The sequence below is a fragment of the Podarcis filfolensis genome (assembly GCF_964270895.1).
Source record: "Podarcis filfolensis genome assembly, chromosome: 9".
Classification (NCBI taxonomy): Eukaryota; Metazoa; Chordata; class Lepidosauria; order Squamata; family Lacertidae; genus Podarcis; species Podarcis filfolensis.
The window spans coordinates 14,953,033-15,025,121 of NC_139610.1; the positions used below are offsets into that span (position 1 = coordinate 14,953,033).

General features: G+C 41.7%; 1 long non-coding RNA gene across 2 annotated transcripts; it reads right to left on the reverse strand.

The window, feature by feature from the left end:
* Nucleotides 1–33,925: 33,925 nt before the first annotated feature.
* Nucleotides 33,926–34,724, reverse strand: LOC310770575. 2 transcript variants are annotated; one of them, XR_014552286.1, is made up of 2 exons: nucleotides 34,580–34,724; nucleotides 33,926–34,099 (listed from the first exon to the last, which is right to left on the reverse strand). It is a non-coding gene; the product is annotated as an uncharacterized lncRNA (long non-coding RNA). The 2 variants fall into 2 exon arrangements; XR_014552287.1 differs by having other exon boundaries at nucleotides 34,307–34,724.
* Nucleotides 34,725–72,089: the final 37,365 nt, after the last annotated feature.

The following is a 72,089-nucleotide window of genomic DNA, read 5'->3' on the forward strand; positions in this document are numbered from 1 at the left end:
AAACAAACAAACAGAATGAAATAAAGCAGACTGTAGTCAATAAAACTCTTCTTACAATTATATATATATATATATATATATATATATATATATATATAACCAAAACCCTGATACATTATTAAATTTCTCTTCACTCTGATGTGCAATTTTGGAATACATATTCCTTGCAAGATGCAGAAGTGGTGACCTTAGCAGATCTCTAGTACAAGCTTATGAGATTAAGGAGAGATAATAAGAAAAAGTGCAGTTTGAATTATGCATGACTAAGTTGCTTGTGTGCCGAGTTCAGTAGGCTGCAGTTGGTTCTGCTCAAAACTCTCTTCCTCCCAATAATATAGATTTGGCATTCTGGCTCATAACTCTTGAGTACAATCATTATTCTCTATTAAAGGGGTACTAACAGAAAACTTGCTAATGATCTTCTGAACAAGGGCACAAAGGGCAACAGCAACCTGTATAAAGGCTAATTACATTTTTTTTTTAATGGACCAATACTTAATTATTTCAAACGCGACTCCAAGAAACTAAAATGTCCTTATAAACCCATCATCTTTCACTCATTAGGGCAAACCATTTCTCCTTGGATTTAAGATCGCTCACCAATTTATAAAGGAAGTCATCAAGTATCTCACCTATTTTAATAGGTCCTTTTTGATTTATATAGCCAGGTAAAAACATTGCATTAATTGGTGATGCAGACTGTATGTTAACAAAAAAAAAGCACACACAAAAAAAGTGATTAAAATGCCGACAAGTCCTCACCGGTTAACCATTTGAAGATAACGAGATAATTCTTTACACAGCATGGTAGCTGAACTGTGGATAATTCCAGACCCTCCAAGTGTCCTTATTTCCTGGGGACAGTCTCGGGTTTAAAGAACCTGTCCTGGTTTCTGATTTGATCATGGAATGTCCCACTTTTCCTTAGGACATCCCTATTTTCACCGGAGAAATGCTGGAGGGCATGGAGTTATGCAACCCCCGAGCCAAGGAGATAAGTAACTATCCAGCCTTTAGAAGGCATCTGAAAGCAGCCCTACATTAGGAAGTATTTTAATGTTTAATGTTTGAGTACATTTCTATATAAGTTGGAGGCCATCCAGAGTAGATGGGGCAACAGAGTCAGATGGGCGGGGTGTTGTTGTTGTTGTTAAATAGGACATACCTATTTTACACTGGAGAAATGTTGGCAGGTTATAAATAAAGAAGAAGAAGATGTTCCAATTTTCATTGGAGAAATGTTGGGGGGAGATGTAATTCAGCTTTCTGAAAGCTTAAATTTCATTGCTTTTATTGGTTTTGCTTCCTCGCAATCATATCCCAGATTATAGCCCATTTACTTAGTTCTGCAGAACTTAATGATGATCAGGAACTGGTTCAGTCAAGGAGATCCTGAATTGTAAACTGGTTCAAGCTATTAGTGATAGGTCCAATGCAGACCTCTCTGCTGCATCAACTTGGAACTGGAACAGTGAGAATCCACATTTCCACTGCCCCCCCCCACTTCAACCTTGACCAACACAAGTTGAGAGAGGATGGGGTTTCTACTGCTCCATTCAGTCCTGATGTTCCCAGGCAGACGCTAGGATTCTTTTATCCCAGGTTGCCCACCTGGCTGCCCACCTTGCAGCTGGTATTTCCGGACCACTTAGCCCCTGAACCTGGCCAGTGTTTCAGATCTTTGCTATAATGTTTACATAAGCTCCTGAACTTTTTAATAGGCTGCATGAAATGCAATTAAGCCAGCTGAACATAATAGAATACCTGAAATGCAGAACATGACTCTGGAATGTGCCCCAGATATGCAACTTCTTGGAATGCAGAAATATCCTTTTAAATAATGGGACAGTATCTGCAAACACCTGATTCCTGAATGGTCATTTGATAGAGGTATCACGTGGGATGTCACCAACCCCCTACAAAGATCGAATAGTGACATCTAATGCCTTGTATGTAACACCCCCACCACATTTTAAATATCAGTCTCAGAGTAAAACCTTAACAACATTCTTAAATGCAACTAAGATATCATTAAGGAGCCTATATGTCTTTTCTTACTAATTATTTTTGACACTAATAGGCACTGTATCAGCACACCAATAAAAAAATAGGCCAGCAAGCTGCCAGCATCTAAGTTCTAATGGAAAACCTCAACATATTGGGCCCAAGTACCGCTTCATTTTGTCTGTATTAAGCACCACTAAGTTTAATGGTACTAAAGCATATTAGATTCTATAGATTACACCCATTGGCTGTGATCCAGAAGACCACAAGTACATAGGATTCTCACTGTCAGCAATGGAAAGGCAAAGATCAGGGCTTCCAAGGGGTGCTGCGAGATAGTTTCCATAGATGGGCACTGGCAGGCTGTTATGCTGTTTGCAATGCTCCAAGATACATTATGAAAACAAAATAAGGTTGACCACTGAGGTGGCACTGCCAGCTATTTATATATGGGTCTGTAGGTTACAGCATTCATTCTGCTTCCTCTTTTGTACATTGTCTGTACTCATTTTGAGAGTTTAATCATGGCTTCCATCCAAGATAAACTGGTACTTTGCACTCAAGATAACCGAAAAGAGACCATAAGGGATCAAGGAATGTCTTCCACCCAGGCGTAAAGTATGTTCACCTTCAGCTGTAATCACCTCTGTAATTAGCAAAACAACCTTTAGATTTAAGAATCAGAAATGCACCCAAGAAGGACAAAAAGTTCTTCATTTAAGTGCTATGTTTTTGATAGTCACATTTCATGGTTAAATTTCAATTACAACACAGCAACCTGACAGCATGCTTGTCATGATCAAGCCCCAGCTTTTGTGAGTCAAAGCTTAGAGGTCATTTCTGTTGCCTTGCTCAGACTTTGGAACTCACTCCTACGGAAGATCTGCTCTGTCCATCCCACCATATTGGCCTTATGTTGTGGTGTTAAAATGGTTCTGTTTTGAAAGCCTGTTTTGGATACCTTCCATCATCGCATGAGGGCACGTTGTGTGATAATTGATTGCAGATAATTTCTATCTGTACATAATTTCTATCTGTACACTCTTTGGGTGTTGTGATTTCATTGTATTTTATAGTTCTTATTTGTGAACTGCCTTGAGTTTTTATAACTTTTTATAAGAAAAAGGTGGGGCATAACTATTTTAAATAGAAAAATGGTAAATATGTCAAATTAATCAGGCATTGCATTGGGGATTAGGAGATGTTGATATTGGTTCTGGAATCTAGGCATCCATATTGATTTTGAATGATAAGGTGAAGGTCATTAATGCCACACAGATTTATTTGCAAGACACTTTGCCCATTGCGGTAATAATTCACCTCTACCCCACCTCTGTTTGTTACGCAGGTGAGGGCCATGTCCACTAACTTCAATGTGTCTACACCGAGTGGGATTAACTGAAAACGTTCAGTGTTTGGGGGCAGAAATGTTGATTGAGAGAATGTCTTTTTAATGAATCTTTTAATGCTTGAGTTACAAAATTTAGGCTGCAATCCAATGCACACTTAACCTGCTGGAAGTAAGTCCTATTGATCTGAATGGGGCTTACTTCCACTCTGTAAGCAGACATGTATAGGACTGCAATATGGTTCATATGAATGATTATTTTGCTTGTCAGTTGGAGTTCAAAACCCTTTTCTTCTTTCAGTGTGCGTATACTTCTCTCCCTGGATATCTATTTATGCAAATTATGCGACTCTTGAGGCAAGGAGATAAGTAACTATACAACCTTTAGAAGATATCCAGAGACAGCCCTGTATAGTATATATATGTTGAAACTGTACAGAATGACTGGGGCAACCCAGTCAGAGAGGTGGAATATAAATAATAAAATTATTATTCATCATGGAATAGGACATTTTCATCAGAGAAATGTTGGAGGGTATACTATTCACATGTAAGTTGCATGAAGGGACAATATGAATATGAATGAGCTGGGGGCCTATCCTTTAAGCCTCTATGAATCTATGACTCTTGAAGTTGCAGAGTTTTGCTTGACCCTTCACATGTTAAGGAATAACTGTTATTTTTAAAAAAAAGTATGCCATGTGATTTAGAACACTGATCTTCAAAAGCCATGAGGGGCCAAGAGGAGTTGTGTAGCCTTAGAATTGAGGATAAAGACATGGCACTACATCCTTTTTGCATCTGTGATGACCCGTCATATATGATGTGGTGTCATGGGTAAAGTGGTGTGTTTTCAATTTATGATGAAAGCTGCATAATGAAGGTGCCAGGAACACCTCTTTGGGGATGGATTTCTACAGCATAGGGGTTGCCACAGAGAATGTCTCTCCTAGGCCACCGGCCCAAACTTCCAAGGGTGCCAGATGTACCAAGAGGCCCTCCTCTGCTGATTTTAGCACCTGACATGGTCTATAGGGAAGGTTGTGGTCTTTCAGATATCTGGGGCCTAAGTTATTTAGGCAGAAGATGATCACTGCTGCTTACTGGACAGTGAAGGTGTAAGACATGGACTACCAGGAAGCTAGCAACACAGCCCCACTCTTCTGGATAAGCCAGTTCTGGGTTAGGGCTCTAAGCATTTTTGTGAGCAACTTGAATTGTGCCTAGAAGCAAAATGGCAACCACTGCAGCCATTTTAGAACAGGAGTTCTAAGTGTATCCACAGCCAGTAATCTGGCTGCTGCATTTGGGACCAATTTGCATTTCTGAGTCATCTTTAGCCCTAGTGTGTTGTAATAACCCAACCTGGAATTTATCAGAGCATGAGGTGCAGTGGCCAAGTCATCTCTTTCTAAAAGGGACTGTCCCTGGCATAACATCTTGAGCTGGGAATAGGTCCTCCTAGCCACTGAAGCCACCAGTGACAATGTTGGATCCAGACGTATCCCCAAGCTATGGACCTGCTCTTTCCATGAGAGTGCGACCCTGTCCAGAAAAAAGGCATCTCCCCACCTCTTGAGCTCAAGAGCCTGGGACACATAACACCTCTATTTTACCCTGATTTGGTTCCAGTTTATTGTCCCCCACCTGCAGCCCATTAACATTTCTGGCCCAGCACCTGTATCACCTCCTCTTTCAGATGTAGAGATAGAGGACACAGCTGCAAATGGAACATTTAAAATGCGTTGCAAAGTGTAAAATACAAATGTGACACTAGATGGCAACAATGAGCTATGCCAAATTCAATGTATTTTTCAAAACGTTTCTTAAAAAAGCATTTTCACAGTGTTTTTCTATATTATATGTGTGTAGATTCCGCAAGAGTTGGACGTAACCTGCATATTGATGACACCTCACACCCAAAACTCTGAGGATGTGTCCCCAAAGTTTCAAATATATATTAAATATCATGGGGGGCAAGATGGAACATCCACCACACATCATCACACATCATAATAGCCCCCATAACTAATTTATGGAAACAGCCTCAAGGACAGGAACAGAATGAAGGAAATGTCGTGCCCCCAGCCCTCACCTCAGTCGTATCAACAGTTGTGGTGAGGTCGAGGAGAACAAGCATGGTCAGACCTTCCCACCCCATCTCTCTCTCTCCTAACAAATTTCATGAACCAGGCTAAGAAGGAAGGATGATCTGTAATGTGTCCTTTTACATGCCCGGTTACAGCAATTTATGAAACCATTAATAGCTTCAAACAAATTAAGAAGTGGTCCCTTAATGCCCAGTGCTATAGATTAAAATTTGACCTACTTGATTAAAACCAGCCCTCATGGATTAGCCAATTAACACTTAAACTCAGGTGTGTAAGTTTGCTGTACAACTTTGCTTCAACCATGTATAGTGAAATACTTGTGAAATACTTGTAAATCACTCTCTTTTTACAAGTGCCTGATCCCATCACATTTCCATGTATCATGGGAAAGGGGAGATGTGCTTTTATACATCCCCCCACAAAACAGGATGCCTACTTTCTTCTTCCATGATATAACATATCACTCCACTTAGAAGAAGAAGAAAAAGAAGAAGTTTCGCTACAATGTCTAAAATAGCTCACACATTAAACTTCCTGAAACCCTATGCATCATTAAAGAGGCCTTATATTTATTGTTTGGGAGGCCTGTGATTAACTTCCTGACTGAAGTGTAATTAAATACAATAAAAGAAAACAGAAGTTTCCAGAAATCGAATTTAAATGCGCATTAAAGATACACGTATTCAATCTGTGAATCCAAGCAGACCTATTTTGTTAAGTTGTGGGTAAACATATCAGACGACACAGCAATTCTTCAAACAGCTCTTCTTTATTCACAGGCCAGAACTGAACTGAACTGAAGGGTTCAGCCAGCCTGCTTATATAGAGCTCCACTAGAACGCAACAGTAACCATTTTCTGTAACTATCCAATCATTGAACGTCACTTTCAAGCCCTTATTTGCATATGTGGACCTGAGTGAAAACTATCTACAGTAACCCCCTGCTGGCCCAGGGTGAGAACTTCAGTACATAACATATTTATTCCAGCTGCAAGAGTCACCTGTTCTCTAAAGTTTCCTTTTAAAAAAGCAAATAGCCTTGAATGTCATGTTCTCTTCACAGAAAGGGACAAGTGTTTTCTACAGGGTACAGGCTGAAACCAACACATTAGTTTTCGCTTCTAACTGAAGGAGAATTTATGGGGAGGCTTGAAGAGGTGAAAAGCTTTGGCATTGCTTCACAGCCTGCCTCAGCTTCTATGACATCTTGTGTTCAAATCATGTCACAAGATTCAGATTAATGGTGGTTGCTTTTTATTTAAAAAAAACGACAAAAAAGGCTTCTATTTCAATTTGCAAATAATAACTATATGAGAATGAAATCTTATCAACTCGGAAGGCCTTTGATGCTCAAAGGAGCTTACACACCTGTTTTTGGGTGCCACACAAGATTGTGTCCTGAAAAAGCACTTGGTGGGGTGGAGAGCATGGTGCAGGTCACATGACTCACCCAGGAGTATGTCCCGGAAGACGTGCATCCTAGTTTTCAATCAGAAATAGTTGGACAGTATGCTTGCCGATCAGAAGGTCAGCGGTTCGAATCCCCGCGACGGGGTGAGCTCCCTTTGCTCTGTCCCAGCTCCTGCCAACCTAGCAGTTCAAAAGCACGTCAAGTGCAAGTAGATAAATAGGTACCGCTCTGGCAGGAAGGTAAACGGCATTTCCATGTGCTGCTCTGGTTCACCAGAAGCGGCTTAGTCATGCTGGCCACGTGACCCGGAAGCTGTCTGCAGACAAACGCCAGCTCCTCGGCCAGTAAAGCGAGATGAGTGCTGCAACCCCAGAGTCGTTCGTGACTGGACTTAATGGTCAGGAGTCCCTTTACCTTTATGTGTTAAGGGTCTTGAGGTACCACTTCAAGGCCCCAGTCTTGCTTGCAGAGCTGGCTTGGATGCCACACTCCCAAGTTGTATGATGGGCTGAACCCACAATTCCTATACCTGTGGCCTTGAGATTCATGCAATTCCCACTAATGTTATGCCAGCACTCCGACTGGGATGGCTGCACAACAGACCAGATACAGTGGTACCTCAGGTTAAGTACTTAATTGGTTCCAGAGGTCCGTCCTTAACCTGAAACTGTTCTTAACCTGAAGCACCACTTTAGCTAATGGAGCCTCCCACTGCCACCGCGCTGCCACACGATTTCTGTTCTCATCCTGAAGCAAAGTTCTTAACCTGAAGCACTATTTCTGGGTTAGCAGAGTTTGTAACCTGAAGCGTATGTAACCTGAAGTGTATGTAACCCGAGGTACCACTGTACACTGGTGAGGCGCATGTGTCCTGCATCCAGGGGTGGGGCCAGCTGGGGCAGGATGCGCCTCAGGCCCTCCGAGGAGTCTGCCTGCCTCCTCTCAGGTGCCCTACAGCTGAAGGGAAGGCAGCGGGCGGACTGTTTGGGGCAGCGTGGAGCCTGTGGGTGCCCAAGTCACCACGTCGCTGTCACATTCTGGTTCACAGGTAATCAAAGTCCCAGAAGGGGATGTCAGGACCAGGGGCAAGATGGTGGGGTGGGAGCAGGAACGAGGGTCCAGAAGCCAAGGGTCTGAGGGTCAGGAAGCAGGGAGTCAAGAAGCCGAGGTTCAAGGATCAGGAAACAAGAAGCCAAATGCAGCAAAGCAAAGAGCCGAAGGGAAATGCTGACCTTATATCCCTTCCCAGCTCTTGCCACCAGGTGCTGTGAGTTACCAATTGCCCTCACCTGTGGGGCCGTGCCTTGCCTCTTCAGAACAAACTTAGGAAGGCCCCAGTCCTGCAAAGTCCTATTGGTCACAGGACCTGGCTCCTGCATGCACACCTGACAGTCGCTCTCAGGAGAGATGCTTGGCTTGGGTGTGCTGCAGGCCCCATGGTGAGTGCCACCAGCCATTTTGTTACCCCCTCAGTGGTGACACCTGGGGCAGCTCCACTCCCACCGCACCCTGCTTCCTCCGCCCCTGCTCTATGCCACACAGTACTCTTTGAGCTGTAACTAATAAAAATGTGGCCACTTTAACCCAACCACAGCTGTACAGGCCTGTTACATCCCTTAGCTTCCACACACACACACACACACACACACACACACATATATTCTCATGGCACCACACCCCATGGAATACCACAGGGTGGTAACTCTAAAACAGGCATGTTCTGCACCCTACAATGCCTTTCTTTCTGACATATATGAAGTTGCTTCAGAAGTCTTGCAAAGGCATATTGGTTTGCCTAGACTTTCCCTGACTCATAGGATTGGACCCTGTTATTTCTGTTTTTATTACCCTGTTTTAATGTTTGGAATTTTTTTTGTACACTACTTGGAGACTTTAAATATAGCACAGTTTAGAAATGCTTTTAAATGATCAATCAATACATTTTTCTCCTATGTGCTGCACCTCTGCTCTTTGGTGTGTACATAATATTGAGTTGAACTCTGCAGAATCCAACATCTTATTGCACGGCAATGCTATAAATGTCCACTGTGGTTGCTGAAAACACTATAGGAGAAAAATAGAGATACAACTCAATTAAGTAAATGCTAATTAATTCATCCAGTGTTGAGATTGTTCTAGTTTCTCATTTTTATCCTTTAACAAAGGATCCAAAGCGGCTTACACAAATATAAAATGCATCACAAAAAGCTAAGCACAAACAATAAATGACAAAAAACAAAACTTTAGTCAATAAAATGCAAAAGCACAAACAGGCATTATAAGCAGTTAGTGGGGAGGTGAACTCTTAAAGCTAACAACATCAAATTGAAAACTGGTATGTTGATTAAATTTACACTCATTTTCATACCGATTCTCAATTTACAATAAAAGCTATCTTCTAAAATTGTACACATATTTTCCCAGTCAATAACGACAGGCACCGGGTTATTCGAGGAAAGTCTGGTTTATTAAGCTGCAGCTGGCATCAGCGAGATCATTCTCAAAGGCTGAGCCCTGATTGCTCTTTGGGGCTCACTTTTATAGTGTGTCACAAACAACTTCCAAACATGGGTACAAGAGCATGTGCAGAGCGATATTACACAATTTTGCAAACAAGTAGTACATGAGTGAAGCAGTGAGAGATTTTACTTTCTTGGGCTCCATGATCACTGCAGATGGTGACAGCAGCCACGAAAGTAAAAGACGCCTGTTTCTTGGGAGAAAAGCGATGACAAACCTAGACAGCATCTTAAAAAGCAGAGACATCACCTTGCCAACAAAGGTCCGTATAGTAAAAGCTATGGTTTTCCCAGTAGTGATGTATGGAAGTGAGAGCTGGACCATAAAGAAGGCTGATCGCAGAAGAATTGATGCTTTTGAATTATGGTGCTGGAGGAGACTCTTGAGAGTCCCATGGACTGCAAGAAGATCCAACCTATCCATTCTGAAGGAAATCAGCCCTGAGTGCTCACTGGAAGGACAGATCCTGAAGCTGAGGCTCCAATACTTTGGCCACCTCATGAGAAGAGAAGACTCCCTGATGTTGGGAAAGATGGCGGGCACAAGGAGAAGGGGACGACAGAGGACGAGATGGTTGGATAGTGTTCTAGAAGCTACCAGCATGAGTTTGACCAAACTGCAGGAGGCAGTGGAAGACAGGAGTGCTTGGCGTGCTCTGGTCCATGGGGTCACGAAGAATCGGACACAACTAAATGACTAAACAACAACAACAAAGTACATGAGTCCTTTCCTAAGCAGTTCCTCTTTCTCTTTCCTCTTTGTGCAGTCTTTCCCCATGCCCTGATTCTCCTTTATCATTAAAAAATATATCAGAAGAGGTGCGGGGAAACTTTAGTCCTCCATATGTTGCCAAACAACTCTCAACACCCATGCCGATTGGCCATGCTTGCTAGTTCAAGGCTTCTAGGCCTGGGAGACTGATGGGAAATTAACTGGAAAAATCAGATAGTAATTTTCTAAATGGATTTCCCCCCCTGTGTGTGTGTGTGTGTGTGTGTGTGTTTAATGCATTTGTTTCTACTCTGTGGTCGCTATGGCTCTGCATTCAGCATCTTCATCTTTCCACCAAATATAAAATGTACACTGCACGTTGAAAAATTAGCTTTGATTAATCTAAACACTTCATTAAACACAACCACTTAACATGCTGGAGTTCAACAGTAAAATGCACATAAACTTTACATAACCTTTGCAAAGTACCTACCGCAACAGCATTTTTAATGCCACATTTATACATCTCGGAGGTTTTGGCTGAGGAATGTAAGGTGGCAGATAGAGTATTTGCTCAATATAATGATCTGTAGGATGTAATTTGTTTCATATTTATAATGGTGATTGGAAAAGACGGGTGCTTTTAACCTGGATTGTTTATTCAGCAGAAGTTTGCAAAATCATACATTCTGCTTAATAGACATGCCTATCGCGATGGAGGCGCTAGACGTTTTATGTTCATTTGCATTTCTGCTCGAGAAAAAGAGAGAGGGCTTTTTGACATTTTCCCAATGTTTTCAGACTTAGCCCATTTTATTCCAACATCTATCAGAAATTTTCATCATATAGATAATGCTGAGGAAACCCCGATGGGGAGAATTTCTTCAGTTTGCATGCAAATAATCCCTCTGGGAACAATCTGTTTGGAATTTCTCTTTCTCGAGCTCTGTTCAGAAGAGCAGGAGCACTGCAATTCTCAAAGAAATTTTAAAGGGGAAGTAGAAGCTGTAAGTCAGGAGTGGAGAATTTTTTTTTAGTCTAAGGCTCTTGTTCTCTTCTGGGCAACATTCCAGGAGGCACATGGCACTTTTGGGTGGCACCAGAGGCAATGGTTTGGAGCAATATGTGTATTTCCCCCCCCCTTCTACAGTAGACTCCTTTCTTCACACTCACACATTGCTCTCTATCCTACAGCCAGGCAAGAAGTGTTATCAGAATGCATGACTCATTCAAGAGTGGGAAGAACACTCAAGGAGGTTGCAAAGCAGGGCTGATGGGGAGTGTGGCTTGGGAGGGTGTGTGGCTTACAGAGAGTCCTGAATGCCAGATAGAGAAGCCCAGAGGGCCGTATCTGCCCCCTGGGACTAAGGTTCCTCCTCACGAAATACTTCAGAAATCAAAATACAACCAAAATCTACCATGCAGTTCTTGGACATACAACAAGCCCCCCACAACTCGTGAAAAACAGTTGATAATAATATCATTAACAATAATGTTGTTGTTTATTTATTTGTTTATAATTGGGGGGGAGGTTATTCTTTTGCTCTTAAAATTGAGAAAAGTGCCTTTCAAATTAAAGTAAGCTACATTGGCATTTCATGTAATGTGGCACTAGCTTTTTATGTTTTTGCCTTTTCCTAGTATTATGAGAGTGGCTGGGGCAAGTAAGTCAGATGGACAGGGTATCAATAATAAAATGTTGTTGCTGTTGTTGATGATGATGATGATGATGATGATGGAATAGGATGTCCCTATTTTCATCAAAAAAATGTTGGAAGGTATCCTCTAGTCATACTTTAAGTAGGCCCACTGAAATCAGTGAGTGAATGTTAGGCATGCACATTAACTTCAATGGGTCTATTCTGTGTAGGGCTAGAATTGAAAACCAAATTGCTATTATACTACAAGTCTTGATGCCTCCATAAAAACAATGCTTTCTGGTTTATTATTATTATTATTTGGAAAGGGTCTCCCCTTCAATATTATATCCACGATCCAGACAAATTTATATGTCCATGATTCATATCACACTTGAAAATATTTACATAAACAGTGCTGTATAAAATGTCTTCGAGGTCTCCAATATTTTGCTGAATATTTTGTGTCTCTGACATTTAATAAATCAGTTCGTTTTGCTTGCTTCAGCAAGGGGTGATGGCATCTGTTAAATAAATGGGCCAAAGCACATGCTCTATTGAAGACTTGAAGATTAATCTATAGCACCTAGACTTCCTGCTCAGATGGCTGAGAATGAGATGTTAACATGATTCAAAGTTGGCTATGCATTCTTCTTGGGAAAGATGCAGTGACAGCTCTTTCTAACTAGTATGGGAAATGAGATGGTGATCTCATCCCACTTCTCTGTGGAATTGCTCTGACTTGCACCTAACAAGGATGAGGGTTATTTTGGAGAGGAGCAGGACTGTTACTACTTTCAGGCTAATGCTCTTAATTCTTAAATCCTGGTTGTATGCAAGGTGCATGTAAAATAAAGGGAAAGCATCTAGCCAATGAGCCAGTATAGGAAAGAGCTACAGTGGTACCTTGATTCTCAAACATAATCTGCTCCGGAAGTCCGTTCCAAAACCAAGGCTCACTTTCCCATAGAAGGTAATGCAAAACAGATTAATCTGCTCCAGACTTTAAAAAAACAAAAACAAAAAAAACACAATCACCTAAAACAGCAATTTAACATGAATTTGACTATCTAACAAGACCATTGATTTATAAAATGAAAGCAATAATCAATGTACTGTACTATAAAATAAATAAGACAGTATTGTAGATGATAAAAATTAGAATTATTATTTTCTTACCTGCACTGATGATAGTCATTGTTTGGATGGGGGGCTTTTATCCATTTCTGCAGTCACACAATCAATCAATCAGTAGCTGAACTGGGTTCCACACAGTCACAAAAACAAATCAACCGAAAAAGCCTCAAAAACAAAAACACAAAATAAATAGCAAAAACAAAAGCGGCAAACTTAATCCATTCCGGAAGTCTGTTTGACTTCCGAAATGTTCAAAAACCAAGGCGCAGCTTCTGATTGGTGCAGGCGCCCCAGAAACAATAGCCAACAACTGCATCTGATATTCGGCTTCTGAAAAACATTCGAAAACCGGAACATTTACTTCTGGGTTTTTGGCGTTTGGGAACCAAGGTACTACTGTACAATGTTAAGAGAAACATAACCACATCAAACATTAAAAATGTCATGCCAACGCTTTCATTCCTGGTTTTCCAAAGGTGATTCATTGGACAATTTCATTTGTCAAGGGTCTTGTAATGATCCTCACCATCCTTAACAAACTACAGTTCCCAGAATTCTTTGTGGGATGCTCTGACTCTTAATGGAGTATAAGAGAGCTGGGGCAGTGGGGGGAGCCCTGGCTTCTGCACCAACAGCTTTCCTACTGCAGGTTCTATTATACTTAATTTTAACAGTGGCCCATAGTTCAACCTGTCTTTTGTGTCAGAGAGTTTTCACTTCAGCCCTTGGCCACAATCAGTGCTGTTTCCATTTTTCTACAGTTCAGCTGCCTAGTGTTTGTCTTGATGAAACTAATGGAATTAATTAAGTCCTCAGTTTCAGTGCATTTCAATGGAAGGGAAGCAATGCAGAAAATATTGAAATTATCTGCAGACTAAAATAACAGCAATAGTGAATACTGCTTTTATTTAGTTCCATGATTTCTGCTTCTGACCTACGATGAACATACAAATTGTGGCAATTTCCACTTCTCCTACATCCCTACTGGCAAGGACATGGACTCAGGATTTCATGCATGGTTAGAGGGCACAATCCAGGCAAATTCAAGCACTAACAGGTGCATTTAATTTAGTACAGACAAGATGGGGACTTGCATCTCAGATACTTGTAAGGGACGTTGCTGTTATTTAACTCACGATTCATATCAATTATTTTCCTTGTCACAGTTAATGATGTGGAAAATCTCTTTGTGCTTTCCCTGTGTGTCTGTACTCCCCTCCCAAGCAAGTCTCAATAAATGGGACTTGAAGGTGTTTGGCTGAATTGTGCCCATGGCTGCCTTGTTCTTTTCCTTCAAAGAATTCCTGCTACTGGCATCATAGATTTGGAAATTAAAGAGTTCCTGTGAGCTCCCTTTGTTTTAATGTTCAGAGAAATATTCTCTGTATTATCAACTTTATCTGATGATGTGCACAGCAATTTGTTTTTATGATTACTTCTGTGTTACGCCCCTCTCTCTTCTTTATCTGGATGCAAAGCCTCAATTTGTACATTTATTTTCCTGTGTTTAGTGGGGTGTTGATTGCCTAAGTAATTTGCATAAATAGATATCCAGGGAGGGAAGGATACACACGCTGAAAGAAGAAAAGGGTTTTGAACTCCAGTTGACAAGCAAAATAATCATTCAGATGAACCATATTGCAGTCCTATACATGTCTGCTTACAGAGTGGAAGTAAGCTCCATTCAGATCAATAGGACTTACTTCCAGCAGGTTAAGTGTGCATTGGATTGCAGCCTAAATTTTGTAACTCAAGCATTAAAAGATTCATTAAAAGGACATTCTCCCGATCAACATTTCTGCCCCCAAACACTGAAAGTTTTGGGTTGCAACCATGTTAATCCCACTCAGTGTAGACACATTGAAGTTAGTGGACATGGCCCTCACCTGGGTAACAAACAGAGATGGGGTAGAGGTGAATTCTTACCGCAATGGGCAAAGTGTCTTGCAAATAAATCTGTGTGGCATTAATGACCTTCACCTTATCATTCAAAATCAATATGGATGCTTAGATTCCAGAACCAATATCAACGTCTCCTACTCCCCAATGCATAGCCTGATTAATTTGACATATTTACCATTTTTCTATTTAAAATAGTTATGCCCCACCTTTTTCTTATAAAAAGTTATAAAAACTCAAGGCAGTTCACAAATAAGAACTATAGAATACAATGAAAACACAACACCCAAAGAGTAGATGTACAGATAGAAATTATCTGCAATCAAATATCACACAACGTGCCCTCATGCGATGATGGAAAGTATCCAAAACAGGCTTTCGAAACAGAACCGTTTTAACACCACAGCATAAGGCCAATATGGTGGGATGGACAGAGCAGATCTTCCGTAGGAGTGAGTTCCAAAGTCTGAGCAAGGCAACAGAAATGACCTCTAAGCTTTGACTCACAAAAGCTGGGGCTTGATCTTGACAAGCATGCTGTCAGGTTGCTGTGTTGTAACTGAAATTTCACCATGAAATGTGACTATCAAAAACATAGCACTTAAATGAAGAACTTTTTCTCCTTTCTGAGTGCATTTCTGATTCTTAAATCTAAAAGTTGTTTTGCTAATTATGGAGGTGATAATGGCTCAAGGTGAACATACTTTATGCCTGGGTGGAAGACATTCCTTGATCCCTTATGGTCTCTTTTTTGTTGTCTTGAGTGCAAAGTACCAGTTTATCTTGGACGGAAGCCATGATTAAACTCTCAAAATGAGTACAGACAATGTACAAAAGAGGAAGCAGAATGAATGCTGTAACCTACAGATGCACATATAAATAGCTGGCAGTGCCACCTCAGTGGTCAACCTTATTTTGTTTTCATAATGTATCTTGGAGCATTGCAAACAGCATAACAGCCTGCCAGTGCCCAGCTATGGAAAATATCTCGCAGCATCCCTTGGAAGCCCTGATCTTTGCCTTTCCATTGCTGACAGTGAGAATCCTATGTACTTGTGGTCTTCTGGATCACAGCCAATGGGTGTAATCTATAGAATCTAATATGCTTTAGTACCATTAAACTTAGTGGTGCTTAATACAGACAAAATGAAGCGGTACTTGTGCCCAATATGTTGAGGTTTTCCATTAGAACTTAGATGCTGGCAGTAAGAAAAGACGCATGATGATAATAATAATAATAATATATATATATATATTTTTACCCCGCCCTCCCCAGCCAAGGCCGGGCTCAGGGCGGCTAACAAGCAATAATAAAAATAAGTTGAATAAATAGAACTTAAAAACAAAATTAAAATACAACATTAAAATATTTAAACATTAAAATATTAAAATGTAGCCTCATCGCAGGAGGGATAGGATCATTAATGATACCTTAGTTGCATTTAAGAATGTTGTTAAGGTTTTACTCTGAGACTGATATTTAAAATGTATGTGTGTGTTATATACAAGGCATTAAAGGTCTCTATTGTATCTTTGTAGGGGGTTGGTGACATCCCACGTGATACCTCTATCAAATGACCATTCAGGAATCAGGTGTTTGCAGATACTGTCTCATTATTTAAAAGGATATTTCTGCATTCCAAGAAGCTGCATATCCAGGGCACATTCCAGAGTCATGTTCTGCATTTCAAGTATTCTATTAAGTTATGTTCAGCTGGCTTAATTGCATTTCATGCAGCCTATTAAAAAGTTCAGGAGCTTACGTAAACATTATAGCAAAGATCTGAAACACTGGCCAGGTTCAAGGGCTTAGTGGTCCGGCAATACCAGCTGCAGGGTGGACAGCCAGGTGGACAACCTGGGATGAAAGAATCCTAGCATCTGCCTGGGAACATCAGGACTGAACGGAGCAGTAGAAACCCCATCATCTCTGAATCCCTTCTACTTACGTTGGTCAAGGTTGAAGGGATGGGGGGGGCAGTGGAAATGTTGATTCTCACTGTTCCATTTCCAAGTTGATGCAGCAGAGAGGTCTGCATTGGGCCTATGACTAATAGCTGAACCAATTTACGATTCAGGATCTCCTTGGCTGGACCAGTTCCTGATCATCATTAAGTTCTGCAGAACTAAGTAAATGGGCTATAATCTGGGATATGATTGTGAGGAAGCAAAACCAATGAAAGCAATGATATTTTAGCTTCCAGAAAAGCTGAATTACATACTCCCCCCCAACATTTTCCCAATGAAAATAGGGACATCCCATACTATTATTATTATTATTTTACCCTGCCAATGAAAATAGGTACCACAACAACAACAACAACAACAACAACAACAACAACAACAACAACACCCTGCTCAACTGGCTCGGATGCGCCAGCCACTCTGAGTGGCCTCCAACATATATTGAAACATACTCAAACATTAAACATTAAGAAACTTCCCTATGTAGGTCTACCTTCAGATGTCTTCTAAAGGTTGGGTAGTTACTTATCTCCTTGGCTCAGGGGTTGCATAACTCCATGCCCTCCAACATTTCTCCGGTGAAAATAGGGACGTCCTAAGGAATAGTGGAACATTCCACAATCAAATCAGAAACTGGGATGGCGTCTGTAAATCCGGGACTGTCCCTGGAAAATAGGGACACTTGGAGGGTCTGGAATGGGTTTTTAATAAAAAGATCTTGTGGGTAAAAATATGCAATCATAACACAAACTAGAAATGTACAGTATTGCCCATCCTTAGTCCTGAGAAGATTTGTTAAAAATATAATTAGATAAGCTAAGGTCTTGTCAACAGAACAGTTTTGAATGAGCTGGCTAGTCCTGGTCAATTGATTCAGCTCCAATTCATCTCTCTGATGAAGGAACACACAGGGACTCCAGATCACTTTATTTTGAGATTGCGGCACAAAGGAAACATCAAAGAAAAAAATCTTGCCAGCAAATAAGCTAAACAGGAGCTGTTTGGCAGAAATCCAAATGATTAGCATATTGCAAGCTACTGTACTATCAAGCAGGCTTTAGAAAATGGAACAGATTGACCAGGGGAAGATCTGTTATTACTTGCAAGGGTTTGTCGACAAGATTTTTTTCCTTTTTTTTTAAAGGAAGGTGGGGGTGGAAATTGTTCAGAACGAGTACAAGAATGAGCAACCAGCCTTTCCACATATGATTCAGGGGGATGTGACTGCAAGGTCACGTTCCTCCGTGAACCCATGAAATATTTAAAATTAATTTCATTTGTCAGCCTCCTTTGTCATTAATAATTAACCGGAAATCATTTCCTGGAGTTCAGCGGGTCCCTCTCGCCTCAGAAACACTTCTCCATAGACACGCCAGCACCTGTTTTATAAGCTTCAAATGATACTTAGAATTATTTCCTGCGTCTTTCTTGTGCCTAAATAAATAAACAATACCGGGCACAACTACCATAAATCAAACAGCATTATAATAGGGCTTGTGGATGAGGGTGGTGGATTGGAAAGAGAGAGAGAGAGAGAGAGAGAGAGAGAGAGAGAGAGAGAATGTATATTTGACAAAGATAAACTCCATCTCTGCAATAGCTCTAAGCAGCCTCCTGCGGTCCAGGCATGCAAGGTTCAGTGGTCCAGGCCTGACATGCTTGCTAGGTTTGTGCCTTGTGGGGGTGTGAGTTAGGAGAAGACTCAGAGCTCTGCGGTAGAACAGATGTTTTGTGTAGAGCGTGGCAGGTTCAATCTACTTAAAAGGATGTAGCCGGCTGCACACATACACACACACACCACCAAACCTAGGACCTGTGAGAGGCACCGTCAGTCATGGCAGACAGAACTGGGAAAGGCTGATCAATAGCTCTGCAAAAGGAAACTTCATACGTCTCTCTGATTTGGGGAGGGCTATAACAAGGTGCTCCTTTTGAATTATGGTGCTGGAGGAGACTCTTGAGAGTCCCATGGACTGCAAGAAGATCAAACCCATCCATTCTTAAGGAAATCAGCCCTGAGTGCTCACTGGAAGGACAGATCATGAAGCTGAGGCTCCAATACTTTGGCCACCTCATGAGAAGAGAAGACTCCCTGGAAAAGACCCTGATGTTGGGAAAGATTGAGGGCACAAGGAGAAGGGGACAACAGAGGACGAGGTGGTTGGACAGTGTTCTTGAAGCTACCAGCATGAGTCTGACCAAACTGCGGGAGGCAGTGGAAGACAGGAGTGCCTGGAGTGCTCTGGTCCATGGGGTCATGAAGAGTTGGACACGACTAAACAACTAAACAACAGCAACAACATAACAAGGTGCATCTCAAAGTTCAAAAGTTCTAGCCTCACCTCCAGCAAAAGGATACCGGGTAGAATAGCTGAGCAAAGCCCCTCCCAAGACATTAAGAACCCACAGTGTATCGAATCAGACACTTGTCAACGTACACACCATATTGCCAGGATGCTGTTCCCGGCTAGTTGGCCAGAAAATTTTAAAGACAAGGAAAAGTTCCTTATAGTCCTTTTTTATTTCAATCTTTACAGAGAGAGGATATAGAACCCAGTCTCTTGGATTATGGCATTGTCCCGAGTGAATCTCCAGCCCACCATCTCTCCCACTTCCTCATTCATCAGCATCATCACCTCCTCTATGGGTGCTGCTAAGCTCTTTGAGCTTTTTGCTCTCCTAATTTTCAGGCTCGCCGGGTTCTGGGAGATGGAGGGTCTGGAATGCTTTCTAATGGCAGCATGTCAGCCAGCTGTTGCTCTAGTTCTCCCATGATTTTCCAACTTTTCCCCACAACTGCCACTGAGCTGTGACCTCCCACAAACCCCTGTTGTAAATCTATGCTGTCTTCTTCCTCCTCCTTCTCCCTGAAAGGGTCAGGATGGGGAGGTAGTCTCCACCATTCCTCCTCTGCCCAGTCCCTAACACGTCTATAGAATCTTAGAGTTGGAAGGGACCCCAAGAGTCAGCTAGTCCAACCTGCTGCAATGCAGGAATCTCAGCTAAAGCATCCATGGCAGGTGGCCATCCAACCTCTGCCTAAAAATCTCCAAGGAAGGAGAATCCACCACATTTTGTGGGAGTCTGCTCCATTGCCGAACAGCTCTTACTGTCAGAAAGTTCTTCCTGATGTTTAGTCGGATTCTCCTTTCTTGTAACTTGAATCCATTGGTTCAGGTCTTACTCTCGGGAGCTTGCTCCATCTTCCATGTGACAGTGCTTGAGATATTGGAATATGGCTATCACATCTCTTCTCTGTCTCTTCTTTTTCAGACTAAACATACCCAGCTCTTTCAGCCATTCCTCATAAGGCTTGGTTTCCAGACCCTTGATCATCTTGGTTGGACACATTCCAGCTTGTCAATATCCTTCTTAAATTGTGGTGCCCAGAATGGGACACAGTATTCCAGGTGTGGTCTGACCAAGGCAGAAAACAGAGGGACTATTGCTTTCCTTGACCTGGACACTATCCTTGTGTTGATGTCCTCCCATCTTATATTTGTGCTGTGAGCACTCTGGTATTCTGTGCTTTCCTCTGGGACCTCTCCCCAGGAAGGATTCCCTCTTTCCAAGTCACACCACTTGATTCCACTGATTTTAATAAACTGCCCCCCAATCTTGTTGGCATCTGTCTGTCTCAGGAGAAAATAGAGGAGTACATCTTTGAGGGTGAAGTCAAACCATTGGTTGCACACATAAATGCACACATTAACCTTTCATCTGGATTACTAGGAAGAACAAACACAAGTTTCCATGGCAAATATGTTCTTCGTTCCGAATAAATGCCTCAAGTTACAGAAGCTAAAAATCATTCCAACTTCTTACAGGAGAATGACAAAGCTTGTCACATTTGCTATAAAGTAGCCAATTCATTTTAAATAGTTAATCAGTACAAAATTATGTTTCACCATTAACAGCAATCAAACAGTAGTTCATAGCTTGCTGCCAACTCCCCCGCCCCAAGACTGTGGCAGGAATGTAACACTCTGCATTTCTTTTGAGCTACAATTGTCATTTCCTTCCCCTTTCAATCATTCCTTCATTTGTAGTTAAGAATATCTGACTAGCACTTGTTGCAAATCTAGAGCACAGTGTACAGAGCAATGTGCACATTACTGGCACAGAGCAAAGCAACATAATGGAGCCTTCAGCATTCTCATCTGTCTTAGATGAATAGTGGATAATTGCATTAGGAGAAGGGGGATGTGGTTTTTTTTTAATAATAATAATAAACAGGAAATGTGAAACATTTGTCAACAAGGTACTGGGAGGTTTGTGAGAAGAAGGAAAAGAGGCTGGGCAAGTGAGTTCTCAGCATAATGAAACCGTACACAAATGCAAAGGCATCTGAGGTCCCATCTAAGTTATTTCGTTCCAGTAATTTGAATTTGTCAGATATGCTGATGACACAACCTTGATGGCAGAAAGTGAGGAGGAATTAAAGAACCTTTTAATGAGGGTGAAAGAGAAGAGTGCAAAATATGGTCTGAAGCTCAACATCAAAAAACCTAAGATCATGGCCACTGGTCCCATCACCTCCTGGCAAATAGAAGGGGAAGAAATCAGTGGCGTAGCGTGGGGGTGCAGGGGGGGGCCCGGCCGCACTGGGCACAACACCTGGGGGTTAGGGTTAGGGGTGCAAATCCACGGGTTAGGGGGCGCAAATCCATGGGTTAGGGGGCGCAAATTACTTGCCTTGCCCCGGGTGCTGACAACCCACGCTACGCCACTGGAAGAAATGGAGGCAGTGAGACATTTTACTTTCTTGGGTTCCATGATCACTGCAGATGGTGACAGCAGTCACAAAATTAAAAGACGCCTGCTTCTTGGGAGAAAAGTGCTGACAAAACTAGACAGCATCTTAAAAAGCAGAGACATCACCTTGCCGACAAAGGTTCGTATAGTAAAAGCTATGGTTTTCCCAGTAGTGATGTATGGAAGTGAAAGTTGGACCATAAAGAAGGCTGATCGCCGAAGAATTGATGCTTTTGAATTATGGTGCTGGAGGAGACTCTTGAGAGTCTCTTTCAGTCCCATGGACTGTAAGATCAAACCTATCCATTCTTAAGGAAATCATCCCTGAGTGCTCACTGGAAGGACAGATCCTGAAGTTGAGGCTCCAATACTTTGGCCACCTCATGAGAAGAGAAGACTCCCTGGAAAAGACCCTGAGGGCACAAGGAGAAGGGGACGACAGAGGATGAGATGGTTGGACAGTGTTCTCGAAGCTACCAACATGAGTCTGACCAAACTGCGGGAGGCAGTGGAAGACAGGAGTGCCTGGCGTGCGCGTGCTCTGGTCCATGGGGTCATGAAGAGTCGGACACGACTAAACGACTAAACAACAACAATTTGAATTTGAATTTGAATATTGAATTCATAAATGTGCAAATATTTCCGTGTGAAACATACGGAGGGACAGAGGAAGCCATTCTTATCATCATAGAATTGTTGAATTGGAAGGGACCCTGAGGATCATCTGCTCCACGCCCCTGAAATACAGGATTATGCAGCTGTCCCCGACAGGAATCGAACCTGCAACCTTGGCATTATTAGCACCATGCTCTAACCAACTTGTGGGATGTGAAACACAAGAGCAGTCAAGTTCAACATCCCTAGAGTGGACATAAAAATGGATGTCTGGACCAGCCAGTCGGAACTTCCTGTTTCTCCTAAGCTGGGACAGACTTCCTCTGTATGTGACTAGAGGTGGGCGTGACCTCACCTGCCCAGGTAACAAAAGAGCAGGACTGGTCAGCCATATCTCTCTCTCTGACCACATTTGTTGAAGAAGCAACATCTGCTTAGCCTAAGATGCTCTCTTGGCTTCCAGCCAAGAAAGGATGAAGGGACTATCTCCTTATGGGATAGTTTCCAGGTGTATAGAGTGGTACCTCGGGTTACATACGCTTCAGGTTATGGACTCCGCTAACCCAGAAATAGTGCTTCAGGTTAAGAACTTTGCTTCAGGATGAGAACAGAAATCGTGCTCCGGCGGCGCGGTGGCAGCGGGAGGCCCCATTAGCTAAAGTGGTGCTTCAGGTTAAGAACAGTTTCAGGTTAAGTACGGACTTCCAGAACGAATTAAGTATTTAACCCGAGGTACCACTGTATTACTTTTGTAACTTAAGTCTGCCTTCTGGAATCCATTTGTGAGCAGAATGTGAGTGAGTAAACTCTTTTTTATACTTTTATAGAAGACTATGTCATTTCTATCTTTTTATGAGGGACTAAATGGGGAATTACCAAAGAAGCGTATTTTAGAGGCTTTAGCAAGGCTGAGCAAACGCATCCGCTGTGCAAGTTTAAAAAAGGGGAATGTTACTCTGCTAAATTGTAGAACTTGTTAACACAAGTTGGAAAGGATATAATCAAACAATAAATCCTCTCCTGCATCCCTGAACATTCCCACACAACTGAGCTATCAAGGCATATTCTCTTTAATGTATACACCGAATCTAAGACTAAAATATAGACTTGTATGTCATCTAGCAAGCTTGGTAGTGGATGCTGGGTTTCTGAATTCAGGGTCAAGCCCCTAGCCATTCCCCCCCACTGTTTTCTTTATATACATATATATATAAAGAATAGTAGCACTGTAAGTAGGTAACATTATTTTGCTTTGTACTCAAAGGAAACCACAGTAAGCTGACTACTCCAACTTATACGTCACTTTAAATTTTAATCAGTCTGACTTCAGAGGAGGGGGGGAGGCTTTAAAGCCTTCATATTAAAATAAAAATCTTGCCTTTGGGGGTTTGAGTAGTAATTTGTAGTTTTAGGATATCATTTATCATTCCGTTTCCTCTAATCCCAGGAGGTTTAGTTATGAGTTGGATTTGCTCGCAGAATGCTGACATTTTTTAGCTACCCCCCCCCAAGAAGATAAACTAAATGTAACAAGCAGAATGAAATCTTTATGGTATGAAATTAAAGGTCATCTTGCAAGCATAAAATGACCTTTCTTCCAGGAATCCATTAGGCTAAAATTTGTAAAATGCTACTAATAAAAAAAGACTTTTACGCTCTTAGATGAATAAATAGGGGTGGCTATACAAATGTAGGAGATAAAAGTTTAAACCCCACCATAGATAAGGAAAACTACCCGAGGAAGCAACACATAAAAATAATTAGACATATCACTTGTCAATTAGCTCAGAGTCATTTCTTTAAATATATATATATATACAAATTTCTGTTTACACAATAAAAAGTTTCTTACATATTTCAGCATTAATTAAATGAACATCAAAATAAGCAAGCAGAAGAAGAAATGTTTTCTGCCACATGTAGTTTGCTATATTGGGCTTTAAGAATGGGGCTTAGTAAGTTACATCTTCTTATGTTATCATTCGTTTATATGTTGCCTTTCAGCCAAAAAGAGTCTCGAGAATAAACAGATACAAATACAATAATGCAAATACAAAATAATACAAAAAAAATATATCAAAACATTGAAGTAGTATTGAAAGCCAAACACATACCTGTTTGCCTAAAAGGCAAAGAACGTCCCCTGTAAAAATAAATAAATTAATTTTAAAAAATTGTCCAGTAGCACCTTAGAGACCAACTAAGTTTGTTCTGGGTATAAGCTTTCGTGTGCATGCACACAAAAGCTTATACCCAGAACAAACATAGTTGGTCTCTAAGGTGCTACTGGACAATTTTTAAATTGTATTTATTTATTTCGATTGTGTCAGACCAACATGGCTACCTACCTGAACCCTGTAAATATGTTAAGAGAAGACAATAATACGTAAGCAGCTTCTTTGCCTTATAAGATCCTAAGCGAGGCGGAGGGGAAGGCAAGGCAGGTGGAAAAGTTATTTCCTCTGTAGCAATGCTTGCCAGGCAGAACCTCCTCTTTTCCTCCCTGAACTTCTCGTTTGCAAAATATCCAGCCTGAGAAGGAGTCTTGTAGAGCTCAAAAACATACTATTATGTGACATTTTTGTCTGTCATAATAATGAGAATGCTGAACTATAGATTTTGGATTCTTTTTTTCTGAAAGGAAGGACCATTACACCTTCCTTTGCTTTTTAGGTGTACGAGGGGCATTCATTAAAGATTTCCCCTGATGTACTTCTCGCGGACTGAGACAAACAAAACTGGACACAGTTATTAGTCTTTCTCTACATAGCTACCAGCAAGAATCACACACTTCTCCCATCAATTTATGCAGCTGTGGAGACCTCATCTGTAAAAGTTGGCAGGTTGCGTCAGAAGCCACAACATGACCTCAGAAATCTGTATTTCATCGTCTGTTAAAAGCTTGCCCTTCAAAAATAACTTCATGGTTGGAAAGAGGTGGAAGTCCAATGGTGTGAGGTTGGGAGGATAAGGGGGGTGAGGAAGGATTTCATAGCCACAGGACTGTGCTCCTGTCTGAGCAACATGAGAATTGTGAATGGGAGTGTTATCCTGCAGGAGGCAGACACCTTTGGTCAGCATACCACACCTCTCGATTTTGATGGCCTTCCGCAATTTCTGCAGCAGTGAAGTGTAGTATGTCCCGGTTATTGTGGTACCCCTTGCCAGGAAATCCATCATCACTACTCTGCCCTAGTCCCAAAAGACCATGGGCTTTACCTTGCCCACTGATGGCTGAACACGTTCCTACTTTGGAGGTAGTGAGGCAAAGTGCTTCCATTGTTTGGACTGGGATTTGGTTTCTGAGTAATAATGATGGACCCATGTTTCGTCCTGAGTAATTAGTCTGGTGAAGACGTCATCATGGTTTTCGTGACACATGGCCAAAAGAGCCCATGAACATGTGACTTGTTCCTGCTTCTGGAAAGGCATCAGCGGACAGGGAACCCACTGTGCGGACACCTTTCCCATGTGCAAATGGTCATGGATGGTGTTTTTCTACAGAGCCCACACTGATCTTGACATCTGCAGCTAGTTGGTGAATGGTTATGTGGCGATCCTCCAAAATGGTGGCCTCCAATTGCCGGATGGTGTCTTCATCAATGGCGGATTGTGGTCACCCAGGAATGGGAGCTATTCCACTGAAGTCCAACCACACTTGAACTGACAATGCCAGTGCTTGACTACGTTATACTATGGGGCATCCTCCCCATAAGTCCCTTTCATCTCATCAAACGTCCCATGGTGTGGGCCCTTTCGAGTACAGAAACCTGATAACCGCTTTGCATTCAACTGGTTCGATTATCAGAGGTTACTCCACGTTAGCACCCACAACAGAGAAACTGCTAGGAGTTCAGAGCTACAAATTACGACATTACCTATGGAGAGATGTGCAATTTTATCCTCCTACGATAACTGGAAGTGGGTCAGGGGAAATCTTTAATGAACGACCCTCAATACAGGAAGCTAGGTTGACTTACATTTTAACATCTGTTGGATCCAGGCGTTATAAGGGTCTTGCTTACAGTCAGTTCTTTTTTCAGGGGGGACGCAGGGGGGCACATACACCTAAACATTTTATGAATCTAAGTTTGGCCTCGTTGAAGGGCAATATTTCAATGTGAGTAGCAAATGAGAGTACCCCTAAACATTTTTAAAGAAAAAAAGCACTGCTTACAGCCAACTTCCTCCCCACCCCAACTCATAACACTATTATTTTTTACCAAGTTTGAATGCCATCCCTAGCTTTCAGATATTTCATATGACAGCCAATTTCTTGTGTGTGTCAGAGCAGCTGGGGCAGGGCGGCGGTCATTACAGAGCTTCAGCTGGAGGATCAAAAAGAGAGTGGGAAATTTATGCTTTGTGTTTAAATATATGTCTTCAGTAGGGAGTTAGGAACTGAAAAAAGATCTCCTGGAGGCAGAGACTAACACCAGAAGGAGTCATCTCACATGTTCACACTTGAGTGTATGAAAGACTGAAGAAAATTTTTATTAAATTTCATGTCTGATACATAAATCCTACCTATGATGCCTCTACTGAGCTGACTGTGACACTCCTGGGAACCTCAAAAACAGTCACAAGTCTTTACTGATGGGACTGGTATCTAGGACTGGGACAAGAAGTGGGGTCACAACAAGAAGCACATCACCAGCTGGGGTGCACTCACCACACTTGTCTCCTGGTAGATGGATTGCTATTGCCTATAGTGAGGGGAAGGAGCCAGGATGGGGCTAGGGCTGGCACAAGACGTTTTGCACCTGACACAAAACAAAAAAAAGCATACACACATCCTACCACCACTTCCTGAACATCTACCCCTACCCTCCTTTCTGGGTCTGCTGCCCTGCTGCCCTGCCACTGTTCCCAGCCTGCTGCCTGAGGTGACTGCCTCAGTGAGGCTAATAGGTAGACCAGCTCTGGAAAGCAGGGAGACCAGCGTGGTGTAAATGGACCAGCAGGAGCACTGGATTGGCTCTGCCAGTGAATTTGCACTGTGCCAGCCTCCCCACCTCTTTGCACCTATTGCTCCTAGTAAGCAAAGTAGAGACATCACCTTGCCAACAAAGGTCCATATAGTAAAAGCTATGGTTTTCCCAGTAGTGATGTATGGAAGTGACAGCTGGACCATAAAGAAGGCTGATCGCCGAAGAATTGATGCTTTTGAATTATGGTGCTGGAGGAGACTCTTGAGAGTTCCATGGAGTTGCAGTCCATGGAGAGTTCCATGGACTGCAAGAAGATCAAACCTATCCATTCTAAAGGAAATCAGCCCTGAATGCTCACTGGAAGGACAGACAACAACACCCCCCAGCTTTAAATAGATCTTTCATTATTCAATCTTTTCTTTTCTCTGCATAGGTTTGAGACCAAACTCTTCTTTGTAGTTGTATGTCACTCTACTTTTAGTTGTATGTCACTCAATTTGAGTTTAATGTCAAATTGTTCTTTTTAGCTGTATGAGTTGTACAAACTGCTTTAAACATCCAGCCTCCTCCCTGCAGAATTCACCCAGTTTTTTCTCTTACCTCATCTGTCAACTACATTTCTATGCTGTGAACAAAAGTGGCTTCCTGAGTTGGGCAGAACCACTGCTCTACCTTACCAACAGCTAGGCCATTGTTGCTTGTTGTTGTTTAGTTGTTTAGTTGTGTCCAACTCTTCGTGACCCCATGGACCAGAGCACACCAGGCACTTCTGTCTTCCACTGCCTCCCGCAGTTTGGTCAAACTCATGCTGGTAAGAACACTATCCAACCATCTCATCCTCTGTCGTCCCTTCTCCTTGTGCCCGCCATCTTTCTCAACATCATGGTCTTTTCCAGGGAGTCTTTCTCTTCTCATGAGATGGCCAAAGTATTGGAGCCTCAGCTTCAGGATCTGTCCTTCTGGTGAGCACTCAGAGTTGATTTCACTAAGAATGGATAGGTTTGATCTTCTTGCAGTCCATGGGACTCTCAAGAGTCTCCTCCAGCATCATAATTCAAAAACATCAATTCTTTGGCGATCAGCCTTCTTTATGGTCCAGCTCTCACTTCAATACATCACTACTGGGAAAACCATAGCTTTAACTATACGGACCTTTAGTGCACTAGGGGTCTTAAAGGTAAAGGTAAAGATACCCCTGCCCATTCGGGCCAGTCTTGACAGACTCTAGGGTTGTGCGCTCATCTCACTCTATAGGCCGGGAGCCAGCGCTGTCCGCAGACACTTCCGGGTCACGTGGCCAGCGTGACAAGCTGCATCTGGCGAGCCAGCGCAGCACACAGAATGCTGTTTACCTTCCCACTAGTAAGTGGTCCGTATTTATCTACTTGCACCCGGGGGTGCTTTCGAACTGCTAGGTTGGCAGGCGCTGGGACCGAGCGACGGGAGCGCACCCCGCCGCGGGGATTCGAACCGCCAACCTTTCGATCGGTAAGTCCTAGGCGCTGAGGCTTTTACCCACAGCGCCACCCGTGTCCCACTAGGGGTCTTAGTGCACCATAAACTTAACATTTGCAGCAGCAAAAATAAGCTAAAGTTCTTCTAGGCTGAATCAACCGAAGCATAGTGTCAATGGAAGTAATAATACATTCAATTCTGCCTTGGTCAGACCACACCTGAAATACTGTGTCCGATTCTGGGCACTACAATTTAGGAAGGATGTTGACAAGCTGGAACATGTGCAGAGAAGGGAAACCAAGATGGTCAAGGGTCTGGAAACCAAGCCTTAGGAGGAACAGCTGAAAGAGCTGCGTATGTTTAACCGGGAAAAGAGGAGAGTGAGAGGAGATATGATAGCCGTCTTCAAATATCTAAAGGGTTGTCACATGGAAGATGGAGCAAGCTTGTTCTCTTCTGCTCTGGAAGCTAGGATCTGAACCAATAGCTTCAAGTTACAAGAAAGGAGAATCTGACTAAACATCAGGAAGAACTTTCTGACAGTAACAGCTGTTCAGCAGTGGAACGGACTCCTCCAGGAGGTTGTGGACTCTCTTTCACTCGAAGTTTTACAGCAGAGGTTGGATGGCCATCTGCCATGGATGCTTTAGTTGAGATACCTGCATTGCAGGGGGTTGGAATAGATGACCCTTAGGGTTCCTTCTAACTCTAAATTTATATGATTCTAAGATGCTTCTAGAGACACGGGTGGCGCTGTGGTCTAAACCACTGAGCCTAGGGCTTGCCGATGAGAAGGTTGGTGGTTCAAATCCCCACAATGGGGTGAGCTTCCATTGCTCAGTCCCAGCTCCTGCCAACCTAGCAGTTCAAAAGCACATCAAGGTGCAAGTAAATAGGTACCACTCTGGCAGGAAGGTAAACGGTATTTCCGTGCACTGCTCTGGTTCACCAGAAGCGGCTTAGTCATGCTGGACACATGACCCGGAAACTGTCTGTGGACAAACACTGGCTCCCTCGGTCTATAGAGTGAGATTAGCGCCACAACCTCAGAGTCATCCGTGACCGGACCTAACGGTCAGGGGTACCTTTACCTTTGCCTTTTTAAGATGATTCTATGCTCCAAATACACCATGGGAGAAATTCTGTCTGCTGCAAAAAATGATTCCCCCTCCTGTGGCTACCATTTTCCCCCAGAATGTTTGGAGAACTCTGCCCTTTGTTGACTTTTGTTTCCTGGCCTTGCAGGACAGCCACACTGTTGCACTCAGTTGAGACCTTAGGTTGAAATAGGCAAGACCTATTCTCCAAACTTCTACTGGAAAGGGGTGGAGTGTTTGTCACAAAATGTCGCCTATTCCAAAGCACTTCCAGTTGACAATAGTATCTAATGATACAATTCAGAATGTTGTGGGTGGTTTGCCAGCACTGGTGGGCTTCTTTTTTTCTTTTTAAGTCAATGTTGAAGCACTGTCATTCAAATATTTAGCTCACAATAAAGTTTCTGAGTTTATCCTCTTTCTTTTCCTTTTATAGCTCAAGAATGGCACGGTCTGCCTTCTGCACATATCAACACAGGCTGAGCTAATAGGCAAACATCCATCATGCCTTTTGCCTTAAGCAGTGGTTTTCAACCTTCAGGCAATGCTGAGCAAAAATAAAACATTTCTTGGGCACAGGAAACCCTGCCAGCAGTATGCAAAGTATTTATGCAAGTCTCCAGTGAATATTAATAATCTTGCTGCAAGGATACACACACACACACCCCGATTTGAATTTTAACAAAAAAAATATATCCAGCATTAAAATCTGTTCAAGGATTGTCATTATCCTTCTGTTTTAAAGGAGGAGAGCCAAAGGTTCAATTCAAGGTCTTTTTAATTGCCTGATCCTTTGTGCTGCTGTGCTGAAACAGCAGGTCATGGGATTAGGGGTCTGGGACACAGACTGCATGGCTTGTTCTTTGTCACTTTCAGTGCTGGCACACTTCGAATAGAAGACACCTGGGATTCTCTGTAAAGCAAAAGTTCAGGTAAATTTGGAGGGTGCTATTCAGCTGAAGTTTATCAAGGAGTTTCTGTGGCAAAATAATTTGGTATGGATAGCAAGATGTCATGGGGATGGGTTGCATATCTTTGTGACCTAACAACATTACCTATCTTATAAGGGCAGGTTATATTTTTTAAAAAAAATCTAATTTGGAATGCTGGCGTAGGGAGAAGTCACTGTCAGATTGTTGCTGTTTTGTGGGTAGAGTGCAGTACAGCAAACCCTCTTTCTCCCCGAAATCACACTTTTTGCGATAATGTAAATGATGGGGGAAATGCCCTGGGAAATGTGGAGTACCAACTGCCTGATACGAAATCGTAGAAGCACCCCGTAATGAAATCAGGATGAATAAGCAGCCGAAATTGTACAACATCCTTGCAAACTTTGCACGGATAAACCAAAACGAATGCTCAAAAAGCAGGTCAACAGGGGTTGCCATGGCCAGTCCTGCTTCTGCACCAGGCACAAATTTGATGGCAGTTTGAATGGGCATTCCCTGCTCACTGGTGTACACATGTAGCTTCTCTTAGCCTTAGATTCCCTCTTACATGGAGGCACACTTAGAATAAGAGTTGCTATTCATCTAAGTCCTGTTCACACTGCCAATGAATACATACCTGGTTGCAGTGTGGCTGCTATATCTGTCAAAAGTTGAAATTGTTGTTTTTGCTAGTGTCTCATGAGCCATACCATAGCTCTGAGGCAATAACAAATGCTTCAAGTATCCTTGAAGAAAAAGAAAAAAGGAGGTACCAGAACTCACTATGAATACCTCCCTTGTTGTCTTTTAATAGCAATGCCACGCACCTCAGAGGTGCTGGAACTGAGTTCTGGTGAGTTCTGGCTGAAAAAAGCCCTGCTGATCTCAACTGTTGGTTTGGGGGGGGGGGTGAGGGGCGAGTATATAAAGAGAATTCCTGGCTGCCCAGATCCAAGTTTGAGGCAAATACTCTTTGGTAAGAGAACCTCATCAGGGATTTAAAATCACAAAATATGCAGCAAAGTAAAGTGTGGAAATATAGGCGGTTAGATCATTAAAATATGTGAGTTCCAAAAATTCTCACATCCTCCAGCACATGAAAACACTACAAGTTTCATAAGTTAAAAAATAGTTTACTCTTCAAAGGTCAGGTTCATGTGCCTTCCCACATATCAGTCAGGAAACTTGCAAAGGCAGTAAAACTTGGCTTCATTCCAAAGTGGTGAAATTTCCTAAATTATGAGAGCCATGCTGTCTGAGCTTGGCACAACCAGCTCAGACCTCTTCACATGAAGGAGCGTCTCCACCCCCATCGTTCTACCTGGACACTGAGGTCCAGCGCTGAGGGCCTTCTGGCGGTTCCCTCACTGTGAGAAGCCAAGTTACAGCGAACCAGGCAGAGGGCCTTCTTGGTAGTGGCACCCACCCTGTGGAATGCCCTCCCACCAGATGTCAAAGAGAACAACAACTACCAGACTTTTAGAAGACATCTGAAGGCAGCCTGTTTAGGGAAGCTTTTAATATTTGATGCATTACTGTATTTTAATATTTTGTTGGAAGCCGCCCAAAGTGGCTGGGGAATAATTTATTCTTATTCTTATTCTTATCATCATCATCATCATCATCATCATCATCATCATCATCACATGTTGAACTTTTCAGGTAGACTGGAGAGTGCATAATAGGCCTGGTTACCTTTGTTCCTCGCAAAGTGAGGGGAAGTGGACATAGCTAAACATAGCAGGACAGCTTACTCTAAGGTTAACAGATGTCCCCATTTCCCAGGGACAGTCCCTGGATTTACAAATCAGTTCCCTGACTAAATCTATCTATTTAGTAGGAAGTTGAAAACTGTCCCCAGCTTCATTGAAGAAAATCTGGTAATCTTGGCTTGTTCTATGGTATCAAGCCCTTCATGTATTAATTAGACTTTAGCATGTTGACTATATGAGGCTGTTTATCCCACACCAACCACAGGAGGAAGATCAGTATTATTACTCTCATATTGCCAGCGGTAGGGGACTCAGGATGAGAGACAGTGTCTTTCTTGAGACCACCCAGTGGAGGTCTGAAAAACTTGTGACTCACATGCTCATCACAGGCACCAAGGGTTCAGTAAACTGCTTGGTTTTTGTGTTGACAAAGAGTTGGGGGGGAAAGGGTGGGGCAGAGGCTTCTACTGAATAATACTTGGCAGGCCACAATGCACGGCTGATAGTCTGCATTTGATGTTGCGAGAGTGAAATTGTGCAGTCTGGCAATACTTGAACTCAGGACTTTTCTGGTCTGCAGATGAGTCTCTTATCTGCAAGATCTCCCAGTTACTCTGAAACGACCCCTTTCAGTATTGCTTCTCCCTCCCCCACTTGCCATTATTCAGCTTTGCTTTCCTCTCTCTCTTTTGATTTCCTCATGATGTGTATTTGCTCAGAAATGCAATTTTCTTTTCTTATCCATCCATGTCCTTTGGATGTTCCTCTCCCCACCCCCCACCCCCAGGCTTCCTTTCCTTTTTTTGCCCCCCTCTTTCTCCTGCAGAATTTTGACAAACAAAACATTAAAACCAGTCCAGGGGAAGGAAAAATGTATATATATTTTACAGTCCATTTGCTGAGCTGCTTGCACAGTCTCCTCTGGAAAAAAAGAAAGAAGGAAATATAATGGAGTGTGTTGTACAGGAGAAATACTGACATACAGCACATTCAGTGACCAAAAAGTTTTTTTCCCCCCATAGAGCAATAATGCTTGACATGAATTTAATCTGTTATAGGGCACAGAACTCTCCTCAAACTCTTTTTATGGTCGTTAAAGCTCCTTGGAGGTTTCTTGCTGTTAGCAAAGTCAACTTAAATAATGCAGATGAAGCCCAGAGAGAGAATCCTAATAACACTTTACTTATGAAACTGAATAAAAACAGTGTATAATTTGAGGAGAAATAAACAGAGAGAGTATTCAAATAATTCTGATTCAGAGTAAATCTTTTGAAGTTAATGGTCATGACTAACTTAAGTTTATTAATTTCAATCAATCTATTTTGTGTAGGACTTAATTGAATTCCACCAAAAAGTTTTATCTTTCTTGCTTCAGGTCTTGTACAAAGCAGGGAGAAAACTCTTTTTTTTAATGATTTTTATTATGTTTACATTTTTTACCATAGTCACAATTCACCTAAGACTTTGCTCATCCTGAGCCTCAACTCTCCCCCCCCCCTCCACTCCCTGGCAAAAATATTCAATATATTTCAAAAATATTCACTTTCATCATAGCGTTTCTATATCAACTTATTTACCTTCTTCCTATGCTTATGAAATTTACCTTGATAATTGTAAACCAGCTCCAAAAATTAACATTACAAAATATTTTAACTCAAACTTGTAAATGTTTTCAAATGTTTACAATGTTCTCTCATATTGTATAAATTTATTCCAGTTCTTTTTGAACAGCTCGTTACACTGGTTTCAGATCTTCCCCGTCAGCTTTGCCAGTTCTGCATATTCAATCATTTCAGTCTGCCATTCTTCCAATGTTGGAAGTTCCTGCTGCTTCCATTTCTGGGCTAAAAGTGTCCTCGCAGCTGTGGTAGTGTACATAAATATATTTATGTCTTTTTTGAGAATTTCTTCTCCAATTATACCCAACAAAAACGCAGGGGGAAAACTGAATAGAACCTATTTTGAATGTTCCCCATTACTTCCTCCCATATTCCATCTTAAGACTGTGGCTAAAAACCTCCATGCATAGCTTCAGTATCAGCTAAACCTTCCCCCCACCCCAATCTTACCATCTAGTCTGATGAAGAGTTCTGGAGAACTTGAAAGTTTCAAAACCATTATGTAATCTTTTTTGATTGGCTTAATTTGGTATCACCCAAATGCGATGTCACTAAGTTTCAGAATTGTGCAGGTTTGGCAATGTCCCCTATCCTTCTTTCAGAAACAATAATGTGTTGTGTTATGCATTGACTGATCTAATAAATATGTCCCTGGAAGCCTTGGCAAGCAACAATTTCACAGAAATCTTTGTGACGGGAACTTGTCGTGATGTCAGCACTGACCTTGTCCAAGGTAAAGCCTTGTGCGAAGCTCCGACTATGCTATAAGAGAGCACAGCTCTCTCAATTGTAAGCCCTGCTTCTACGGAAAGTTGCCTCTTCAACTAAAGGTTGTTCCAGCAGTGTTTGACTCTTACTGTACTAGGGCTTCTGTGATGGAGTCCTCTGAGTTACAGGATGACATTGTGACATCATTGGGCCAGGGCAGTTCTGCTGTCATGGTCTCACCTTGCAGATTTGCTTCTGGGGCTGGCCTTGCATGCATCCTCAGTCTCATCCCCCGAAGAAGAGGAATCCAATCTCTGGGTCATAACAGAATTGTTGGGAACCTACTTCTTTTGAAGACTTTAATGCCTAATGATTGTGGAACAGTCCTCTTCCTCTTGCTCTGAATCACTGCTGTTGAAAGAATAAGTTTGAGGACTTAGGGGAAAGGGGGAAATAGTAGAAGGCAGAGAAGGCTTGGGTCAGTAGAGGATTGGCAGGAAAGCACTTGGAATAGGGCAGGTTTCTCCAAGATCTCAGTGCACTGTGAAAAAGCCTGATAAGAATGAGCCCGTCGAAAAACTCAGCCTTAAACAACACCATCTATTTGTGGTGATGAGAACTAAAGCAAACTGCTGATTTTAGTAACAAGCATTAATGGAAAGGAAACCATGTTCCAACTAAAGAGGAATGGTTGAACAAACTATGTGAATATTTGGAATTAGCAAAGTTAACTGATTTAATAAGACAAAAACCAAATAGTATAATACAGAAACAATGGAAATGTTTAACTGATTATTTATGCAGACAAGGATCAAATACAATGTTTTGGTTGTGTTTAAAGTAGACTTGTGAGACATCTAGAGAATTTATTGAATTGATCATCTATGTGGGATTCTGTGGGAGAAAAAATACAGAATAACAGATATAACTTTGTTTAAAATGTTTATAGGAAGTGCAGTGTAAGTGGTGGAAGTCAATGAAATTTTATTATGATTTACCTATTGAAATAGATGTAGAATAAACTTGGAAGAAACTCTTCCTATTTTCTTCTTCTTCTTTTTTCTTCTATTTTTTTCCTTTTTAAAGATTTATTCCTTCTTTCTTTCCTTTTTTCTTTCTTCTATATTTTTCTTTTTTATTAATAATATCGAGATCTTTGTACATATGTTATGTAAATGTAATATTTTGCTTTGATTTTGTAATAACTATGCTAAATTAATAAAATATTTAAAAACCAAGCATTAATGGGCAGTATACAAATTTTAGATAGAGTGATAGAGTGATAGATGATAGATAGATAGATAGATAGATAGATAGATGATATAGATAGATAGATAGATAGATTTTCTGGGTTTTTATACTTCTGTAGACAAGCATTGCTAATTTAGGAACAAGAACTGGGGATACGGGAAGGGATTGTTGATCTTTGTGAACCACATTTGTGGAAAGCTTCTGGGCTCAAAGCAATGGCACCATGAACATTGGTGTCAGTGTCATTAATGCTGAAGTGTCAATGGCACCACATGCTATATATTCCACCATGTCGTGAAAATTAATAAACCCAGTCCCATTAGTTATCATGTCCAACCAGGTTAGGAAGGGCTGTGGATCAGTAGCAGAGCTGTTGCTGGCCATGGAGGAGGAGATCCCAGCTTCAATCCCCAACGTCTTCAGGTAGGGCTAGGATATGAGAGATTCCTTGTCTTGGAGAGCCTCTGCCAGTCAACAAAGACAATCCTGAGCTATTTGGACCAAGGGTCTGACTCGGTATAAGTGCAAGTCAATAAACCTGACATTATAAGTCCACTGAAGAAGTAAGATGGCACCAACAAGAAATAAAATGGTGCCAACAATCAGGAGAACAATAGGACATTGAACAGTGTACTGATTTTTGCCACTGATAGGCTTTTTATTATTGGTATCCCAGCTCTTGTGGTTTTTCTTTGTTATTATCTATTAAATTTATTAGTTGCTTGCTACCCAAGGAGTCTCTAAGCGATTTACAAAACTTGCAAAACATAAGGTATAACATGAAATCAAAAAGGTGGGAAAGAATATTATATTAGAGTTCTTAAAAATACCAAAATCAACAGGACAGAGTCAGTATAACAAACGGCATGGAAGAATATTTTATTTTTTTCTTGTTACAGGTAGGTTGTTACAGGTACAGGCTGTGTTGGTCTGCCGTAGTTGAAACAAAATTTAAAAATTCCTTCCAGTGGCACCTTAGAGACCAACTAAGTTTGTTATTGGTATGAGCTTTCGTGTTGCATGCACACTTCTTCAGATATTTTATATTTTCTTGTGACTGTATATTGACAGTGACCTGTTGTGGAATTTAGCTCTTTGGCTTTTGTTGGTCCCCACCCCAATAACTTGTCATGTATAGTTTGGTTGCTTCCTTTAAAAGTACTATCTTTCTATTTGATTATACATGCTGGCATTTTAAAAAAAATTGATTCCTCCCCCCCCCCCCCAACAACAAAACTGATCCAGGAAAGCAAACTTCTGACATCTTTGGTCTGTGGGTATAAAAGTCACCCCAAGGAACCTTTTTGGTTATAGAGATAGATATATAGATATAGGACTGAGCTAATGATAAAACATTGGGGTGTGTCAGAAAATAAATCCTGCTGTGGATTACAATTCCAAATTATTTCTTGTGTGTAATTATTTCTTATTTGAGTGAAATGAAAAACGTAGAAGAAGGTGGCAACAAGTATGAAAACAACAACAACATCAACAACGTAACCCTACCATTATCAGGTCCATACTGTGGGTATAGATATCACTTAGTTGAGGACAATTTAATATGTATTGGGCACAAAGGGTTTCATATACTTGTGACAGGAATTGGTTTTAAGGTTTAAATGTTAAAGTCACATTTTAAATACTTAATTGCCCACCTGATATTTTAAAGGTAAATGTATTAACAGCATGCATTCACATAAAAAATAGAATATAATCTAATTTCTGGGAGAAAAATGGCATACAAATATGGGACAAGCAAAGCTTCTTCAAGGTTCTGTATGTTAAACAATGATCAATGCCTCTGGGAAGGAACTTTGGGAAATGTATGCAAGTATATGAGATGTATCTAAAATTCCCTTTTAATGAGATTGATGGCGATACCTACCAAGTTTCCTCTGTTTAGCATACAAAGGAAATGTTTGCTCATAGCTTTCCTCTTTCTGATTATCTTATAGATTGTAATTCAAAAGGCCTGGTGATTAGTTGTGCTATGTTTAAATGTTATCAGTGTTCTGTTTATGACACGACTGAGGGAGGCAGATAGGATTAGCATTGCCACAGAGATTTCTGTCGTGGAATAAACAGTCCCATGTGAACAAGTTCTCTGATTTGAACAAAGACCGAGGGCTTGTTCATCTGAAGGCAAAATGGCGTTAATTCAGATTAATTTTCCTGTTACCTCACAACTATCACATTTGAGTTAGAGGTATCCCAGAATATTGGGCTGCTTACCTTTGCTGAAGATTAGGAAAGCAGGTGCTAGTTGTGTGGTCTATAGGCATGGAAGTGTCAATCTGCACATTCATGCCTACTTCCCGATCTCTTGACTTCTCAATAATCAAGGTGAGTCCACACAAACATGTTCTGGAATTACATTTCACTCAGATCGGTCTGTGGTGACCCACCCAGCAATTTCTACCAGTTTTTAATGAGAGTTTATTGCAACACATACACAAACCATCCAATATTTCTCCTCCCAATTCTCCCAAAAAAATAAAATAAAATGCATAATTATTAAGTAAAAACCAATAATTATAGAAAGAGATCTACTGTTGCTTTCTTTCTCTCTGTCTGTCTCTTGCAAGGTCATGAAACAAATACTAAAGTGAAGTATACAACAACAACCAGCTCCTCAACGTAGGAAAAACTCCCTGTACATGTTTGGTATCACAACTCCTTGCTTTCAGTTTCATGTATAGGGTGTCCAAATTAGTTTGTTACTTTCGGGCATGTAACACATTTCACATGTATTGCCAGCCCCTTCTGTGCAGTGATATGCGATCTTGAAAACGACACTGGCAGACACCCATATCTTCTTTGTCAACCTCTGTACGAGGTTGTCAATCCGGCGAGGCTGCCTGCTTTTAACATGCCAAAACCAATGCAAGTTATGGGTTTCTAGCCTACTATAATCTGATTTTTTCAAGCAAAGTAATATTGTATAACAAGATTTATAGTTCTTTCAGTCCTTGGCATTAAAACTGTAATAACACCATGGTGGTGAACCTCTGGCCCAAAGGCATGATGAGTCCCAGCAGGGGTCTTGATATGACCTGCAAGTCCTTTTCCCCCAAGCCATACCCATCTGCCCTACATAGGACATCACATATGAGATCAGGTCTGTAGGGCAACTAAAACATGGTGACTGTCAGCACTTGTGGTGTCTTGTGCCTTTGCCAGAGCAGTTTGATTTCAAACCACCCCAGCAAAGGAAGCAGAATTTGCAGGTACAACTGACCAGCTGATCATCACTTCACAGTGTCATCTTAAACCTTGTGGGCAAACTGATGTTATGGTAGCACCAGGTGATTGGCAGATGGGTGGCCTGGGGGTGTTGGTCAACCTACACATCTATCTCACCACACCAGAAATGGGCTTCCCCCTTTCTGGTATTAAGAGTATTAAGATCAAATTATTATGATTTAATTATTGTCTTTTATGATCTTACTGAAAACTGAGACGACACCTTCTTTTGAAACTATTCTCTTTTTCTTGCACTCTTTTATTGGTTGCAAATAGTATAACTTTTGCTTTTTGGTATAGTTTAAAAGCTAGTTGCATGTGAAAAGGTTTCTGAATTTCTTAGTCTTTTGAAACATACATGAAACGGAAGGATAGAACAGTAGAAGGTGATGTCTCTTTATGGAAAACAATTTCTTACTGCCAATAGCGCTAGGACATATTTTGGAACTGCTGTGTTATAATGGAGGCCATGAAAAAAGCAATCATTTCAATAAACTATTATGCTAAGTAAATCACAGTGCTATGAGATGCATATACAGGGTGTTTGGGTTTTTGGTATTTTTTTTTCACTTTAATGCTCATTAAAATTCACAAGCAGGAAAATTGGAATTGACACTCTTTCTTCTTTAATGAAGCTATCCCTTTATTTCAGCAGTGAAACTTTAAAAAGCAAATTAAGATAGAAATCTCATTTGGTTCTGATTAAAGTTAAAAATTTACAAACAATTGGGTCAGGATTGAATTATTTGCATTAGAGATAGAGCTTAGAAAGTACAAAGCTGGGCTCTCTAGTGCATATCTCTTTTTTATCTGAACAATGCTCAGCCCTCTTACCACCGGAAACACAAAAGGTGATTCAGGATATATCTATCAAAGACTTATTTTAATGCTTCTTGTTGTGTTTTTTCGGGAAAGAAAAGAAAAGGAGGGTTGCCCTAGATAATACAAGCAAACTTAAGTACAGTAGCAAAACCCAAACATCCACATAATACCAAATAGTTGGGATATTTTAGTTAGTCTATTTATACAGTTAGGGCAGGGATGGGGGGCACCCCCCCACTCCGCCATACTGATAGATTTCAGCTCCCATGATGTCAGGAGCAGGTTAGAAATAAATCACATGACACCAGTAAAATTATCTTTTTACTCAAGGAAGCAAGGTCTGTTCAGGAGGCCAGCAACTCATTCCAGTAGATCTTGCCCCTATGAGGCAGTTGTGGGGACTGAATATCTCGCCAGAGTGGTGCATGCTCTAGTTATCTCCCACTTGGACTACTGCAGTGTGCTCTACGTGGGGCTACCTTTGAAGGTGACCAAGAAACTACAACTAACCCAGAATGCGGCAGCTAGACTGGTCACTGGGAGTGGCCGCCGAGACCACATAACACTGGTCTTGAAAGACCTACATTGGCTCCCAGTTCGTTTCCGAGCACAATTCAAAGTGTTGGTGCTGACCTTTAAAGCCCTAAATGGCCTCAGCCCAGTATACCTGAAGGAGCGTCTCCACCCCCATCGTTTTGCCCAGACACTGAGGTCTAGTACTGAGGGCCTTCTGGCGGTTCCCTCACTGCGAGAAGCCAAGTTACAGGGAACCAGGCAGAGGGCCTTCTTGGTAGTGGCACCCGCCCTGTAAAATGCCCTCCCACCAGATGTCAAAGAGAAGAACAACTACCAGAAGACATCTGAAGGCAGCCCTCTTTAGGGAAGCTTTTAATGTTTAACAGACTACTGTATTTTAATACCCTTTCCTGGTAAAAAAAAAAATGATAGAAGCCAGAGTTGAACAACATCCAGAGGGTCACAAGCCCCACACCCCCCAACTATAGCCTTTCCCACTGCTAAGGATAGGTAGCTCTGACCACCATAGTTGCTAATGGAAAGACTATGCATATACATATCTCTGTACTGCAGCTGTTTACAAAGCTATTGTTCTACCAACCTTACTATATGCTTGTGAAACATGGACCACTTATAAACACCATCTCCAACTCCTTGAAAGATTACATCAATGGTGTCTCCGAAAATTTTTACACATCACTTGGGAAGACAGGCGAACTAATATCAGTGTACTGGAAGAAGCAAAGATCACCAGTGTTGAAGCAATGATTCTTCAATAACAACTTCTTTGGATTGGTCAGGTTGTGTGGATGCCTGATGATCGTCTTCCAAAGCAACTACTCTATTCCGAACTTTAAAATGGAAAGTGTAATGCTGGTGGTCAATAAAAGAGGTTTAAAGACTATCTCAAGGCAAATCTTAAAAAAATGTAGTATAAACACTGACAACTGGGAAACACTGGCCTGTGAGCGCTCCAGTTGGAGAACAGCCTTTACCAAAGGTGTCATGGGCTTTGAAGACACTCAAACTCAGGATGCAAGGGAGAAACATGCTAAGAGGAAGGCACGCTTGGCAAATCCACACCGTGATCAACTCTGCTTTGGTGCCATTTACCCCATTAGCCTGGTGCTTCCTTCCTCAAATAGTCATATCAGTGATGCTAGCCAACCAAAGATGACAGGATGTTGTGTCATGCAGCCAGTTAGATTTGACTATGTAACAAACATCACAGACAGCAAATAAAGAAAGTTGAGAGGGCAGCACTAGCAACCTGGATTTCTTACATGGAAAATTTTGCGTCAAAATTTAAGTGGCTAAATGGATTGAATTTGGCTGTTCCTGGCATTTATTTAGGTAGGGTTGGGTAGCTGAACTTTTTGTTATTTTTGTAGATGGGGTTAAAAATTAAAGTAATCTTGGGGGGGGGGTGTCTTCTTACCTCAATATCAGGTTTTCATTTTTTCTCTCTCAATTTTTAAAAAGAGCCATTGGGTTACTTCAAGCAATAGCTTGGCTTTACCCAGTCTCGTGTAGCACTGCTCCCATGGGGTTTCAGCCTTGTAGTGGTGTTAGGCTTTGTTTTCAGATGAACTCACTTGGGCACCTTGTATCAGGCAATGACCCTTCTCAAGTAAGAGTTAATAATTCATTTCACACCAAAATTCACCAAATGAACAGTCCTGTGAAAGTGATGGGGGTCAAGATACCCAGTCAACCTTTAGCATTAAGGCATGAAGCCAATTGGGAGCAAAGAATGTCATAAAAATAAATAGGCAAGCCTTTTTGCAAGGTGTGTCAAAGAAGAAGAAGAAGAAAAAATAAGCCTTAGGTTGTAACAAGAGAAATTAAAATAGATGCAGTGGGCACATTCAGCATATCTGAATAGCAATCCACCTCATTCATTTTTACAAAATTAGCTCTTAATTTAGTAGCTGTTAGTGCAAATAGTTTAAATTGATTTCTTCATTCTTCGCCTTGAGAAGGAACTTGATTTTTTGATTAACCAACCAATAGGACATTCTAGCTCAAATAAGAGACAGTAACTCACTTCTAACAATCCTCTGCAGAGACAGGGATGCAGATTGTGACCGAAGTTTTTCATTGCTCCATTTCACTTAAACAAAGCTTGAGTGCAAAGTCCAATTTTCTGTAACAGCCTTGTAGAACAATTGCAGGCATTGTTTTGAATGTGAAAACCATGAAGAGCTTCTTTAGGCTAGTCCTCTTCTCTAACAGAGTAAGCCTATGCATGTCTATTCAGAAGTAATTCTTACTGACTTCAGAATTGGACTTCCTCTCAGATTGGAGCTTGTCAGTTATGAAGTCTTATGTGCATGTTTAAAAGAGGGGAGAAATGAGGAACCTATATACTAGCAATAATACAGTCTTTAACATTTTCCTCTGAAGACAGTTTGGAAATTTCAGCTGAAACAGAATTCAGTGGCTAGGTTGCTAATCGGGGCAAAATCCAGGGCTTTTTTTCAGTGGAATTCACCAGAACATTGTTCCAGCACCTCTCAGATGGGTTCTGGCACATCTCTGGTGGGCACCATTGTCATTCTGAGCAAATGAAGGCGGCATTCATGGTGAGTTCCAGCAGCTCTTTTTCTAGAAAAAATAGCACTGGTTAAAGCATATAATAGGGGACGCAGGTGGCGCTGTGCTCTAAACCACAGAGCCTAGGGGTTGCCGATCAGAAGGTCAGCAGTTTGAATTCCCACAATGGGGTGAGCTCCCGTTGCTAGGTCCCTGCTCCTGCCCACCTAGCAGTTCAAAAGCATGTCAAAGTGCAAGTAAATATTTTTCAAAAAATAATATTTATTAAAGATTTTTTTAAAAATTATAAAAAAGAAAAAACAGGAAAAAAGACAAAACAGAAAAATAGAAAAAAAAATGCATCCATCATTCTCAAATTTCTAACTTTCATTACCTTCTTTCTTTGACCTCCTCCTCCTCCCCTTTCTTGTATCCTGGTTAATAATTATCACAGCAAATCCTTTCCATAGTTCATAATATTTTGTCCTTACATTATCTTAATCTATTTTCATCTTGTCTTATAGCAAACCTTAAAACTTAAAACTTAAATCTTATTTTTACCAACTTCTCATAACCATATCATTAACCTAATTCTGTAAACATTTTTACTAGAACCAAGTAGTTCCATTTCAACATTTTCCTAACATTCATCAATTATTTTAAAACAGTCCTAATGATAAAAAAAAGAAAAGCAAGACAATCCAATCTTCATCCAGCGTCCCTTCCTCCTGGTTCCGGATTTTGTCAGTCCTTTTTGTCCCATTTATCTAGCACATTAACCTGGTGTCCTTATACAGTGGTGCCCCGCAAGACGAATGCCTCGCAAGACAGAAAACCCGCTAGATGAAAGGGTTTTCCGTTTTGGAGGTGCTTCGCAAAACGAATTTCCTATGGGCTTGCTTCGCAAGACGAAAATGTCTTGTGAGTTCCTGCGGGGGTTTTTTCCTCCCCCCCCTTTTCCCCAAGCCGCTAAGCCACTTATCAGCTGATCCGCTAAGCCGCTAAGCCGCTTAACAGCTGATCGCTAAGCCGCTTATCAGCTGATCCGCTAAGCCCGCTAAGCTGCTAATAGCGCAAATCCGCTAATCCGCTAATGGGCTTGCTTCGCAAGACGAAAAAACCGCAAGACGAAGAGACTCGCGGAACGGATTCTTTTCGTCTTGCGAGGCACCACTGTATCCGAGGCCCTCAAGTCTCTTCCATGTCCCTTCCGCGGCTCTTCTTCATATTTTCCTTTCACTCGTAGGAACTCCAGCTTAGTAATATTTTTGACCCTTTTCAACAGATCAGCCCCATTTCCATAGTCCAGACTAAACTCCATGTGATATTTAAACACCTGTTTCAGATTCCCTCCAAAATTAAAAGCCCCCACAGCTCCAAACATCTGACGGCCCATTACCAGACTCAGAAAGTCCAAACATCCCGGCATGGGAGGGTCATTCCAACCCCCCATTTCCAAACCAAACCGAACTTTATCTTTCCAAATCTGGTTTTTTCCAAATTCATTTATCAAATCCAGAGGCTCATGATCCTGCAGGGCCGCAACTCCCTCCATTTCTGACACCCAGGATTCAGCAGTATCCTCTTCTCTCATCTGTGCTGTCATAGCACACTCCTGTTTTAGTTCCTGGGTAGGCTCCATGTAGTTTCCTACTGCCTGTTCAAAATTTCTGGTCGCATTAGTCATCAAATCCGTCTTCTGGCTTAGCTGATCCAATAGGGCATTTATTTTACAGAAAGCACCCAACAGAGCTTCTGAAAACATTGTCCTGCAAGGTCACAAGTCCTTTCCCATGATTGTAATCTGTAACAGCTGCAAGCTCCTGAAGTTGGTTACAATTTCACAGTCTCCCTCTAGGGGGAAAACTTGTTTATTCTTTCTTTTAAGAACAATAGCAACAAAGTTTCTTTTTTAAGATATTCAGTCAATATTTGTTCCTTTGAAATGCGAAAGGAAACAATGGAGTCACTATGTTACTCTTCTTTTAGCTATCTGTCAAAAACATTTGTCTCTGGTCAATGAGCTTCAAACGTCAGTCCTGACACTCCGCTCCAGGATCAGGACGGTGGAAAGTTACTTTACTTTAAACTCACTTCTGCAGGTTTAAACAGTCCAAAAAGAGGTCCCCCTTCTTCTCTCCTGCTACCGAAGGGGGGTTCCACAATTTTAAATGATGAAAGCCAATCCTTTAAAAGTGAATTTCTATGCTCTAGTTATGTTGTCTTTGCTTTATTCTGACTACAAAGAAACGGAAGGCTGACTTCCTGTTTAGACCTTCCTGTTTCAGTACCAAATTGAAGTAAATTTTAAGTCCAATTCCTCTCTACTGGCCAATCCTTATTTAAAGTCCAATTGTTCGAGTTTTAAGTACTCACGGGTGATTCTTTAGATGCCAAATTGTCCCAGGAAAAAGGCAGCGCTCTCCGGCAACGGCTATGCGGCTTCGCTCCACGGAAAAAGCAGTAGACTCACAGCACCGCGCCACTTCCCTCTCTTCGCTTCGGAGCCCGTTTATGGGTTCCTTTGCGGGTTGGGGGGGCGCTAAAGGTGCCCGCCGAGTCCCATGGTCACAGGCTTCATCCGCCTGTGATTTTTTAAAGGGTCCCCGCTTCGCCGTAGCGGAAACGACCCGTTTCGCGCGGAGCTGGTCCCTCCGGTTCAGAGGGAGTCCGCCATTGCCGATGGCGCCACCCCGGAAGTCCAAAGTGCAAGTAAATAAATAGGTACCGCCCCGGTGGGAAGGTAAACGGCGTTTCTGTGTGCTGCTCTGGCTCGCCAGAAGCGGCTTAGTCATGCTGGCCACATGACCCGGAAGCTGTCTGCAGACAAACGCCAGCTCCCTCGGCCTATAGAGCGAGATGAGCGCTGCAACCCCAGAGTCATCCGTGACTGGACCTAACGGTCAGGGGTACCTTTACCTTTAACTTTAGAGCATATAATGTCAATCCTGGTCCAACTATACTGGCTGCCAATTAGTTTCTGGGCCCAATTCAAAGTGCTGATTTTGACCTATAAAGCCTTAAACAGCACAGGTCTGCGGTACGTCAAGGACCACCACTCTTCATATGAATCGATCCAGACACTGTGATCATCCTCTAAGGCTTTTCTTAGTGTGCTTCCTTCACAAGAGGCCTGGAGGGTGGCAATACAGGAGCAAGCTTGTTCTGCATTGACTTCCTACTTGTGGAATGATTTCCCCAGGGAAGCTCACATTGCACCTTCATTACATATCCTTAGGTGCCAGGTGAACATGTTTTGCTATAACCAGGCCTTTGGCAGATTAAACATTCTATGGCCTTTTAGATGTGTTTGTGGGAGCGGGGTTATCAGGGGTTTGTTTTATTATGTATTTCTGCTCTCATTTTGTATTTTTATGTTGTGATCCACCCTGTGATCTTTGGATGAAGGGCAGTATACAATAAATAGCAAATAATAATAATAATAATAATAATAATAATAATAATAGCACAGCTGTTTCACCAGAAAAAAGGTCTAAAATATTTCAGAATAATACAGCAATCATATACATGTCTACTCAAACATAAGTACGTGTCAGGGAACTGCCATCGGAGCCAGAGGCGGAGGGAAGGCTCCAGAGGGATGCCGGAGAGGGTCCCAGTAGGGAGAGAGGCAGCCCATGTGCTGGGGAAGGAAATCAGCGTAGCACCAGTGGAGAAGGGGGGCAGATGGGGGAATCGGCGAGGGGGCTCCAGGACTCCTCGCCAGAGACCAGCGGGGAGAGCACGGGTCCTCCGCTGCCCACACCCTCCCTGTGCAGAAGACTTCAGCGCAGGGAGAGTAGGAGGAGACTAGGCGTCAAAGAACTTCTTTGCTGGAAGAAGTTCAAGAAACGCCCACTGATGGATTCTGCCAGCGATTGAGACAGCCACGGGTGAGAGGCTGTCCAGACAGAAAGGGTTCACCCAAGTAACCTAGCCAGGAGTGGCGACAACTTACGCACGAGCAACCCCTAGAACCATTACAGTACGTATGAAGCTTTGGGAGAAGTTACCTCAGAAAGAAAAATGTGAAGACTGAAATTGTGGAAAGGGGATGGAGGCCCCTGATATCAGAGACTACAGCGTATTGGGCCTAGAAATGGGTACAATGATGGCCAGAGGTCAAACTAAAGCTGGTGTCTGTAGAAATAAAATATAAGCTACAACAAATGGAGGAAAAGCCTGAGGAACAGTGTTCTTGAGTTGAGTGTGCTCTGAGGGGCCAGCACTATTCAGAACCCTGAACCGAGAGTTTGAAACTTTGTGTCTGACTCAGGAGTGGCACTACTCACCAAAGGAGAAACTGTATCAATAAACCTCTTTCTTCCGTTGTTGCCATGTGCATCAAGAGTAAGCATTGCTTTTCCTCGACCACACCGTTGGCTCTGATGGCTGTAGCCTCGAGAGGGGCAGAGCCCAGAGAGACTCCTGAAGCCCAGAAAGTGAAATAATGAAAGCGAGGAACACTGGAGAAGAAAGCTCAAAGTTACCCTGCGATAGCTCCATATGTATGTTCTTGACTTCTGATATTTAACTCGGATAGCAGGATTATAAAATTCATAATATGTTTTATTCTGGGGCCATTAGTGTGCTGGGAAGCACACTGCAAGTAATCATCATCATAATAATGGCATATGTGGTTCTACAGGGTTGCGAGAAAAGCTGGTAATAGTAAAATCCTCTTTCCATGCCGTTTTGGCAATTACATTATTATTCCATTGAAGCAGCTAGTTGAAGGGGAAAACAGACCTTCAGCTTAGGCTGAGCTATGCACAAGGTGCCTACCTCTAGACTGACATGTGGCTGGTGATTGGAATAATCCCTTAAGTTACTATAATAATTATTGTGGATGAGCAGACTGTCAATCCAAAAATGGCCAGATGGGGTTTAGCTGGCCTGGTTCTGGAGGGGATAAAGCAGGATCGGATAATTGCTAGTGTTATCAAATTTTGACCTGATTCAGAGTCATCTTGCTTTTTAACGTTCAGGAGCCAAGCATTTCAGAATCAAAGGTTTTCCAAGGTTATGCATACAGCATTCCTTCCTCTCTCCCCACCCCCCACCAGTTGAAATAATTAAAGAGTATATTTGTAATAAAACTGAACCATGTACAATGCTTCAGTGTGTTGGATATACCGTACTTATCCATGTATAAGACAAATATTTTTTCTTAGAAAATTATGACAAAAAAGGGGGGGGGAGTTGTCTTATACACGGATAGTGCATTAGGGGGACATGAGATTGGTTTCTGCCTCTAGCTGTAGATTGTTATTGGCTATTTGGCATGTAATTGGTGGCTGCAGCAAGGGCTGCTGTTGATTTGCTGTCGTTGTGGCAATTGGGCGGGCGATTGGCGGTGAGAGGACAGATGAAGGGTGGCTTTGGTGATGCACGCAGGTGGCAGCATAGGTCAGGCGGGTGAGTGATTTTGGGCAATCCCCCCCTAAAAAAGCTCAACAACTCTGGGTAATCTCTCCCCATTTTCCTAATTTGCAGCCCCCCAAAATAGGGGGCGTCTTATACACAGGGGCGTGTTATACACAAAAAAATATGGTACTTAGCTTCAGCTAGGGCTCTGGAAAATGTTTTGCCACGTTGACACAGCTCCGACAAGGGGTAGAAAGCTGCAGGGGGCAGAAACGTCAGAATCTCTTCTCCTCGCAAGTTTATTGCTGCAAATCTGTTTATCCGCAACCCCGGGGTTTAGGTCTACTACTGAATGTATATTTGTGGTCAAAGGTGATTTGTATCCAGTTCTTTGCTTCGTATACTTCATGACGTCACTGCAAACTGTACTACTGAAAGATAGTGTGACCTTGGACCAGTCCCAGCCTAGTCTACCTCATAGGGTTGTTGTCAGGATAGAACGAGGAGATGGAGAATCATGTATACCAACTCAAACTCCTTGGAAAAAAAGTGAGATATAAATGCAATAAATAAATCAATAACATAAGATAATATATGCTGTCTTCTGAGAAAGATTAGCGCGCAAATTCTAAGACTTTTTATAGAAGCCAGGATTTCAAGCCATGAGTTCCTGTTTTTAGAGAGGACAAATAAACTATTATGGACACAAGCCATTGACAGACACATCAGAATTTTCTCAACTAAAAGGACATGTATTTTCATGCTGTTACAGAAAAAGATGTGTTTTTCTTGATTGCCTGTGGCCCAGCTAGTACAAGGTCAAATGTCTATGACTGGAGCTTCCCTGGGTACCCTTTAGTTTAAAGAAACACTGATTTTAAGTCATTTCTGTTACAAAAAGGAGAGACCCAAATACAGTATCCTCTGCCAAGTATATAATTTGCCTTTTATTCCTCCACAGCATGCAAATATTTTGTCGTATCAAAGAGTTTGAAATAACAATCCATTTCTTTCCCTTTCTGATAGCAAAGTCCAAAGTTTTGTAATAAAACTGTATAGCTCAAGGTAGAAGATGATTAATTCTGAAACTATGTATTCTTGAACTCTTGCATAGAAATTAATAATGCATTTCTGCCCCAGTCCTTTGAATTGCACTTCTATTGTTCTTCCAGTGCTCTCTGTATGTAGACAGGGCAGAAATTTTACTGAAGTAGAAGTGATTGTAAATAGCTCTTAGATGGTAAAAATGTGAGAATACCTGGCTGTGTTAAGGGTTCAGAAAGTTGTTACAAGTTGTGGATGTAAAAACTATTCAGGCGTTATAGTAATATGAAAATTTCACGCATGAAGGAGACCAATGGGGATGAGCTAGCCTCAAAAAACCAGGATCTAATTAATGCATGAAATGGTTAATACCATAGAAGTGCTGGATTTAGGGCAGTGCAGGCAATTTCCCCTCACAGAGCACCTAGCCAAGGGGACACAAAATTGAGAAGGTCCATAATTGAGAAAATCTATTTGGGGGTGCCAAATTGTGGCCTCGCATAGGGTGCCATGTTATGAAAGATTACCAAAGTCTGCTCCAACCCTAGAGTAAATTGTCCCACCAGACTTAGTTCACATTGAGGGTGACTAGGTAATCAATCGTTTGTTCCCTCATTCTGCCTGAGAAGTTCAGTGTGTGCAGAGGTATTGAGGTGGTGGCTGCAGCTCAGACCACATGGCTCTTACAAGCCATCATAGGAGCCAACTCCTTGGGGCAGAAGTCTCTTCTCCCCCATATATATATATTTGAGGGTGCCACCTTCAAGTTGATTGGCATTGCCATGCAAATGGTGATTGTGCTTGATTGATATGTGAGACGGGCTTACCTACCCTCCCCATATTTTATTCACGTTGGCATCCCTGTAAGCCATACTTCTGTTCCTATCCCAATAATTCAGGAATTTTCACCACTGCAACTAAGCCAAGTTTTACTCCTTGTGTTCTCCTCCTTTCCTTTCCCTCTACTTACCCCATAAGCAGCCCCTAGGCCTATTTGTCGTCACTTTGGCAGAATTGATCCACACTTGGGCAGTGAAAATGGCTGTGAATTGTATTCACTTTGGCCAAAAGAGGGGAAAAAAGTTATGGGCATATTTAGATTTCCCACAGAGCATAGAGCAAATCAGATTTAAAAATAAAATCAGACAGAGACACAGAAACAAGGTGAATATTCGGACCTCTAGACATCCCTATTAAAAAGTGAGGGGAAATGCATTAGTGTTTGTGGTCAGGGATCACTTAATTTCCAGAACATTATGCATCATCTCCAAATTCTCTGCCTGAAATTATTTAAATCACTCCACCACTGCTTATAATTTTATTTTCTATGTCCCTGAGCATTTACTATAATTCATTTTAGATATACAAAGTGAATCAAATTTTGAAACAAGAAAGAATGTATTATAGAATAGCAAATTCCATACATCACATTAATGCTCCAAATCCAACATGCTGAAGGTTCTTTTCTTCTTAATGAAATGAGGCATGTTTAAAATATTGTCTCTCTTTGTGAGCATACTTTCAAGGCTTATGCTTGGTGTCTATTGGAGTCACACAGGGCACAACCCACCTTACTCTATTTATAGCTTAGATGCTATGAACGCTACAAGTTTATTCACCTGAAGAAAGACTACTGAAAATTGTAATCGTACATTGCTGTGTACCAGGGTTTGAAAAGCCATTATATGAAAAATCATACAAAAATATTTGGGACTCATCTCAGTCCCTCTAATAGCAAACCTAGGGCCTCTGTACCAACAGAAACAGAGCCAAAATGGGATCACTAAGAAAGAAGAGGTTGGAATCTCAAGGTTTCCATAAAAAGAAATGGGGCCAAACTCTAGGGTTGCTATATTTCAAAAGGTACTATTCAGGACACCCCAAAAGTTGAGCTTTTTAAAAGACAGACCCCAAAGTTGTTAAGCCAAAGGCCACGATTTTTCAGTTGATTTGCCTAAGATCCAGGACCAAGCACCGCATTTCAGAAATCCCCCCCCCCCCGGACATCAATTCTGCCTTTGAAATCCCATAAGGTCTGGGCAAATCCAGATGTATGGCTGCCCTATCAAACTCACTTAGAACAACTCATTGCTGATGGAACATGCTCAGTGAGGTCCAGGAACTATGTAATGTTGAGTGGAGCATAAGTTGAAGAAGAAACATAGAAAACCAAGAGTGACTTCTTTGACTGAACCTCCAACAACACAGTATCCTGGAGGAAGACTTGGCTAGTTAGGAGCTGATTGTAGATCCCACTTGTCATTTGTATCTATAATTTTTGTTGCAGTCTCATAAACACTTCGGCTCAGGGGACAGATTGTGTATTACTTCAACAACAACAACAACAACAACAACAATAATAATATTTCAAGTGGAAACACTTGAAGCCATCTAGGACTAATGGATGGCTCTTAGGGTCTCTTCCAACTCCTCAATTCTTTGATTCTGTGATTTTTTTTTTTCCAGTTCGCATATTGCTTCAAGAAGTGCACCTGTGGTAAGTTTGTCTTTAAAATGTGAACTGAATTCAATTTCTCCCCCTTCCTTACTGGTTTATCACATTTTGAAGGAAATGAAGTAATACACATTACCATCTAAAGAGGAGGTAGGTGTGGACACAATCAGATTCTGGAGCTCTGAGAGGGGTAAGACTATTAAGTCCAGAATCTAAAGTTACCAAACTGCACAAGTACCCATAAATTTCATTTCTTAAGGGAAAGAAGCCCTGCTATATTCATTGATTGAGCATAATATGCCTGGGCCCAGAAGAAATTTGCAACAAACCCCCACCCCCAATGATCCCTTGCATATTTTGAAAAAATATTGCAGGGTTGCCTGAAGTCCTTTAAATTTAAGGTGCGGAAAGCTAAAATTACAAATGTGGTTCTAGTACCTTATTCCACATAATATACCAGGGCAGTTCACATCAAATTAAAAATACAATATTTTTAAATGAATTTCTGAGTAAGCTTCTTCTGCCATTCTAGAGAACAACCTAGGCTAAGAGCTCCATCTTCTGAACGTTGCCATTTTTGTTCTAACATAGCCTATGATTTGCCCCAGGAAAATCCCACAGGTTTTTACAAGAACTGGGTGTTCCAAATAGATTTGTATGGTTTGCAGAACTGGGTCTATTTTTGTTTCACTATCAAGCCTTATTATAGTCATAAAAGTGAGCAAGCAGAGTAAAAGAACCCAGAGGTAGGAAAATAATTCACAGCCTGCATAGACTTAAGCAATGAATAGGTTAATTAAAGAAGAGCCAAGAGGAATAATCTGCCTGTATTAATTTAATTGTTAATTAAAAGTTTGCAAGGACAATATTTGTGCTTAAAGCTAGTCACTCTCCAGTCTCAGCTAAGTTCCAATATCTTGTTTACACAGTATCTCCTTCTTTACTGTTTGTTTAGTGGTGGCGATGCGGCAGACTATTTGAATTGCCAACAATTGTACTCTTTTGAAACGGTAATAAAAGATGAAGACTGCAATCCTATACATGCTTACTTTGAAGTAGTCCCCTCTGAACTCCACAAGGGAGTAGAAATGCATATGTTTGTACTGCAAGGCTGCAATTCTATACCGTCTTTCATGGAAGTAAGCCCCATTGAAAGTAGTGGAACATGCTTCTGAGCAGACAAGTATTGGATTTGCGGTAAATCATAAAAAGGGTGAAGTGACTGAAGAACTTGCTTCCTTTCATTATCCTTAACCCACGTAGACAAATTGATCTAAATCACGGGTAGGCAAACTATGGCCCGAGGGGCTGGATCCGGCCCAATTGCCTTCTAAATCTGGCCCACGGACGGTCTGGGAATCAGTGTGTTTTTACATGAGTAGAATGTGGCCTTTTATTTAAAATGCATCTCTGGGTTATATGTGGGGCATAGGAATTCATTCATTTCCCCCCCTCCAAAATATAGTCCGGCCTCCCACAAGGTCTAAGGGTCAGTGGACCAGCCCCCTGCTGAAAAAGTTTGTTGACCCCTGGTCTAAGTTCTTTAAGCTTCCTGTAACCTTTCAATTGATTTTCCCACCCCACAAAAATCTAGCACCCTCCAAAAAGGGATGGGATTCAGTTTTGTCAATTTTTGAATGTGAACCAGCCCCATTTACATTTCCTGAAACAATATGCAAACCAAAGTTATTTGAACATCACACTTTTCTGAATTTTCTGATGCATTTCTCGAACCAAGTAATGTGCACAAAACATCTATATCATGGCATAAAAGTGTGCATGAAAGTGAATATATTGATGAAAATAACAGAACAAATGTGTCAAGGTGGGGTGGGGGAGAGAATGCTTGCAAAAAGACTAGATACAAAGGCTCACTCCAATGCTGACAAATTTTCATTAGGATTTTAAAAATAATAATTGCAAGCTGTTGTGGAAAACTATACTGCCAACTTGTTAGCAGGCCAAATTGTATACTATTAGTATATCAATAAGGAGTGAGGAATTTCTTGCAGCCTGAGGGCCAAATTTCCTCATTGGAAACCTTATGAGAATTACATACCAGTGCTGGGTGGAACTGGAGGAAAAAGCAGACAGAGCAATGAATGTACATTTTACATTTTACGTTTGTACAGTAGTCTAGTTTCTATAAATGCATGCCGAAGTAGCTTGCTTCCCAGAAGTCAAATCACTGTTGCTTCATGGGAGGGAAAGGGGAAGGTGGCAAGTAGTTTGGCACAATGCAAATATGCCCACCGAACTAATTTTGTGCAATGCATTGTGTGCTTGCATCGTTCTAACATTCCACCATCTCTTGTCCCTCCCAGGTAGCAGAAGCAAACCACCTGCCAGAAAGCTAGCATAGCTGCTCTGCCTCACCGGTGAGCCATTTGTCTCTACCAAGACAAACAAAACCAACTAGTGAAGGTGGTGAAGGTCCTATGTGAGTGTCTGGAGGCGGTTGGAGGATGGATGGCAGCTAACGGATTGAGGCTGAATCCTGGCAAGACAGAAGTACTGTCCTTGGGGGACAGGGGGTGGGCAGGTGTGGAGGACTCCCTGGTCCTGAATGGAGTAACTGTGCCCCTGAAGGACCAGGTGTGCAGCCTGGGAGTCACAGCTGTCCATGGAGCCGCAGGTTATTTCTGTGTCCAGGGCAGCAGTTTACCAGCTCCATCTGGTACGCAGGCTGAGACCCCTACCTGCCCGCGGACTGTCTCGCCAGAGTGGTGCATGCTCTAGTTATCTCCTGCTTGGACTACTACAATGTGCTCTACGTGGGGCTACCTTTGAAAGTGACTCGGAAACTGCAATTAATCCAGAATGCAGCAGCTAGACTAGTGACTGGGAGTGGCCGCCGAGACCATATAACACCGGTCCTGAAATATCTTCATTGGCTCCTAGTATATTTCTGAGCACGATTCAAAGTGTTGGTGCTGACCTTTAATGCCCTAAACGGCCTCGGTCCTGTATACCTGAAGGAGCGTCTCCACCCCCATCGTTCTGCCCAGATACTGAGGTCCAGTGCCAAGGGCCTTCTGGCAGTTCCCTCACTGCAAGAAGTGAGGTTACACGGAACCAGGCAGAGGGCCTTCTTGGCAGTGGCGCCTGCCCTGTGGAATGCCCTTCCAGCAGTTGTCAAGGCAATAAACAACGATTTTACTTTTAAAAGACAACTGAAGGCGACCCTGTTTAGGGAAGTTTTTAATGTCTGACACTGGATTGTTTTTAATATTCGGTTGGAAGCCACCCAGAGTGGCTGAGGAAACCCAGCCAGATGGGAGGGGTATAAATAAATTATTATTATTATTATTATTATTACTACTACTACTACTACTACTACTACTACTAGAATTATCTTGTAGCTTCAGAAAACAATGTCACAGAACACAAACAGTACATAAAACGTATCCTACTTACAAATGGCTCCCAGTGTTGAGATGACCAAGGTAGCACAGACAGAGTTTAAAAAGAATAAGAATAAGAATAAGAATAAGAAGAATTTGCTATTAATTTTTGGCCTACAGGACTTTGCATCCATCCTTGCTTTCTCTTCTGTGTTCTATGAGCTAAGGAAATTAAGCTGCCAGGATCTGTTGAGTCTGGGATATATTTCTCCAGTGCAATGGGAGACTTATGGAATAACATTCTGGTATCCTCCAAATTCCCATTGTTGAAAGACTCCCTTCAAAGGATGCAAGAAGTCTGGATAAAGGATGCTTTGTCATGCTAATTAGTCTGCTCTCAAAATTATTTCAAAGGCTGCATTGTCTGTGCAAAAGGGAAAGGAAGGAAACAGGACTGGAGGGAGTGTTTTGGGAGCTTCTCTTTTAAAATAACCCTTGAAGCCAACTTGGCTGAACTCTAGAGCACAACATGTAAAATGCGAGGAGAACTAAAACCTCACCCCCTCTCCAGAAAATAGTAATATAATTAAATCTCAAGAGAAGTTAGCAAGGCAAGATGTCTGGATGTACTTCTTACACATGCAGCCCATTGTCAGGCTTCAGTATGGCCCTATTGCGTGGACCGGCGGAGTCCCCAGATCCCGCGCGGTCCCCCCGTCACGTGGAATAACGACTCAAGACAACGTGCTATGGGATTAAATTGGCCACAACTTTATTAAATTTCAAATGTGGGTAGACCTTGGCTCAGGCATTGGGTGTTCTCCCTCCCCAGTCCCCAGCCGGGGACCTAGGGAGCATCAGGGTTATCCAGTGTGTGTGGGGGGGGGGATGGGCTGGCTCTGGAGAACATATGTTCAAGCAGAGATAGCCGCCCCCGTAACGCCGCCACCGCAGGGGAGAGCAATGACGACCTTTCGGCGTACGGTCAAAGCCTCCCTTCAGAAACCCCTTTAATGGGGAACCCTGGTATCGCCGCCGCAAAGAGGAAGATGGACAAAAGGATTCCGCCCAAGGCCTGATACCGCCAAAGTTGTGACGTTTTGCTACGGGAAAGGCGAAACCTGCCAATGCAGGGAAATTCCTTTCTGGCCCTTTAACAGCAACATTAACGTAGCAGCGCCCGCATACCTGTGAAGAAAAGTTAACCTGCAAAGCCTGTGAAGAAAAGTTAACCTGCAAAATAAGACATTAACTGAGGGTGGGTAGGGTGGGAGAAGCTCTGGAGCCACGTGAGGATTCCCAGGTAAGATCCTTCCTCTATTGTGTGGGCAGGTAATCCCTCCCCTACCTGGCCTGGTCTCCTTGGCAACGCTTCCCCCAGGTGGGATTGGACAACTGACTGAGGTAGGCGGAGACCTCCAGGTATCCCACCTGAGGGAAGGCAAAGCCAAGCCTATGCTGTTGGAGCCGCTCCAGATCTAGGGGCTGCGCTCGTCCACGCAAAGGGCGCCCCCCGTTTTAAGCGGGGAGCGGTCATTGCAGACATTCTAAATCCCTCATATGATGAGGGAGAATGAGGACAATGCCTCTTGTTTCTCTTTCTGGATAAAGAGTTAGATAGGGGTGTATGAGTATGTGTAGAATCTAGCAATGGCATTCATTTCTCCACAAACTTTTGCCTCTGGCCCCAACCACCACTGGCTTGTGGGTCTCGGAAGGTTGTCCAGAATGGAACATGTTCCTTAAACTGAGGAAGATTGTCTATTCCTGCTCTAAATGAATGGGACTGATGCTGACATTTTTCTTTTGAACACTGCTTTTAACAACCCGAGGTACCACTCTACTTATATTGTGCCAGACCCACAGTCAGTACCATGCCGAAATTACTTCATACAAAAAATAAAAAATAAAAAAATTCTGCAAAAACACACACAAAAAAACCCCCACACTGCTTTTAACACTGGGGATAGGCAGACCCAGGACACACCATTTATACAAGGTGTGACTGGAAAGTTTGGTGAATGGTCAATGAAATATACTCGGAGTCGAGAGTGGATTTCATGCTCTTTATTCAGCTCATAGTGGTGAGGAGGAATGGAAGTTCCCCCAGAATGTCTGCTTTATATACATTATTTACACAATGGGCCCCACATGATTGGCTAATTCCGGGATTCTCCTGTCGGCCAATCAGGTTGAAGATTCACTTCCACCTGGAGCTGGATTGGGTGGCTCCTGTGGAGGAATCAGACGGCTGCATTCTGGGTCCTATTGTTCTAGGACCAATCAGACGGCTGCATTTTGAATCGTATTCAACTCAGTACATAACAGTCACAGAAACTGGACATCCAAAAATGAGTCATTGTTGAGAATATGCAATATAGTGCCTAATCCACCCTCTCACCAGTAAACTTTTTTTCATATATTTATTGCATTTATGTATATATCACTTCTCTCACATGGCACCCAAGGGGGTTTACAATATGGGAATCGAAAGATATGTTACAAAATGTAAAGCTGGGACAGAATGGAACAGAAGAGATCTCCCAAAACATCACACAGACCCTTGCCCTCACCTCCATCCGATTTTGCTCTTTGTGTTCAGTTGGCTATTGAATATTCATTGAATCTATTTATGGCATTTGCATGCTAATCATTAAATTCCAGGCTACTCTTAAAGTACTTCAAGACTGGATTTACCCAAGACCAATTAAAGTCCTCTAAGTGTACCTATACTAGCATTCTGATTTCCATTCATTGCAAAGGAAAACATAGCAAGAATTACTTGCCGGATCAGACCAAACCTATGTAGTACAGCATTCTGTTTCTAATAAGAGCCAGAAAGATACCTCTGGGAAGCTAACAAGCAGGGCATGATGATAATAGCCTTACACTGTTTGACCCCCAACATCTGGTAATCAGATGTTCAGTGTAGAGGAGGTGTTTTGCTATCATAACTAATAGGCATAAATAGGAGAAGTCAAGTGATTCTGGTTTGGCTGTCTAATGACTGTCTACATTTATTTATAGAGCGGTGCTTCGTAGTATGGATGTTTACTTTGGAGTTTTTATTTATTTCTTACCTTAAACATATGAAAATAGAGGTACTCTTGTATCAGATTACACCAGGAAAATAATGCAAAGGAATGTGTTCAAAGACAAGCATATGTGTGTTGTGGTCCCATTCTGAACTGAGCTTTCCATGGTTGGCTATATAAAAAAAGATGAAACAGGAGACTCAATCTCAGCTCTTCAATGCCTCACCTATATTGTTGTTGTTGCTGTTGTTATTTTAATTTATATTCCTCCAAAGGAGACCAGCATGGCAAATAACAAATGACTAAAGCATATTTTTTAAAAAACAACATCAACCCTTAAGAACAGCTTTTAAAAACCTATTTAAAATATAGGTATAGAAATTCTTTAAAATATCTTTAAAAATAAGACATTTAAAAGCATCTTAAAGCATTGTTATATCTCACATTAACAAGATTTTTTAACAGGCACTCCCAAACACCTCCAAATATCCCTGTAGGACAAAATGTGCAATGTTCTTCATCAAGGACAAATCCCAGAAAGTGTGGTAATAAGAGATAGCTGGAATGAACTTGAATAATGTTGCATTGCAATTTGAAATCTTAATAAAATGGTGATTAAACAAAAACTTGTTGTTGTTGTTTTATAAAAGTTGCAAAACACAATCCGGAGTAAAGCAAGGGTGTTGGTTTTTTTGGGCCAGCATTATACTACTGAGCCGTTCTACATCATCAAAGTTGCAACATTGTGATGATATATTGCCCTAATAAAGCACAAGTGTGACTACTGAGGTATTTTTGTAGCACTATACATCATCACAACAGTATCCCTTGAATGATTTATCAAGGCATTCCATCACTGAAGTGACGTCGCTCTGATGTTACAATGCCAGCCACAATGCATCACTCGGGCCAACCAGCCTACTTTGGTTAATTATTCAAAAATATTACTTTTTCGTGGTGGAAATTTATCTAGAAAATGGACCGAAGATACAAATGGTATATATATAAACCTAGAAAAGCCTGGACTTTTGTATATTATCTCTGTGCTCTTGTAAAGAAAATGTATATCTGCATAAATCCAAACTGAACCAGATCCAAACTGTTTCCTTTTCCTTCTCGAGAAAGGGAAGAGTGTGGCTTATTTCTAAGTGAATGCAGCATCCTTAATTTGAGAGGCCCCAATGTAGAAAAAGAAATGTGACTTAGCCCATTGATTTCAATGTGATTTAAGCAGCAATCCTATGCATGTCTACATTGGTTCCACTAAGGTCAATGGAACTTATTTCCAAGCTGGTGTGTATTTGACTACAACCAACATTTATCTGAATTATAAGGATAGTATCCAACTTATGCCCTACATCATGGGTAGGCAAACTAAGGCCCAGGGGCCGGATCCGGCCCAATCGCCTTCTCATTCTGGGCCATGGACAGTCCAGGAATCAGCGTGTTTTTACATGAGTAGAATGTGTGCTTTTATTTAAAATGCATCTCTGGGTTATTTGTGGGGCATAGGAATTCGTTCATTTCTTTACTTTCCCAAAATATAGTCTGCCCCCCCCCACAAGGTCTGAGGGACAGTGGACCGGCACCCTGCTGAAAAAGTTTGCTGACCCCTGCCCTACATTCAAGGCTGGGATTTAGATGTGGTAGATACATTCACAAATGGAATAGTATGGCAACTTATTTTTCCTGATTCCACCCTGTCTCTACAACCTCTCTTCTACCTTCTACCTTCCCCTGGAGTCTCCCAATTCTGAGGATATTATTTTAGAGTGTTAGCACAGAATAATATAGTCTTTTTACTTACCTCACCCAGTACAAGTGGTACCTTGGTTCCCAAAGTTAATCTGCTCCGGAAGTCCGTTTGACTTCCGAAATGTTTGAAAACCAAGGTGCAGCATCTGATTGGTGCAGGCACCCTGGAAACAATAGCCAACAGCCACATCGGATGTTCGGCTTCCAAAAAACGTTCGAAAACAGGAACACTTCTGGGTTTTTGGTGTTTGAGAACCAAGGTACCACTGTAATCTGTTCAGGCTTTGAGAGCTCTGATACACACCTCCCCATTCCTTTTGCTAAAAGGAGTTCATTTACTTGCATGTATAGATTGTGTCCCTTTCCTGTTGTGAATGAGGACAAGCATGCACAATAAATAAATGTATGCATTCAGCTATACATATGCACCTTTGTGTCACATTTACCTTTACAAATGGATCTTTGAGTAATTTCAAGATTTGAGGTTGCAATATTTAAGGGGGGGGTGAGGTTATATTCTGCACTTTGTTCTTGTTACCCATGCAAAACAGAAAGCATGGGTTTCTGGTGAGGGGTCATTTTCAAAGAAATTAAATCTAAACCACACACATTAGCTTTTTATCCTACACCTGACCTTGAACCTGAGATTCACAGCAAAATAATTACCTGTATGTTTCAGAGACAAGTTAATGCAATCAGACAAAAGCTGCACTGTCCAGCAGGAATTAGAATTCAGCTTATATTAATCACTCTTTCAATCCTCTCAATGTTATGCCACAGAAATGAAGGACAAAAAGAAGGGTCAAATAAATAAATGGAGACACAGCACAAAATAAAACAGAGAGGGAAGCACATTCTGGAACTATGGTATTTTTCTTTGCCCAGGCAGGGACATTATGTAACTCATTAGAGCAGCAAAAATAACCAGACTGTACAACGATGATGGGATAAAATCAGGACAAATATTTATTGACAGCAGCAGGCAGGGCAATGGTTGGCATGGCATTGGGTTGCAGAATCAGTTCATCATTTCACAAGCCTAGTGTTGATGAAATGGATCTGCTGGGTTTGGATCCCTCCAAACCTATATGACGGGAGGTGGCAAGTGTTGAACCTTGCTGTGGTGCAAGCCAAGCAAGCAAGGTCTCACTGGGGAACCAGGGTGCAGATTTCAACCAGGCATATACCAAACCTATGCTTGAGTTTGCTGTGGTCAATCCTCCCCTCAGGCCCCTTATGGGGTCCCCCCATACTATGTTGATCCTGACCAATGCCATTTCCACCCTCATACAAACAATGTTCTTCCACCTAACAAAGGAAATCCATAATTTCATGGAGGGAAAGGCAAAAAAACCACCCCAAAAAAATTAATAATCCCCAAGTGCCAATCAAGCGGAGAGAAAACATTTCTTTCTGGCCCTGTCAACCAGTGACCTAAAATTGCTTAGTGAAGGCTCTGATCCAAGGATGGGCGGGCAGGAAGCTCTCAAAGCAAAATGGCTGTGAGCTCCAAAGGAAGCTGCCTTATATAGGCTTTCCCCTCCGCTGTGCAGCAAGGGCTCATGGGACAGCTGTTTCCCATGAGCCCATCACACAGAGAAGATACTGGGCAAAAAGCTTTCCCAGTATTTTGCTGCAATCTATGGGCCACAGCGCCTCCAGGTAAAGGCGTCCCATGCTTATTGGGCATGGAACGGGGCTAAACAAAATAAATATAGCCCACTAGCCAGGTGAATAGACATGACCACAAGCTGAACATATCACACACATACACCCCAACACACATGTAAATTCAATTTTCCAAATAAGCACAACTACAAATGTGGCCTTCCTACATCAGAGCAGTAGAAAAGGGAACAACAACAACAACAACAACAACAACAACAACAACAACAACAACAATTTATTTATACCCCACCCATCTGGCTGGGTTTTCCTAACCACTCTGGGCAACTTCCAACAAAAGATTAAAAATACATTGAAACATCAGTCATTAAAAACTTCCCTAAACAGGGTTGCCTTCAGATGAATGTGTTCCGGACACACAAAACACAGGGGTTTCCGTACACACCCACCTACACACCTCCATGTCATGAATGAGACAGCTCCCAGTGAAGGTTTGCAGCCAACTAAAGAAAGCAGCCAGGAACAGAGAGAGTTAACTGTCATGCAGGAGGAACATTGGCTAGTTCCAACTCCCTCGTCCCTTGAAATGCCGGGTGATAAGGGAATGACTGAGAGTGGGTGGGAACCCAGCCAAAGCTCTCGGGAAATTCCAACAGGAGTGAACAGAGAAGGAAGTAGTCTGTCAGAACGGGAAGAGATTGGAACTGATCCAATCCCTCCCTAGAGTCGGCTAAGGGGAGGGCTGTTAGACAGGAAGCAAAACCAGAGACATAAGATACGCAAGTTCAATATCTTCTGCAAAACCCGGAAGGGGTCTTCAGCAGGGTCATCTTGAGTAATGGTTCCGGAGGCTTTGTCAGAGCCGTCCGGAGCTGTCTGTTTTTTCCAATAAATCCTCCTTACCTAAGCTTACTGTGTTATCAAGCTGGGAACCTGGACTCCTGACACTCCATCTTGGGTGAGGCCCAAGGTCAAGACAAGAAAGGCGTAGAGAGCACCTTTTGGTCCTGAGATTGAGGGTCTCTATCCGTGTCTTAACACACCAGTGTGGAAGGAACCCCCCCCCCCATTGCAGTGCTATCCCTCTTTCAGACGCTGGAAGGCACAGGAAAGCAATTAAATAATACAGTCATTCTGCTAACCAATCAGGTTTGCCTTTCTCGATGTTGCCCCATTAGCTTTGAGCAAGGAACGGCAGAGTTTATTTGCAGAAAGAATCACAAATCTCACTTCCAATTGGCAGCTTCACACACTTCCACAGGCTCTATCATCTCATAGCCTCTGACCCAGAAGCTTCACCCAAGGACTGTGATCCTTACCAGGATCATATTTCTGTGCGTCTGGTCTCTTCAAATAACTCAGTTTGACCAGTCTGTAGTAAGCTGCTATGGGCCACAGCCAAAGTTCGTTTCTCACATGCAGTAATTGTGGAACATAAATACTGCAAAATGCATGCAACACCCAAATCAGAACAGGACCGTGCCTTTTTCATGGTGATAACTATCATCTATATTGTATAGAAGTATTCAGAGATACTGTAATTCAGATGGCAGTCGGTTATATTTGTTCGGTATTCAATCACAAATCTATGCACAGCTTGGAAGTATATTTTGGGCTTCTCCCAAGAGCTGTCTTTGAATGTGGCTTGACATTGCAGCTTATAAGAGTTGATTGCTCAAGGTTCCATTATATATTTTTTCTTTTGAAAGAAAGAAAGAAAAAATCGCATCCAAATCCAGGTCATGCAAGCCATGCAGATCTAAGCATCAATGCAAAATACCATTGGAATGGAAATGGCACCAGGAAGAGACGGAATGCATATATAATAAAGAGAGATGTGGGGTCGAAGGACCATACAAAGTAACATACCATAAAGGAAGTATCCACATCTTGCCCTTTTCCATTCCTATACAAGACTCATACATTTGGGAATTCAGCTGTTGAGCTGAGAAAGCTTTGAAAAAGCTCGAGTATTATTAACACCTCTAGTTTGACCTTGAGGTTCTGATCTACTCCTTTAAGCTTACATTCATACTATGATCATAGTGCATTTCTGAGATGTTTCCTTCTCCAGTAGAGTGCTTTAAAAGGGGGAGTAGTGTCCTACTTTTGAAAGAATAATCAGTGATGGTCCTGGAATGGACCAGAAGAACTGTCTGACCATAGAATCCTGGGAAATGGAACTCAGAAGAAATGGCTAGATTTTCAAGTCCTTCAGAGGGGGAAACATTTATGAACTTCAGCTTGCAGCAAAATTAAAATAGTTATATTTTATTAGATTATGGGAATATTGTTAGGTACAGTGGTACCTTGGTTTAAGAACAATTTAGTTTATCAGCAGCTTGGATTAAGAACGCTGCAAACACAGAAGTAGGTATTTTGATTTGTGAACTTTGCCTTGGAAGCAGAACATGCTCCACTTCCTGTTGAGTGTGTTCCATTTGCAAATTGAGTCCCCTGTTGCTATGGGAAAGCATGCCTTAGTTTAAGAATGCTTTGGTTTAAGAATGGACTTCCGGAACACATTAAGTTCGTAAACCAAGGTACCACTGTAATTGGGTAGAACTAATTCAGTTCTTCTCATATGCCTGTATGTCCGTATGCACTTCAGTCTGAGGTTCTGTTCCTTCAGAATATCTGTCTGAGATTCTATTGCTAGGGTGTGGTGATGACCACCTCACAGCCTGTCCCAGCTGAACTCCACCTGACACTACTGGGTAATGTACTATCAACCTTCATGTGGGAAGTATCTTGATGGGTGCTGTTCAGCCAAGTAGATTCACTGAAATTAATGAATGTGACCATGTAAGGTTCATCGATATCAATGGGTCTACCTATTGAATAAGGCATTTTTATATGTTAATATTTTTATCTTGTTTTTTAAAAAAAGTATAATTATTACTTGTAAGCCACTGTGGCAGGATATATATCGTAAAATGTGGGGTATTTGTTTATAATTGTAGTAAATAGATAAATATTTTCTCACAGTATGTTGCTGTCTAAGGGCTTGGCCCTGAATAATAAACAACTGGATAGATCCATCAATCGATCGGTAGATAGATAGATAGATAGATAGATAGATAGATAGATAGATAGATGATAGATAGATAGAGAAAGGTTGAAGGGGCACACAGAATATAAAATGGAAGAATGGCATAAAGAGGTGTGGGATATGGCTATTAATGATAAATTAACATGTGCCATTAAGGTAAGACGAGGAATATGCAGGAATTTGTACTGTTAAAATGGAAAGTGGTCAAACCATCGCAAGAGGTGTTGAAATTTTGGTAGATTGGATAGTTACAATGGAATGGTCTCGGTGGTGGGGTGCACATGTTTATTATTATTCATTTATTATTATTACTTTGTCAAAATAAAATTTTAAAAAATAGAAATAAAGAAAGAAATTGGTCTAGGGATGTGCAAAATTTAAATCCAGTTAGCATTGTCAATACCCTGGATGTTCCCCCATACCTCAAAATTAGTTGCTATTTCTAGCAGTGATAAGGGTCAGAACAAGAAGGTTGCTACATGGAACATCTGTACCAAATTTTGCCTATAACAGAAAATTGAGACAAGTCTTGAGAGTCCTGCTAGATTCCAACTTCTGTAGGACTTTTGATGGAAACTCAAAGAATTACAAGAAGACCGTTGAAATTTCTTTCATCACAAAGGACACACATTTCTATCATCAGTAAAATCTGCAACAAATAAAATTTGTAGGTTTCCAGGAGCTTCAAATTTTGTCCAAGTAGGGGTTGTATCTTATGTCTTTGCTTACAAAGGCTATCGAGTAACATACCGTAACTTTCCCCCCCTAAAAAGCAAAAATGAAATAACTGCTTTTCCTCCCTTTGCCCATAAAAATGATATGCCTCAAGATCCAAGCTGTAAAGACAAAAAAGGACTGAAATTGGATTTTTATATCGTAGTCTTCTAGCTCGCAATTGCTTTGGACTGACACATCCTGCGTACACATTCTCTGTGGACAGAGTTAAGAGAGAAAATTATAAAGGATAGTGAAAATACAAGTACTCTCAGAGGTACCACAAATATTGGCTAAAAAGCTACTGATACTGTCAGCTATGGCACGTGTGAAAACTGTGCAATCTCATTTGCTATCAAGGCCACAGTGGTAGTGCAGCTTTCTTTCTGCAAAGAAAAGCCTTAGTGTGTCAATATAGCATTTCTGAAGACCAATACAGTGGTACCTCGGGTTACAGACACTCCAGGTTACAGATGCTTCAGGTTACAGACTCCACTAACCCAGAAATAGTACCTCGGGTTAAGAACTTTGCTTCAGGATGAGAACAGAAATCATGAGGCGGCGACATGGTGGCAGCAGGAGGCCCCATTAGCTAAAGTGGTACCTCAGGTTAAGGACAGTTTCAGGTTAAGAACAGACCTCCAGAATGAATAAAATTCTTAACCCGAGGTGTGTGTGTGTGTGTATTGGGGGGGACCTATATTGTTTTTAAAAAAGTTGATGCAGACCCTTCAAGTGCCTCTATTTTCCATGGACAGTCCCAGATTTACAGAAGTTGTCCCTGTTTCAGATTTAATCCCATAATCTCCTGCTTTTCCTACTTCCATTGGAGAAATGTTGGAGGGTATGGAGTTATGCAATCCCCTAAGCCAAGGAGATAAGTAACTATACAACCTGTAGAAGACACCTGAAGGCAGCCCTGTATCATTTTATTGTGTTTCTATATGTGTTGGAAGCTGCCCAGAGTGGCTGGGGGAACCCAGTCAGATGGGTGGGGTATTAATAATAAAATGAGGATGAGGATGGGATAGGGTGTCCTTATTTTCATCAGAGAAATGTTAGAGGGTATGTTGATGTTGGCCAAATTTGAAGAAATTTGAACAGAGAAGAAATCAGGAACAAAAGACTAAGGATAAATAAGTATTTTCAATTGTGTGTTTCTCCATTTTATGTAGTAGTCAGCAGTGGGGTAGTTGGTTGGGAAGATCCCTCTGTCTGCTCTTTAGACAGGATCTTTAAAGAGCAGGCAGATGAATTTTATCTTCCCATCTTTGTAGTTGTTTAGTCGTTTAGTCATGTCCGACTCTTTATGACCCCCTGGACCAGAGCACGCCAGGCACTCCTGTCTTCCACTGCCTCCCGCAGTTTAGTCAAACTCATGCTTGTAGCTTCGAGAACACTATCCAACCATCTCGTCCTCTGTCTTCTCATCTTAGCTTTAGCCATTACAGTGCTAATTATTTGAAAAGGCAGCATTTCTACTCACCCTTAGTGCCTAGTATGAACTGCTGCCTTTTGCTGACAAAAAGCATCCTTTGCTGCCCATCTCAAAGTGTGCTTAGATCAGAGATCAGGTGATTGGCAGGTGGGTGTTGTTTGCCCAGAGCCAAATGTGAAACAAATGGAAAGTCCTGGCATGCTAATTTAAGGTCGAGGTTTTAGCAGAAATCTCAGATTATTAACATATAATTTGTAGGCACAAATTATTCAAAAAAAATTAATTTATTTTTAAAAATGGGGAAATAGAAAAAAATGTTCATAAATCTCAACATAACTCAATTAAAATTGCATTTATAAAATCCAACAGATGCTTAATCCATGAAAAATAAAATAGGAATGGTGATTTGCAAGTGTTCTATCTTAAATATTTTGCCGGGTCTGTTGTGCCTTTTTCTATGCAGTTTAGATGATAAAATCTCTCTGTTCACTGTACAAAGCATGTTGTTTGGTTTGCCCTGTGGGTACTCAGAGCTTATGTGTTCTTTTTTCAGAGATTGTGAGAAAATGTTTTCTCTATTGTCGCTCCTTCCAGGGTGTTCCAGAAATGGGGGGTGGGGGGGGGGTGTTTACAAGTCTTGTTGCCTTCAGCATAAAATCAATCAGCTCCTTCCTTTTAAAGAATTTTGTTTGGTCATCTCAGATATTTAGCAAAGCCAGGGTCAGAACAGGCAAAATGGCTTTCTTAATAATAGTATTGCTTTCCAAGAATAATTTCCTCCCAGAGGTTTGCCACACGGAGCAGTCCCAATAAGGTCAAAGATCCACTGAGGGCAAAGATCAGGTGTGCAGCCCCAAATTCTGTGCATGAATCCATTTAAAATGGATTCCTAGTCTTGAGGGCTCGAAATCCTGAATTGAACTTGAAAGCAAGATTGCTTCAGAGCAAGCAGATTGACTACTACATTCTTCATGTCATTTCTGTAAAATATTTCCATTTCCTGTCTAGCATTTTAAAGAAAGATTGCCTTTCATGGCTTGTCCTTAAGAGGGAAAACTGCTTTCTTCGTCTGTTAACGCTTTGACAATCTTTTTCCTCTTCTTTTCTCTGTTGTACCCCTTGCAGGCAGAAGGTTTTCTTTCCCTTCTAATGTCCTTTAACCCCACTGTTTAAGAAGGACAAAGACAATGTTTTAAAATTCTGCCACCGTTCTTAGCAAATGTCATTTTTTTGGCAGGGCTTCCAAGGAGTAGCACAGTTTGATCCCCCTGAACACTCCTCCACACAGCTAGTCTTGACATCCAGGAGCGCTTTCCATGACAGGCATAAATTAAACTGGAACTCACTTGTAGACTTATGGATTATTCTTAAAAATGTATAGCCAGAAAGGCACATACTAGCAAGTCAACTCTTCTCCTCTGAAACTGTCTTTTCTTAAGGCAAAGATGGGTCAAGAAGATGTTTTCAGTATACAGAAGCTCAAGAATTTGTAATAATAAAAAGGGATTTGTATTTGGATGTTCGGCAGTACCATTGCCATAGGCTTAAGATTTTGGGTTTTTTAAAAAAAATCTGTATCTTAAATAAATGCATACGAAAGGGGAGGGGGAGAATAACCTTAAAAATTACTGTAAGGAGATGGAATGCCCATCTGTTTCGATACAATGAAGAGGACTCCAGTGGTAAGCTGACCTCTTGTTCCCCCTGCTTGCTGCCAACCAGCCTGTTAATTGACCCAGTTTAATTAGAAAATTGCCTGAGCCAAAAAGTAGTATTTAGAGGGGGTTTAAAATAATTAAATATTGGTCAGTCGATACCACAGGGGTCAGTTCCAGATGGTGGTTGTTTAGGGGTATGCAAAGCTAAGCAAGAAAAAGGAAAAACAACAACAACAGAGCAAAGCAGAAAATCACACAAGTGCAGAGGGTGATGATCAGTGGAATAAACCCAAAGGGATTCCTTGACAGGCTAAGGCAAGAGATTAAGCAACATTCTTCTTTCAGGGGAAGTGTTTTTGTATAGTGTTTTCAGAAACCCGCCATGTGCACATACTCATAAACTTGAGGAAAAGCATCCCTCTTCTTCATTAACTGGGGTACTACTATGACAGCTGATGATGAAAGCTTATGGAGTTTAAACAAGTAATTCCCTCCCCCTTTCCTCATAATCAATCAGTCTACTCATCTATCTTGCAGTCATTATTCAATATTGTGTCACACTGTAAAAAGAAGACCAACACAAGTGCAACTGTAAAATGCAGCTGATAACACCCAAATCTCCACTTCAGTCTGTTATTTGAATTCTGTGTCCTTCTGTATAAACTAAAGCTCAGTGTTCCCCATTCACTACACCAGGGGAACTAAAAACAGCTGTTTTCCCCTTGTGTCCAGAATATCTAACATGTGCATGCACAGGGCCTCTTGCCCCAAGTGTGGGAATGTTCAGGGATGCAGGAGAGGATATATTGTCTGATTATATCCTTTTCCAACTTGTGTTAACACATTCCACAATTTAGCAGAGTAACATTCCCCTTTTGAAACTTGCAGCGGATACGTTTGCTCAGGCTCGCTAAAGCCTCTATAATAACTGTTCTGGTATTTTCCCCTTATTCCCTCATAAAAGATAAGACAAGACACAGTCTTCTACAAAAGTATAAAAAGTGTTTACTCAGATATCATTCTGTTCACAATAGGATCCCAGAAGGCAGACTTAGCTTAGAAAAGTAACATACACTTGGAAACTATTCCATAAGAAGACAGTCCCTTTGTCCCTTTGTCCTCTCTTGGCTGGAAGCCAAGAAGGCATCTTTGGCTAAGCAGATGCTGCTTCTTTGATGCATGTAGTCAAAGGAGAGAGATGGCTGCCCTGTCCTGTGCTTTTGTCATTACCTGCACAGGTGAGGCCACATCCACCTCTAGTCACATGCAGAGGAAGTCTGTCCCAGCCCAGAAGGAAACTGCTGCTGGCTGGACAAACATTCCTCCGCATGTGTAAACATGTTCACTCTAGGAATGTTGTACTTGACTGCTCTTGTGTTTCACATCCCACACCAAGTGGATTAACTTTGCCAGTTTGCCAATATGTCAGTTCATTGACATACATGTGCCAACTGGTTCAATGGGAGCTGTGGAACTGGTTGTAACACGGGCAATGCATATTGAAATCTGGTGGAATCAGCCAATGACATCTGGCTATCAAGGGAAGAGCCTTGTCTTGGTTTTTGTCTTGGGAGTGGAGACATAGTACCAGGCAGATCACATGTCAAAACTTCTGAAGCTAAACAGAAAATAGCTTATCCCCTTCATATTGACCAGTCATCTGGAAATTTTGCTCATCCTTTGAGATGAAAGCAAAAACCTCAAAACCTCAGATCCAGCCCAGAGACTTGGCAACCCTAAGACATAAAGGCACACCTCTCTTGTCCTGCCATTACTTAGAGTAAAGAAAAGGCCAAATTATAGAGCTAGATAGAGTGAGTCCCATGTGACTGGGGCTGATCGCTTTAAAAGTACTGTGGTGAAATGACTATTGGCAACATAGCTGAAGTGGAAAAGACAACAAAATGAAACAAAAACCCCAAAACCATCTTGAAGGTGACAAAGGACAAACACCTGGATTTATGTTTCAGTTAGCAACACAGGAAACCGCCTTATATGAGTCACATTAATTGGTCTATAAAGCTCTACTGACTGGAAGTAGCTCACCAGGGTTTAAGATGGGAGATGTTCCAAACTCCATCTGGAGATACAAACCTTTGACCTTCTGCAATGGCCTCTGAGCAATGGCCCATCCACACACCAAACACTTGGCATACGTGTATATGCATTCATGCATTCATACATACCATTTATCACTTTGAAAATCAAAGTCATGGTCATGAAGCAGCACCCTAATTGGGGGGGGGGAATGAGACTCACTTGTTGTGATTCAAAACCCAGCAATTGGAATAACTAATGTTGGTAATTAAACCATTATTTTTAACTTTCTTTTTCTGAAGTAACATACTTAATGTATGTTCCTCTCTGGGCTTTTTGATGAATATAGATTTCTCACCAATTATGCTTTAAACTTAATTTAACAGGGGGGGTGTATTGAAGTATCAGTTACAATGTTTGGTGATAAATATGTGGTTTTACAGCAGTTAATTAAGGATTTCCCTTTTTTAAAAAAAGGAGAGAAAGTTTTAATTCCAGAGAAAATGAGCAAAAGGAAAAACAAGGGCCTGGCTATTTTAAAAATTCTTTAGATCAGCCTTACCTTGGCAATTGAAGTACTTACTAGGCTATTCAAAACAGGAACCATGAAGGTGAACCTGTGGACATGACAAAATTGCTACTCAGTGCAAAGTTGACATGGTATATTGCTGCCACTGAAGATTATTTCAACCAAAATTCATGGCAAATGGTTATGCAAATTTTGTGTGGTCACTTTTCTGAACCAAGAAGCTTCTGGGGTTTTCAGATTCCTGAAGAAAAAAGCATATAGCTGCCATATCAGCATTTTACAATCTGAAAGTTGTTTTATTGGACACAAGTTTATCAGCAATTCTTGCAAATCCCGTGATCTCTAGCTGAAACTGCTGCTCTCCCCTTTCCAGAGGTAAAGATTCAGAGGAAGCAGATAAGGTGGGGAGAACTTGGGCTGCTTGAATGTTCAAACAAATCTTATTTGTGCAATGTTCAACAAACCAGTTGCACTTGGGACCAAGGAGATGTCCACCTAACTCTAGTGAGAAGCCATGGCTTGAATCCTTGTGGTACGTCTGGCCCAGCAGTGGTCCCCTATGATAGATGGACTGAAGGAACGCCATTCTAAGGGGAATAGAGAAGACAATGGGGGATGAGACTAGGGGTGGATTACTTAAAGTCCAACTTGGCAGCTGAATTAGCATGCTGTGTTAATGTAACCCTCACCAAATAGTTAACATTGGGATTTTACCTAGCTTTCTTTGGTTTGGATATGTGTGCTAGTAAGGTTTTTGGTGAAGACTGAAAGAGACCTCTCTGCTCCATGATCTAAGAAAGCTTTGCTCTCCTTTGATGTCGACCTAGTTTTATTAAGAAATGAGCATCTGTGTGCTTTGGTGAGAGTATATATCTGGGTACAATTTTCAGATGAAGAAAGAGGAAAAAAGTGATGAACAGAGAAGGGTGTCATTGCAGATTCTAACCAGGCAGATACCAAACCCACACTTGTGCACAATGAATCAAATCTGCTTGGTATCATCTGTTTTTGAATGAGTTAGATGGTGCAAACAAGTCAACTGAAGATACTAAAATTATTGTAATACACAGGAACATTTTAGATCTGTTCCCATTTAAGTATTCC